Consider the following 63,340-nt stretch of genomic DNA (forward strand, 5'->3'; position numbering starts at 1 on the left):
CATCCCTGTTTTTCCTCCAAATGTAACAATGATCATCACGCCCAAACAGTGTCACTTTGGTTTCATCAGACCACAGGACATGTCTCTGAGCATGAGAGTTTAGGGGTAGGAGTTTATAAGTTCTCACTTCTTCCTACCCCATTTTGAGCATGATATGTTAACTGAAACAAAAAAATCTGTATTTTCTCTTCTTTCTTATGCACTTCTTGTTACTGTGCACTATTTTATTTTATATTTGTATCATGTTCGAATAAAATTTCATTTCATTTCATTTCATTTCAAAAAAGAGTCTGTGTTTGGGAACTGCAATTTGGTGTTTTGTTCATTCTTTTGGGGTAGAGACTTGTTCCTTGCCTAATGGCCTTTTAACCCATGTCGGTACAAAATGCGTTTCTCTGTGGATAATGATACGGTCTCACCAGTTTCACCAGCGTCTTCACAAGGTCTTTGGCTTGTGAAAGACCTTGGTGTCTACCTGCACATTTAAGACGCAGAACTTGTCTCCTTCCTGTGCGGTATGAGGGTTGGACATCACATCATATTTATACTTGCGTATAATTGTTTGAAAAGAATGTGATGCCGTCAAGCGTCAGTGATTAGTTGTCATGGTGATCCAGACTTGTGCAGCTGCACAATTCTCTTTCTGATATTTTGGCTGATTTCTACAGACTTTCCCATTGGGTCAAACAAGAAAGCAGAGTGTTCCAGGTTTGGTCTTCAAATACATCCATAAGTCTGCCTCCAACTAACTCAGAAGTTTCCAAAGTCATGATTATCTAATTCTGAGTGTGGTCTGATACAACTTCAGGCGGTGAGATAAAAAGGTTTGTGTCTTTTTTAGTTTGGTGAATATAAACTTCCGGTTTTAACTGTACATGCCGTTGGTAATAGATGTTACATTTTCACACTTGTAGCCTTAAAGATATTTAATCAAAAATGTGACAAAACAACCAGATGAAATAACCATTCCCTTCCCAGGTTCCTATCCCTTTAAATTTGTCCACAGTTCTTACTTATTTGCAGTCAGGCAGCTGTGGTTCAGTTCGGAGTTTAGAAATCTTGCGATTGGACGCCTCCTTTTGCACGTTGATAGTATCTTTGTACACCAATAGTTCATTTTGATCTACTTGTTGGTGCAGGATGTGAGTGCTGCTGGGTTAATGAGATTTGTAGTGTAAAGGCATATTGAGTTCCATCCACGTACAACAATCATATTCACTGATTAAAACCTTTCGAATTGTTTTATGTTCACATACTTCTTCATACTTTACTGCTTTGCATTATTTCATCTGACACCAACAGCAAACACACACTGACTTAAATATAGTCTGGTGTTGCGAATGGAAAGTCTGGATCATAATTTACACCAACAAATCCTCGTTGGTCAGCGTCCCGCTTCTCTTATGCGGCGCATGAATGGTCCTGGCTCATTAATTGTTATTGATTTCTGCTATTGGTAGCTTTAAATGGCTCATAACTGTGATTGGTGGTTTGGCAGGTCCTGGTCTGGCCCGTGTTTAGTGCTTTCACTTTGTGAGCTATAAAACTCTAAATAGATAATCAATGCAAGGTCGTCCGCCTCTGAAGCTGATTTAAAAAAAAAAGAACGATTTTGAGGTTTATAAAATGGCTGAATAAATGTAAACGTGAAGTCGCAAAATTCATTTGTGTGAGAGATAATATGCACAACTCTACAGAATATCAACTTTTAGAATGTCTTATAGTCACTGTTCAATAATTGCTACATTCATTTAGCATAAATGCTGCCTCATACTGATGGCCGTGAGTTCATTGGTGGAAAATCTAATTATCAGATAAGATATTGTGGATTTATTAACAGATAATACAGTTTTTCTTTACAGTCCTTGTCGCAGCTTTCTAATGCCCAAAACTGACTTTTTTCCGAGAAAGCCTGTGGGTGACAGCTGGTTTGTTTTTTGAACACACTTTCAATTTGTTAGTTTATGTCTAGCAAGAGAAACAAAAGAACATTTCAATCAATCATTTTATTTCACAAAGATTGAACAACAAAACTAAATAAATTATGCAAAAAAAAATTAAGTTAAAAAAAAATTCTAAGATTTGTTTCTTTTTTGCAATTTTTCCCAACTTTCTGAGACCACCCCACAGCGCCCTCTGGCGGCCCCCACTCTGAACAACACCACTGTAGAACATTACCCTTTTGACCTCTGACCTCTCTTTGCCTTCGGTCTTTCAGGTGGTCATGGTGGGCTCGTCCATCAACGAACGAGACCAGATGCTCTTCATCAGCACAGACGAGGGCTCCTCCTTCCAACGGCAGGCGGTCGCCTTCACACCAGACACTGTCATCTTCCACCCAAAGGAGGAAGACAAGCTGCTGGCGTACTGCAAGGACGGACGGGTGAGGGACGAGGGACTCTGAGACTTCCTGTTTCAAGCACACCAAGTCTGTCCCTGATTCGAAAATCCGTCTTATTGGTATCTCTGTCATGGACTTGGCAGCTGAGCGTTTGCGACATGGCTGTTCTTGTTCACAGCGTGGTGGGAAATGCTGCTAGAACAAGAAAATATGAGCAGCGGACAGACTGGCGTGCTGTTAATTTTCTAACATTTGGCCTGATTATATAAACTGCTTCCTTGGGAGACGAACTGAAAGTGAGCAGCACACATTGAGTCGACAATTATCGTGGAAGTAACTCAGGCGTAGAGGGCGTCTCCGAATGCAAGACAATACGTTGTGTTCTCATGCAACTTCAAAGCGTTGCGTTCTCATTAGAGGGAAATTGTCAGTTACAGTGCAAGCCTTAAAACCGGCTATTTAACGGTGACAGATGTAGGGCAGGGAGGGATCCTCAGGTGCTGCCTAATGAATGCACACACACACATCCACAGCTAGATAATAATGTGGCTTCATGGCTCTGAAAACGTCTTCAGATGCTGTTTTAGTTCCGTACTCTTTGTAGCCAGGAGGCATTGCAGTCGCTCAACGACCGCGCCGCACAAGTAGAGACCCGTCTGTGTGAAAGGCTCTGCGCTCATCTATAATTGAGACCTTGTGTCATGCTGGTTGTGCCTTGTGATATCAGAGGCTGACATTTATAGTTTATCATATTCAGTTGTTCTAAGTTCATAAGGAATAAATTATCGTTGTCGTGTCTTCATTCATTGACGATAATGTGAAACCAGAGTTAAAATTCTTGTTTGACGTATAAATACTTGACATATAAATCGGATTCAGATCGCCAATCATCATCATCATACATATAGTGAGTACAATTTTCATAAGATGTAGATTTGACTTGCAAAGAAAAAAATAATCTTTTGCTACAATCATTTTAGGCCTTTGTACTTAAGTCTGGATGACCAAAGTCTTCAGTCTGGTGTATTGGTCTCAACTAGCCCTCATTTTGAAGGACAGTTCTGTATACAGAGACTTGAGTGTCCATTTTATTTGTTGTTTTATTTATTTATTGTGGGTATTTAAAATGTCTTCCAGTTCCAATGTGAAATGTTCATTAGAAGATAAAGTTAATGGATCTTTGAGAGGTTCCACTTGCGTTACGACGCCATCACCAATATGTTACTTGGAAACGGTCTCAAAACCACAATAACATCGTTTATTGCAGTAACTTTTGGGAGAATTTATCGTCCAGCAAAGTTTGTTATTGGTAGTTAAAAGCTGCACTCCACAGAAACTGTAAGCCACAACTTAAAAGTGGTGCAAGTGGAATCTCAAGTGCCACAGCTAAATAAATGTCTCAGTGCAAAAAAAAAAATTCTTTCAGGCTCTTTCTGCTTCCTAGAATTGAGTCCCGTCGTACAACACCATTCCTCCAAATCACCAGCAAGACACTCCGACCTTTTCTTCGGAGTTATCAAAGACATCTTTACCAGTTCCTTCAACTGCTTGAGTTTACTGGCTTGATTTGGCAGAGCCAGATTTCACTCTGACACTTTCTAACATGGATTCTTGAGTTAAGATTAAACTCTTAAGAGGAAAGGATTTAGTCCTTTTGGTCACTACCCATAGCACCTGACCTGCAGTCAGAGACACGAAACAACACGTAAATATGCAGTTTACTCATTGAGCTCAGTTCTTGTGTACTCAGTCTTGCCTACTGGAGTTGAGACTTGGTAAATTTCTGACTTCGCCTCAGAAACATCTGGAAACGTCCTGAACAAGGTTCTTCACACCAACCTCTTCGGTCTAGATTCAGCGACCTAGACTGTGAAGCAGCTTTTCCCCCATCGAAAGCAGCCCGTTTCTTTGTTTCCACAATGTTTTCAGACTGAGTCCTCTTTACATTTATGGGTAAATAAATGGCACAAAAAAGGGTCCAGGCTTCTTTATACTCAGAGCTTTAAATATTTAACAGGAAGGGCCTTTAGTGACGACATATTTCACAAAGGATAAATCACATGTTCAGGTGATTATGAGAAACGAGGGTAAGGAAGAAAGGTGAGGTTTAATGAAATGGTAGTAAATCTTTGTCAAAGTCGCACGATAGAGAGAGCTCTGCGCTCAAATTCTTTTCTGACTTTAATTATATTTCTTTAGATATCGAGGACAGTATGAAAATCGATAGAATTTCATTATAACCACGATCAATGGTTCAACCAACCTGCATATTACTACCAACACACTGTCCTGAGTATAGTTCAAGAAGTTTCAAACACACACACACACACACACACACACACACCCACACACACACACACACACACGCACGCATGCCCACCACACATGCACTTTGCAGTCCTCACCTGTTATGATTAATAATTAATTGAGCTCAATCTTGACTTGGTGAACCATGAAATTCTGTAGCTTGATTGGATGATTTTTTTTTTTTTTTTTCATATTCCATCCCATCAATTTAACCTCCATTGTGAGCGATCCAGCTGGTAATAAGCTGCAGGTTATGGCCATGATTAAAGCTAAACGCACTAAGTGTTGGGTTTTTCTGTCTCACTGTTTTCTCGTCTCCAGCTCGTCGCTTCAACCGATCTGGGCCGCAAGTGGACTTTACTTCAAGAGAGGGTGACCAAGGACAGAATCTTCTGGTCAGTAATGCCTTATTCTCCTAATAAAAAAGGCACAAATTTATACAGTAAAAATACATTTTTATAAATTTAAGACTAAGAATCAGTCCGTTACATAAATGATTTGTAATTTTACAATAACAGAGGAACCCTGGTGTAGATTATTTGCGTTACAGTTATTGACCATTAACTGAGAATTTGTCTGGTTCTAAAGTTAAAAATAAAAGAACTTTAATGGACTGTTAACACTTTTAAAAGATGTATACTTTAAAGAAAATCATTTCAGAAGCTTTTAATTAATTAGCCATTGCTTTTTAAGATAAAATGACAAGAAAGTAGCAGAAAATGAGGTCTCAGATTGTCAACTGTTCCAGAAGGTTTTTAATCTTTCTGAAAATTATGTTGACAAAATACACAAGCCTGTTTTATTTTCCACTTAAGAAAAATCTCTTTAAAAAAAGAAAAATTATTGACAGAAAACTGGAGAGTGTTTTGGTCAGCCGATGCATTGTTCTGTTTAGTTACAGCTGATCTGAAAAATTCCCAGATCAGCTGTATTGATTAAAATGATTGTATTTAATGTTTGTTATTTCACAGCATTAAAATGAGCCCTGATTAAGACAAATTCATATTAGATCAAATACATTTTAATCATGAAACCCATTTGATTTATATAAAAAGAAATGGAACTCCTTTTAGCAGTCTGATGTTTTTCTTCCTTCCATACACCCTTATATGGCACTAATTGCTCTTTAATTGTCTATATAAGAAAAGTAATGATATTTTAACTCTCCATTAAACTACAGAGTTCTAATCAAACGTGCTGTAAATTTTACACATTACCAAAGGGCTCAAAGAATGAGACTGAAACTGTATTTAACTCTGAGTGTTTCAGAATGAAATGGAAGCTTCCTTTTTTTTTTACTTTCCCTTAAACTAAAGCTTTATTTATTTACTCGGGCACCTTGGGGGATGGAAGGCAGTTCACCAGCATGCTTTGATGTCCTCATTTATGACTCAGTTTATTTATTTCTCATATATTCTGCTGGGATGACATTATTACAGAGTTTTAACTATTTTAAGACAAATACAAAAACAAACCTGTCTTTAGTGTCTTATGTTATAGATGCTATTTGCGTGGTTAGCATTGCTAGCTCTAAACAGCAGTGTGTTTTCACTACGTATTTAACTCGCTGATTTCCAAAACATTGCCAAATCTATCAAAACAGACAGATGTTGAAAACCTAAAGGCATAAAGCAGCGCTACGTTGCTGCTATCCCTTCAGCTAATGTTAGCTGAATCAGCTAAGATTTGCTTCTTTAGCAGTTCATCAAAAAGTCCCCAAGGTGAGAACAAGTTGATGTTTTGTAGCAGATGGCTCCTTTTTATACCTGAAACAATCAGACATAAAACAAAACAAAATAAAACTAATAAGCAAAAGTTTGTTCTTTGTTGTAGCATCCTAAATGAACAACTGATGTGTAGGAAGCATAGCTATACTTCTAAAAGCCAGTTATCGCTATACCTAAATCATTCATTTTGTTAGCTTCTTTCAATAACAACTTTCACACCAAAGAGTGGAGTTAATGTGACCTGGTATTGCGTCACCATTCACCAGTCTGGAAAATATCTGACTTTGATAAATCTCTGATGCACTACTGTGCATACATACAGTATTTGAATGAAGAACTAACATCAAACCAAACAATCAGAAACATTTCATAATAATGGAATTCCTCTGTGTGTTTTCAGGTCCGTATCTGGTGTGGATTTGGATCCTGATCTGGTGCACATGGAAATGCAAGATTCAAGTGGAGGTACTGCGATGATTCTTTTATTTATTGGTGTGTCAACGTCAAAGAGACCAATGTGTTATTTTCACTTAGTGGTACAACACAGGTCGATATGTTCCAGTACGCCATTTTCTGTGTTTAATTGTAAAAGTGGGTTATTCAACCAAACCATACCTCACAAATCCTTCAGTTGTAGCTTCACTGGGAAATGGTTTAGGATACTAAGATTATAGTGGAGCTTCTGGTGACACACAACACTGTCCGTTGACTGGATGACAGAAAAACATCACTGCTTGCGACAAGTGTGAGACATGTTGGATCATTTATGATGGCTGATGGATCAGGCGTTTGGCTTTAACCCTTCCTGCCCAATGAAAGACCAGCTGGCAGTGGGAACACTCTCCTCCTTTCAACGGCTAAACAGCCAGGTCCTGTCTACGACGCCACAACGAAAACAAACTCTTCCAGATTCTCCAGTTTGCATGGAAAGTGTGAATTTTTAAAAACATTTCTGGAAAAATATCGACGAATACGAATCAAGGACAAATTTTGAGAAGCACTAAACACAACAGATTATCTCCACAAACATTGCTTACTGTGCCAGAAGAAACAACGTAACCCTGTCACCAAAAACATAAGTTGCAGTGATTTATTTATTTTTTTTAATGTATGTATAAGCCTCGTAGCCATGACGATGACAATGGTGTCTAATTTTTTTTTTTTTTTACTTGAAAATTCTCAGTATGGTGAGGAGATTTTTTTCTTAGACAAAATAGCATCTCAAAAGAAATGCAGCAAAGTACAAGGGGCTCGAAGATGCCTCAGAGATCAACTCCACCTCAAAATGAAGGTTTTATGTAAAAGCACACAATAAAAATAATTCATGTGAAATATACACAAAAAAGTATTTGCTTAATTTCTTCATTCTTAGACCCAAAAAATAAAGTTAGCAGACACGCCAGCATACAGTTGGTACGATTTGAGTAGTACCAACTACTAATTACCTTGGATTAACTACCTTAGTCTACTTATTTATTTTTCCCTGTGGATGTTCTCAGTCTGTGGTGTGGTGAGTTATTCTCTGCTCCAACCACCAAGTCAGCTGTTCAGTACAGCTGCTAGAAAAGATAAGTGATGATAAATGTTGGACTGATGTAAATGGATTCCGGGGGGGGAGGGGCTAATAAGGGCTTGATTTTGTAATTCTTTGTTCTGCGTGCATAAAATGACCAAACAGATAATCACATTGGCTCAGTGATGGGTTTGTGATCTCCTCTGTGAGGGCAAACATGGAAGCATGCATGTGAGATTGTAAATGTAAACTTGTGTTTATCCATTATTTAAAAAACCCTCCAACTATAAATGAACCTGAAACAGGCAGATTCATTGTGAATGGCAGCCAAAGGGCATGAAAAAGCTGTTTTTAAATGAATACCATTTACTGTTTCTTCATTAAACTGCCCTGTAGGGGAAAAAAAAACAAAACACAAACACCTCCCAAAAGCCGAACCTCTTGAGGAGAGTGCTGTGAAATCTGTCGGCCTGAACAGGGACCGCCTGTCTTCAGCAAGGAAGGAAGAGGAAGGGGACGTCTGTGCGGGCCGGGTGCCCAGGCATGGGAGCGCTTCCTGGGACTACGGGCAGCGCCACATGCTCCTCCTGCCTCTCTCTTTTTCGATCCCCTTCATTCGGTGCCCAGATAGATGCCGAGTTAAAGCGGGGCCGGGGCGACCAGGCGTGCAAAACCATTCTGTTCAGTCCACCTCTCGTCACATGCGGCGCCGCCAAGGTTAAACGCCGAGCGACAGCGAAGGACGCAGAGTCGAGGGGATCTCTGCGAGACGAGGAACGGCGGCCTTTCGTCTCTCTGGGCCTCCGGCCGGCGAGAGGGTACGGGACTCCAGAAGAGATCGGCGCCGATCGATTGATGGATGAGCCATGTGTGCAAGAGGGTCTTACATGGAGAATAACCGTGTGTGTGTGTGTGTGTGTGTGTGTCATTAGGGAGACTGATGTATAGGGAAGCATGTGTAGATACATACAGGCCTAGAAACACCGACCGACATAGAGATACCTACACAAACAAACATCTCCCTCAAGTCTAGATATTCAAACAACCAGTTTATTAGACAAAAAAAAAACAAAAAACATCTAAAATCCTGTTTACTTTTCCTCTTACAGTTTTCCCTGGGATAATATCTCAGTTGCTTTGGGGAAGAACAAATATGCGCGCTCATTACTGAACATGAGCGCGCTTGCAGATGTGAAAGGACGGCAAACAGGCATGAGGAAGTGCACGAGCCACTAGCCGGAATTGAACACTTAGCCCGCCGTAATAGTTTTTTAATGAGTTCCTCGCCATATGCTGCTTTGATTAAATGTCTGGGCTTTTCAATAAATTAGCCACTCCATTTGTTACAGCGGACACCTCTCCAGTGTCTCAGGGGGGCGCCGGTGGGGGAGGGCAGGGTACAGTGCCAATAAAGAGGGCTGACTAGGTGATGCAATGTAGACTTTTTTTTTTCACCCTGGAGCTAAAGTCATTACTCTGATTGTCCTTTCCTCTGCTTTTATTCCTCTGAGAAACAATGCTGCCACACAATATATGATGTCACCATTAAAGTACTTTCCCTTAATGGAGGAGGTCGGAGAACCAAAGAGAACCTTCCAGAAAAAAGGCTACGTTTGAAACCGTATCAACAAGAAAGACATTGTAATACCTAATATCCACAAGATTCTGAATTGATATATTGGTGGTAGGCTAGCTAGCTATTTCGCAGTTAAAAATTCTTCCAAAAATAAATGCAGTTTGTTTTCTTTGACGCTGTTTAGCGTGTTATTACTTGTTCAGCTTATACGTCAAGTAGCAGTGTAACCATAGACCATAGAAGAGTGGACGCTACCTTGGCTTTCATGTGTACAAGTGAGATATCAGCCATATTCTGAGTGGAAAAATCTTCTTTGAAAACCAATACGAGTCTGATTGAGACGAATTTGATAATTAACATTCAGCACATTTCAATGAATTTATAATATTTTATGCACAATAATGTAACAGAAAAAAAAAGAATTTTAGTAAAAAATAATGTGACATTTGAGATAGATTATCTCCAAAATAGAGTAAAACCAAGCTAACTAGTTTATCTATAATCTACTGTTTGTCCCCCCCTGCATATATTCATTTATTATCAAATGTACGTGCTGCTGGCTCAGCAGATAGAAAATAACATTTGTTTGTGTCTAATGGATTTTTGGTTAATATATGTTTCACTTTTACTTTCTCAAGTCAGAGATGTGATAATTCATAGCAATATTACTCAAAAGTAAATGTATGATGTTTTTTTTTTTTTCAAATTTACCCAAGTATAAAACAACCTCTTCTTCTATGTAATATTTTTTTTTTCACAATCTCTCGAGATTAAGTTTACAAAAATTACTCCAGGAAAGGTTGTTCTTAAAAACCCACTCTGGAAAACCATTTTAAACATCTTATTTTTCTTTTGTAGTGTTATGTTTCAATGTGGGCAGCAGGGGGAGCTACACAAAGTCTGTTTGGCACAAAATCTATGGTTCTGCAATATCGGAGTCATGTATGAAAACACACATATGACTCATGAACACCTGGAGGCAGTTCAAAGAAAAGTTCATCACCTCAAAGCAAATTCAACTATTTGGCTTACACATGTACAGAAATTAAATGTGAGACCAACAATTTAAAACGGACAGCATAAAGTTGCAAGAATGTTTGTAACTTTGATGTAAAAAAGACTCATATCAGTGGCTGAGTGTGTAAAAAGCTTCCTTCCACTGCAGAGGTCGGATGTCCAGACTCATCCATCCCATTGAAATGTTACGTTGTACCAAACCTCACACCTGTGTGGGTGCATGAAGACTTAGAATGGGATAGTATGCTGTTTTATGTGTGTGTGTGTGTTATCTTTTTTTTTCCTCTGCTACCAGCTTGTCCCAGCCTCTGAGTAGGATAATGTGTTGATATTGCTGATGCAGCTGCTGGATTGAAATTCAGCAGTGGGTGAGCTCTGCAACAGGTGCTAACCTCGCTGTGTCTGTCTGTGAGGATTAGCTCCCCCCCCTTCCTTCCCCCAGGCCCCCGGCCATTTGGACGCTGCAGCGGCCAGATTTCCATGGAGAAGCTGTCAGATCTTATGGTGTTTGGACAAAAAAGATGTCTCAATTTATTTTATTTTCCAACTCGAACACTCTTTCATTTTTGTGTCACGCTGTGTGCAGCCTCCTCTGCTTTTTGTGTGGCAGGTTTACAGTGAAAGCTGAAGTCTTATTGCTATTCCTTCATCTTTGTTTTGCTCATTTAATATCACTTGAATGTCTACTTGTGGGACAACTAGAGTTTCTTATAGGTTTTAAATAGCAAAAATCTGCAAATATCCCCTTTAAAATTCTTATAACTGCCTATTTTAATAGTTAAAACACCAAACACACCTTAATATGGATTAATGCGCTCAGTGGAAACTGACTTGGCACATAAGCTAACATTTCCTGTCTTCCTTAGGAGTACAGTCAATCAACTGTAAGAAAAACGAGTGGCGCTTTTCAATTGGCTGCGCTGAAAATGCCAGCCAATAGCGTGTTATTTTCATGGAAGTTTTCATGGAAGTTTCCATGAATAATTTGGATTGTTGTTCCATAGAAGAATCGGCAAATTGCTGAATCCACAAATACTGTGAACAGCAAATCGGAAAGTCTTAATTGCTACAGAATATCCAATAATAATAATAATAATAATAATGGTTGGCTAAATATTCAAAATAGACATAGAAAGGACTGAGTTGTTTTTATTCTTAAACGGTAACCAATGTTTCCGTCCTGTTCCTCCGTGTCTCTCTGCAGGTCACCTCTACGTTACCTGCCTCATCCAGAACTGTTCGGACAAAATGCTGACCGCCCAGTTTCTGGGTAGAATCGATCACAATTCGCTGCTGGTGCAAGATGACTACATATTTGTTAAGGTAATTATGACCAATAAAGGATTAATCTATAACAGGACATGTTTTCCATAATACAAATGAAATATTTACCCAGTGGACCTAGTAGTTTCTCATCAATGGTAAGCAAGTGTTGGCTTAAAAAAAAATTAAGTGTACCAAGATGTTTGAACTGGAAACTCGAACAAAAACACTTAGATTTTGTTTTCTCAGTTATATCAGCATTACCTGTGTTGATTTTACTAACAAACTAGTATGAACTTAGCCATCTTTGTTTTAAATAACATCTTTTTAAAAAAGCACGTCCTAAATGCTGATACGACGCGTCAGACAAGACATGCATTTATTTTATTAGTAACTGCGTTTGCCTTCAGAGTTGAGCCTTTAACTTTCAGACAGTTTATTTTTCTAGATAAACTCTTCCTGCCCAGATAACTCTTCATGCACTGCGGTGTGCATAAAATCGAAAAAGAATTGCTATTCTGGGATTGTGTGCTGAATTAATTTCCTCTGTAATAGACTTGCCATGCAGTACAGTATACTAAAGCATGCAAACCCAATAAGTGAATCCCATTTGCATGCGATAACAGGAAGATATACATGTGGTACGGCAGAGCGGAGTCCTTGTAATGAGATGAATTGGTCATATACTGCTGGGTTGTGCTCCGTCTCTGTGTCGCATGTGGACGAATGTGTGTAAATGTGTGTTTGCAGCATTCGCTTTTGTTATTACTTGTTGGAGTGAATGAAATGCCTTGGAGCAGCAACGTCATGTATAGTTATTCTTCAGAAATTCACCCAGTTCTCCCAGTATCACTCACCCACCACAGGGTCAGACGTGGAGCTATGGCGGGGGCCCGGGTCTGGAGGTGCCAGGGAGGGAGGAATGGTTTCAAGTCGCTTAAATGTCTGATTATAGACGAAGAAAGTGCGCCCTCGCCTGTTGAGAAATGTGTATTTAATGTTAAAGTTACTTTCCCTCAATGGAATATATACTAGTCAGTCTCAGTGACTCTCTCACTCACGGTTTAGCCGATGTGCTTCCTGGGTAAAAATCAAACGACAAACGTCAACAGTTTCCAACAGCGCAGGTGATACTCGTCAGGGGCCCGGTGATTTGTTAGGGGCCCGGTAATTGGCCCCGCCCCCGCCCCGTCGCTGACTTGTTCCACTAATGCACAGGGTTATGAGTTATAATCTTAATAACTTTACTTGATAGTCTGGAACCGTTTTCAAATGTTTCCATCTTACCGGTCTGGAAGGAAGTTGAGGATTCCCGCAAATCTGTTCACATTTGACCAAGCAGATCTGATGTTTGGGGTTCCTCAAGGTGCAGTGTTGGGACCTGTGAAGTTCCAAAATAGAAAATATAATAAATAAAACCATGAAAGCAGTTTGTTTCCTTGTAAACATGTGTAGTTTTGACTTGGTATTCCTCAGTCATTACTGTAAACTGTTAGCAGGGCGACTTTAATAAGATATTTAATCTTTTTCATGAAAAAGAGCTTGATTGTATCTGGTTACAAGTTCATTATGGAATCCATTTTGCATCTCTTGCTTTAACCTTCAGAGCTTTGAAGAAACAAACTCCTTTTATGTAAGAACAGTCATGTAATTATGATGCATTGATTAAGGTCAACAAGCCAGAACTCAGTGGTTTCCTTAGTTTTCCTCTTTTCTCTTTTCATGATGCCGTTTGAGTTTTAAAACTTACTGGACATTTTTCTTTTTACACAGAGTTAATTAAATTCTGGAGGTTTCTAATGTTGTTTTTCTGTTTTGTGAATTATTTTTATTGCTTCTAGCCTAACCAAGTTGTGTTACATTTTTACTTTGTGATTCTGTATACGATGTTGCCATATAATTAACAATTACTTTCCTTAATGAACAAAGAAACCAGAGCAACAAAAGAGCCCAAGACGCTTAATTAGCCTCCAGGTTTTTTCACTTGATTAAGTTAAAAAAAAAAAAAAGTTGCATCACAGTTAACATCTGTTTTAGTTACAACACAATATGAATGTAACTCACAGAACAGCCTTTTAATATCAGATATCAATCACAAATATTCATAGGCATGTATGATTCATCATATGAATTATGTGCATTATGTTAGACTCTTAAGAAGTAACTTTAAAAAAGCCCCTGAACTACATTATGTGAATTTTTGTTTGTTCTTCGACTGAACACTTTATCATTATATTATGGAAACACTTGGTTATTTTATCCATAAGTGCCAAATGAATCAAAAGAATTAAAAGAAACCAAGCAACTGACTTAGCCTTCAAAACTTTCCACACTAACATATTTCTAATCCTTTCCACTGGAAACGAAAGTTCAAAAAAATGCCTTAAAACTATCATAAAAGTCAATTTTCAGGTATGAATCAAATCGATGCTGAAAAGCTTCAAAACAGAACAATTTATAGGTTCAAGTCAAATAGTGGAGACTCATAAATGTATGTTCTGTATTAAAATAAAACTTGTAAAAAGTGGAGTTTATGAGAAAAAATATGTGCATTTAACTTAACATGGCTGTCAGTTTTTACAGTACACAGGACGATATGAAAACGGGTTTTCATAATTTTACTATCGTGGCTTATTTTTATCTTCCTGTACAAAATCAAATACAGCAAGAGAAAATACTACTAACCTACTTCTGCTCAGATATAGATCAGTGAAACAGAAATATCCTGTCAAAAGCTGAGAATAAAGTCTAGTTACACTTAATTGTTCCGCTTGTCTTCTGAAATCCCGTCACTGTCTCCTTCCTTTAGCCGATTCTGTTTTAAAAACTTGGTCGGTTTCATCGCTTTTTCTTTTCTTTTCTTTTTTTTTTGTCAAATCGCTCGTTAGCATTTCAACACATCCCCATGCTCGTCTGCTCTTTTCAATCAAAGCCAATGCCTCTCAGCACAGCTCCTAAATGAGCTGACAAAAATTCAGATTTGCTCAAACAAGAGCGGAAAGAAACAGAAATAAATTCCCCTTCTGTAGATGCTTTCAAAAGCATTTAATTATCCATCAGATTCAGAAAGGGTTTTAAAAGATTTACTGTTAGCTAAAAAAAAAAAGACAATAAAAGAAGATGACCGGTGATGTACAAGAAGTGCAGTGGTAGGTGAACCTCTCATGTTAGATTTCCGATGTTCGGCTTCAGTTTGCCGTCAATCTCAGGCTGTTATGAAGCTTCGTCTGCAGCTGCGTTGGTGAAGTCAGGTTCAGCTGGAGGGCAGCGCCACTCGCATTTTTATCCCTTTCTACGTGGAAATCTCTGCAATGTGAGGCAGTTTCTTTGAATTCACCTCACAACATGTGTGAGCCACTAATGATAATAGTGACTCCTGCCTGACCAGTGAGTTGCACAAGGCTGATGTTCACTATCTTCTTTTTTTATTTCCAATGACAGAAAATTACTTTAAAAGTTCAGCCTACACTTACATTTATGTGCTTTTATAGCCATACTATCACTTTTCTTTTTCAAGTTTTACGTTTTCAATCTTGTGGTAAGTTTCCATCTATTGGAACTTGCTGTTAGTAAGCTTTACGGAGTACCTCCACAGAATACCGAGTCTTTTAAAGCCTAACTTTAAAAGAAAGTAAATTAAGAAGGTCCTATGTTATCAGATACAATGTTTCTGGAACTAAATGTCATATTTGTATAGAATATGTAGCAACGTTATGAACTGATGCTTACATTTGGTGTCTTTTTCTCTTTTCGTCTCAACAGGTCACAACAGGTAATCGCACCAAGCACTATGTGTCGTATCGGCGCAATGAGTTCGTCCAGATGAGGTTTCCCAAGTATGCCCTGCCGAAGGTAAAGAGCAGCAAAGCTGAAGTAACTCTCAGCTCTCGTGTCAGTCCATGAGTTTACCTCCGTTACCTCTGGTGTTCCTCAGGGATGACGACTCGTTTTCTATTAAGTCTCTTTGTTAGTACAGACACTAATTGTACTGGAATCTTACTAAGCATATGTACTAAGTTAAATTTCTTTTTGGAATAGACCAGTGGTGCCCAAAGTGGGTCCTCGACAGCCGGCATTCTGCATGTTTCAGTTTTCTCCCTGGAGGTAGTAACAACCTCCTCAGCATGTCATAAACCTTCTAGTGAGCCATCATTCGATCCAGGTGTGTTAAACCAGAGAGAGAACTAAAAGTTGCAGTATGCTGGCCCCTGAGGACCCACTTTGGCCACCACTGGAATAGACAAACGTGGTTGTTATTGGGTCTTACTTGAACATTTTGAACTTTAGAAAGACGCCTGTTACCAGCTGTCTGTTTTGCAACACTAAGGTTGTAAAAACACTTTTCTATTACATATAAAGAGATGCTTTGTGTTTGTGAAGGTCAGAGGACCCCAGGGCGGCTGTGGGTACCATGTATCTCACCGCAATCATTGTGTGAATGGGTGCATGAATGAGTGAATGACTGAATGTGGTGTAAAACATATTGTGGTCTTCTGCACTTACTAAAGCTCCATTTACTATTTATCACATATTTAAACAATCTACCTATTTCATACTTGTTATATATTTCTGAATTCAGAGATTTTCTCTATAGTCTGCGTAGATGTTGGGTAACTGGCCGGGGCCAAAAACTGAAAAATTATTCTTTTGCTAAGGCTTGTGCAGAAGACAGAGAGAGAAATATCCAAACCCTCTGCTCCGGGGATTCCCACCTGCATCTGGAAATCAGTTTCACCACCGTCTTACACAAACTCATCGGCGTTGGGCGTTAGCGTAGCACTTGCCCCTCAAATAAATCACGGCACCGGCCCTACAAATGGCACGCTGCATAAAATATTCACACTCGCACATTGATCCGCCCGTGTGCCTCGTCACTGGCGCGGTCAAAGACGGCAAACGACTTTGTCTTCGGCCCAAGGTCAGACGGGAACCTTTGCTGTCAGCCGGAGCGGCACAGGGGGCTTTTTTAAGGCAACACCAGTCAGAGTGCTATTGACCTATGCTGATGACATGCAGAGCCCGGAGGGGGGGCTTCATGTGTTTTTCAGCGTTTAGAATCGTCCCTTTTAATTGACGGTCTGTCAGAGGAGACTCCTCGGAGTCGGTCGTCGTATAGAGTCGCCTTCGTTCGACTCCAGCTCCCCGTCTTACAACGTCCCTGTGGTTTGGCTGCCGTCTCTGCAGCACTCACTGATCCTTAAAGAAGGTGAAAGGGATTGAATTGCGCATACACAATCCTTTTTGCCTTCAAGCACCTATGCGCGCGCACACACACACACACACACACACACACACAACAAAAACATAAAATTTGATTAGGTGTAGATGGGAGGCGGTGGATAAATCACTTTATGCATGAGCGTCGGCATACGGACGCGTGTGTGAGAGTGTGTGTTTAGTCAAAACATGCCCTAGTTGCTCCCTGTTCCTCGTCTCGCCTCTCTCCGCATGTGTCCTCTTACTTGGGTGAGCAGATAGGTCACAGTTTGCAAAGCTTTTAGGTAGAGCGACATGGGGTAAGGTGTTGGCAGTGACACGGGGCCCTGAGGAGAGATATTGAAGGAAGGAGATTAGGAGAAAGTGTGTGTGTGTGTGTGTGTGTGTGTGTGTGTGTGTGTGTGTGTGTGTGTGTTTCTGTAAGGGGTGGGGCAGTGTTTTGCTGTTTTTCTGCTGTGAATAATTGAAAAGCTCGGGGAATGAAAAAAAAATGCAGAGGCCATCAAAGAAAGCTGTTTGGTTCTGTCCTGTGAGACCTGACCCGAGTTATGGATTAACCCCACACCCACACCCCCACCCACGCACCCACGCACACACACACACACACACGCCAACATGCGCGCTTACGCATAGGCACATGCACCGAGTTTGTTGGGCTGTAAAATCACAGGTAATAATTGTCCTTTTTTCTGCTTGGCTTCCAATCTCTTCTTTGGATGGCCAACCTTTTCTGTTTTTGTTGTTGTTTGTTTTTTTTCTCACGGTTTGTTTATCCAGGAGCAATCAGAAACCTGAGGCGGAGCTGGAACAGTAGAAAACAGGTTTAATATTTCACTAGTTGCATTTAGAAGGTTGTTCCCACTGATCAGTCCTGATAAATTGTCTTGGTGCTGAAAGGTCTTTTTCCAAGGTGGTTGGACAACACAGAATGTTACTGATTCACACCAGGACAGACTTTTGGTCCGCTTGGTTGGTCCGGACCAAAAGTGGACGTTTTTTTGTTTGTTTGTTGCTTTTCGGTTTGTCGATCATTGCTCCCATTGGACGGAAACGATGGGGGCGGGACAGAGCACAGACCCCAAGAACCAAACTTTGGAAGTTCTGCTTGCTGCATTATTTCTGTTCCTGCGACACCATTTTGAACGTCGAGAGCAACTCAAGCTTCACGATTTGATGTTTCTAATTTTGGAACAACATCTGCAAATCGGTGCTGAAACCCGAATGAGGAGAGATGATCTGAGCTCCTGGCGTCTCCTTATAATCATTCGGCTTTAATTCCATCACACCGATCCAGAAATAAAAAGCCACCATAAAAATAAAAATCTAATTCATTCCCTTAATTTAACTGTAATCATTTACCAGATTTCCATAAAAGCAAAATGTAAACTTACTTTATTAGATTAAAAGCCTCCAAACTATTACTACTCTGTAACTAGCACTGATGGCATCCTGACATTCAGTTTATTCACTTAACTGTTTCATTCCTGACACCAAAAAAAAAAAAAGTTTATTTTGAAACAAATAAATAGATAAGCTGATTTTGTTAGAGATTGTGATTTAATGATATTTTAGAATAATTGTGGATTTATTCTGGAATGCAGCGAGGGGGAAAAAAAAAACAACAACTTTTAAAGGTCAGTGATTTTTTGATAAAACCAAGCAAGACAGGGGAACCTTTAGGCTGCATATGAAATAGCTTTTTCAACTATAAAATGCGTCACAATAAAAAAAAAAAGAAAAAGAAAAAGAAAAGTCAGAGTTTCATTTCGAGAAAGAAAGTAGAGTGAATGGATTGTCGCCGTCCATCCGGCTGTGACAGCTGATTGGCTGCGAGGTGGTGTGTGCGTGTGTGTGTGTGTGTGTGTGTGTGTGTGTGTGTGTGTGTGTGTGTGTGTGTGCTGTCAAATCTCAGACAATCGTTCCGGTGCGAATTGTTGTGATGATGCGGACCAGTAAGCTGTGAGACTGGGAGCCCAGAACTAAACCCAGATGTTCCTGCTGAGGCACTAATCCTGACCACTGATCACAGACTGAGCCTTGCTGCAGAGAACCTGAGAAACTGTTTGACTGAAATAGTGAGCAGAGGACAGATTTAGGATTTAAATGGTTTATTTAACCAAAACTGCAATGTTACATTTAACATTGACATGGGCAGACAGACAGACAGATAAGGGTCTTCCTTATTTCTGCTTCTGGGGCTTCAGCCAATCAGTGCCAAGGAAGATAAATGGTGCTCCTTGATTGGCTGCTTTACAAACACCAGCCAATGGCACATCAACTAGCATTGTGCCAAGATATTTCAGATTCCTGAGCTTCATTTTCTTTCAAACATTTTCTTTTAGATAAGCTCTAAGAAAAAACAAAAAAAAAACAGAAATAAGCCAAATTTTTGCGAATAGATGAATTTGCTAAAACTGAGTCGCAAATAGGGAAATAGGCTGGAGTTCATTGTAACGCATGTTGAAGTTATGAATCAATTAATATGTTGCAGAAAGCAATACAGCAGAATACATAGAAATATAAAAAGCCAAAATCGTCCTTTTGTAATATATTTTCAAGTCCAACAGTTATGTTTGACATAAAAACTACAAACCTAAACGTCATACCTCCAATGAAACATGACGGTGGCAGCATCATGATCTCAGATGACTTTTCTTTAGATGACATTAGATGTGTTGCAATAACATATTTTGCTGGACGATAAATTGTCCCGGAAATTATTGCGATAAATGATAACATTGTTGTTTTGAAAACATTTTCAACTAATATAACAATGAAGGCAGAATAATGCAATTATACATTCTGAAAGATTAGTAAATTTTACTCTAAGAGAACATTTAACTCTGGTACTTGATCTAAAATAAAGAAGCAAGACAACCGAAACAACGAACAATAAAAATGGATCATAAAGTCTCAGCAAAACAAATCATGCAAAACTGCCAGTTAGGACTTTTGTAAAAATAAAAAAATGATGAGAATAATAATAAAAATGCAAACTAACTACATTATGCTGTGTGTGAAATGTAATCAGCATGTTTCAAAGTGACAGCTTTTCAATAATAATAATAATAATAGTTAACTGCATAAGAATACAAATGAAAACAATTAGATTGTGATTAATTGATTTATTGCTTATTGTGATGAAAGCAGACTTACTTTCAGATGAATAAAACTCTGAACAGTTCGAAATATTACTCAGTTTGACACGACAACCTTAACATGAGCTCAACAGTGCAGACCTATAATAGAGGTAAAGTGTCTGCAGGTTTGCTTATTTCCTGTAATGTTCCCTCTGACAGATTTTTTCTGTTTTTCAGTCAAACTTCCTCATTAAAAGTGTAGTAATTTTTTGAAACAATGTATCATGGTGTCATTTTTTTAATGCTTGCAGTTCTTTTACATAGCTACAGCCTGAGACACGAGTCAGCAAACTAATGAAGGATTGCTGCGTCACACTGACACAAGTCTCAGCTTTACGCTGTTGAACGTCAGCATGGAGCTACAGCAGAAAGAAAAGTAATTTCAATAACTTTCTGGCATCAAGATATTACATTCCCAAACAATTTCTACAGCTTATATTCACATAGATCCGCATCAACCTCGTGGGTTTATATGCGTGTGTTTCCTTTGCTCCGTCACCTCCACCGAGTCTTTTTAGTGGCGGATTACGTCGCCTCCTCTGCGGTGCGGTGGGCGGCGCGGCTGACTGAATGTCAAAAGGCAGCCGGAGCTGCGGGTCGGTGTCCCTTTCAGCGCCGCCTCCACCTGCTGCCGCTCTGCGCCGCTGAATGAGACAGGATGTCAGCCGTAAACCGCGGTGAAGCGGCGTTTAATGAAGAACGGGGAAGAGGAGGTCATGGGGGGTGGGAGGGGGAGGGAGATGCATCAAACACAGCGGCTTATTACATAACCCATAGATTTTTATTCCTAAAATAATATACACCAAAGTCCTTATGGGTTTTCATAGGAACTCACTATTTTATTTGAGTGTTATATATTTACTATGAAGTCAATTATGTCTTTTAATCCAACTGTTTCTTTCCCTATCCAATGGTTAACAGTTTAAAGGGGTGGGATTATGTAAAATCAACTTTTTTGAGCTTTATATTATATTTTTATACCCTCATCAAAAACATACCTGGAGACTTGCTTTGATCCTTTTATGCATGTTTGAGAAACCCTTTGATCTCCCATGGCAACCATTCAGCTCCATAACTCCTGGGTGGATCTAGTGCAGACTCCAAGTTTCAGATCGCCCGTCCCCCCAGTCAGCTCCTTCAGACTAGCCAGCAGCATTTAGCAGTCTGGACTTTAGGTTCTTTTCTCAACAGAGTCAGATACCTACTCCTATGTTTTTGCAACGTTATTTCTCGTTTAGTGTTATCTATGCTGGATGCATTGTAGGCTTATTAAATGTGCCTCAGAAACCCAGGTCCAATCCGACTGTCTAGAAAAAATAAATTTGGCCCAATATAGCCTGAAGTTCAGTTCCTGTCAGCCTCAGATGGTAAATCTGAGCTTTAATTCAGAGGAGTAAAAACTGTACGGCCGCTGGTTTCCTGGCCATGTTGAGTGTAACTGCATCTGGACGTGTATGAACCACTGCATTAAAGCAAAGTAGAAATAATCCATTTCGTTATTACATTAAATTTCATGTCTGTTTACTGATTTACTCTCCAAGTTGAGTCGAGAACAAATTTTCTGGGACGTGTGACTGACGGGAGCGGAACAGGGCGGGGGCGCACTTACGTTTATTCAGCACTTAAAATGGTTAAAAATGCCTAAAGTCAATTCATATCCTCCTCATGAATCCTTTGTCTAATCAGTGAACAGTCCCAAATAAGCATCACAACCATAATCAATGTGTACAGAGTTTATACCGGCGTTGGGTTGGGATCAGAACACTTCCATGAATTCTTTGGGTTCAACATTAACGCCTCTTTACGCTGATCGTTTTCCTCAGTTTGCTCGTTTTGTCATAATCCCGTCGCGCGCAATTTGCAACAAAGCCGGCTAATTGAATCAGAAACGTTATGTTCATGAATATGAAGATGGATGCACGGCCCCCTTTTTTTTGTATTTCCGTCACTCGAAACGACAAATAAATCCAGAGGTAATTGAGCCTGAGTGTGTCTTTATAATCAAGATGGAAGAGTGTTAATGATTGCACACACCCTCGGAGGTGCTTCCCTCCACACGCTGGTGGTTTTGTCTTCAGATGGTATGGTAATGTAATCAGTAACACAGAGAAAGTGCTGAGTCGCCCTTGTGTGGCTGCTACATTATTTCATGAGTGATGAAGCCGTTTTCCTCACAGTCCCAGGAGCACCGACAAGTACACTTAGCAAGTTTGCTCTAGCTGCCAAATGGTTGTTGCTTTTTTTTTATTTTTTTTTTTTACATTTTGAAGCGCTTCACTGGGTGTTTGTTTTCTTTCAAATCCTCTTGCTGACACTGGTTCTGTTTTTATTGGATTGAGTTATTTGCTTTTCTTTGTGTATTTTCTTTTCGGCTTTTCATTTTTCTTACTACAATAAGTTTTTTTTTTTAAAGTTTTGTATTAATACGAGTTACAACAACATTTATTTTCCCTTTGGAATCAATCTGAATTTTATTTAAAGGGGCGGTATTACGTAAAATTGACTTTACATAATAATTATTCTCTCAAAAACATACCTGGAGTGTTGCCTTGATTCTTTCGTGCTTGTTTGAGAAATCCTTTCATCTCCAGTGGCAACCACTCAGCTGTGCAAAACGCCCAGGTGGACTTAGCCCCGCCTTCTTGGCGCAGCTCCTCCTCGTTTCCTCCTGCTCAGCTCCTTCAAACTAGCTAGCACCATTAGCAAACACCTGGTAGAACATCAGCTGAGCTCATTATAGGAGCTGCTTCTCAGTACAACGCTGGTGAAAATGTTGTTAAAAGGTTAATAAAGGAGCCATGTTGTGACAACTTCCTGAAGGTGAAGTTTCAGAAAGAGCAGAAGTTTCTTAAAGAGACAGAGGCCCAATTTTAAGGCGTTAAATTCCATCCTTATATTCTTTTAAGTCATATTTGATATCTGTAGCATTTTTGCTGAAAGTAACTTGATTGTGCTATGAAACAGCACTACAACACATAAAACTGCCACTTCAACTTTTTTGTGTTAGAGTCAGAGTTCCACCTGTGACTTATTGCGTAAAGTTGTGGTCATAGTTTCAGGTTTTTTTTTGTTTTTTTTTATTATATATATATACAGGATTTGCAAACCAAATGGACAAAAATGTGTAAAAAAACACACAATTCTTCAGGGCACCAAATTCAGTCAGGGTGTCCAGCAGGATATGGATCAGAACCTCGTAGGTCAAACCAGTATTACACGGTTTTGGAGGCGTACAGCAGAGTTCACATCCAGCTGACCCCTTCACTACCGCCGTACTACCGAGCAATCGCTTCTGTTATTGCTTGGATTGTCTACATTGTTGGAGGGCAATATTAGAGAGAGTGTCTTTTTCCAAATTGTTGTGGCACAACACTTTGTCCAGAGTAGAAGTTTTTAACCTGGGGTTATTACGTCGATTTAAAAAAAAAAAGTATCTCTTCTCACCCGTTTCCTGCTCTCTCCCTTCCTACCTCCTGCAGGACGTTCAGATAGTGAGCACAGACGAGAGCCAGGTGTTCCTGGCCCTCCAGGAGTGGTACCAGTCCGACACGTACAACCTGTACCAGTCGGACTCGCAGGGCGTCTACTACTCCCTGATCCTGGAGAACGTCCGCAGCACCAAGCAGCCGGAGGAGAGCGTCCTCATCGACATCCTGGAGGTGAGGCGCTCCGTAACAAATGACAAATGTGTTCTGTTTTTTTTTTTCCTCCTCCAATTTTCTTCTTTAATTAATTAATTTAGTGATTAAATCTATAACTTGCAACTATGAACACAAATGAAGCCAGATCTTCCACTGGCGGGGAATCGGTGGAAACGAGGTGACGGCGTTCCCGAGTCCTAAGCAACAAAATGAGCATCTGATGATGTTATAAGTAAACGAACCACTTAGTCACACTTAAGGGGATAATGCTTACACTTCCCTTCATTAATCTTACTATCAGTAAATCCCATTAAAAGCCCGGAGCCACTACTGTGCTACTTGGTCTCATTGGGATTTATCTATTGTAGGAGAAGCTTTCAGACCCTTTTTTAGGGGGGGATTTTCTAGTAAAATGTAACATTCTTTTGTTTCCTGAATCTATCTTTAGTGTGTTACTCAAAAAGTAGGTGGAACTCTATGATTTTTTTTATTTTTATTATGGCCTGGTTCTGGTGTTCCTCAAACTTTTTCAGAGTTAGGATTTATCTATTGTAGATAAATCCAAACACTCACAGACCACCTAATTCACATGTGCCAAACTCGAGGCCTGGGGGCCAAATCTGGCCCGAAACATTGAGTTTACCTGACTGCTGCCTCAGCCTTACTTGATGTCAAGTTGTAGGCTGTGATGGATACGGCACATTTAGCATCATACATTAACGCAAATATTGTAAAAGTTGCTTCCAAATATTCCCAAATTAGCACCACAGAATCTGGGATTTTGATTGCAAAAAACCCCACAAAAACAGACAGAATTGAGAAAAGAAAACAATAATAAACTGACTATGGACGAGCCAATTTCTGAAATTTTTAGATTCATTTCACACAGAAAAAGCTTGGATGTTGTCGGCTCCTGAAAAGTAGAATATTCGCAAGAATAAATGTAACATTTTCCATCATTAAAGGCATAAATTTACAATATTAACATTAGGATATTCACTGCAGTTGTAAAGTGGTACACATATAAGAATAAGTGTGTTTTATTACACTCTGGCAGAGCAACTGGGAGGCATCCCAATGAAATGACCGAACAACCGTAAATCTCTGAGTGAACGGCCAAATGCTCGCTCTCATAGCACTCACCGGCTTTAATATCTGACTTATTGTTTTGTCCTCGTTTGTCTTGAGAGGCAGTATTAATAAACGGTTCGGGCAGCTTAAAATGTTTTTCCACTTTTTGATCACACTAGAAATATCAGCTAATCATCAAAGGAGTGCCACAAAAAAAAAGCAAAGTTTTACAGGGGTCTCTGCTGAAGCTAGTTGCCATTTATGTAGAAGTTCAGGGTCTTTATGTTATTACCAGCATCTCCTCACATGCCTGCTTAACGGTAGCTAAGAAGCTGTTGTCAAGGACAGAATATTTGTAACATGCTAGGCATTGATAGCCAACGTCAATCAGTTCCAATTATGCAACAAATTGGTTGAATACAGGCAATTTGGCCAATGCTGCACCAATGTTTTTCCACTGCTAATAGCTAGCTGTGCTGCATTGTTGATGCCAACTTGTATTAAGCTTCATTTGTTATATCTGTAGTATATACAATATATTTGTAGCAGCAGTAGAAATATATGTAATATTACTCTTATGTTTACAGATAAGCTTGTTTAATCCTTTTCTTTACTACCCGTTAATCTAAACTATGTTTTTGTTTTTTGGTTCTAGTGGCCTTTATTTGAAAGTGCTAAGACAGAAAAGTAGGTAAAGAGGGAGAGAGAGAAGACATGTGGCAAAGATCACCAGGCCAGGAATTGAACCTGTGACTGCCACGTCGAGGACTAAGGCCTCTTTATGTGGATTGTGCTTAACCCCTGCGCCACCACAGCACCCCAACCTAAACTATCTTTTCCTTAAATGGTGTTTAAAGAGACAGAGAGGCATCGTCACGGCGCTTAGCAGATGGAATCCCAGATGTTTCAGCTTGTAGCACATCTGCTTTGTTTCCTAGGTGCGTGGGGTGAAAGGCGTCTTCCTTGCCAATCAGAAAATCGATGGAAAAGTGACGACTCTCATCACCTTCAACAAGGGGCGGACCTGGGAGTCCCTGGCCCCGCCCACCACGGACATGAATGGCAAACCAGTCAGGTGCAAAGTAGTAAGTGCTCCATTTTTCATCTTTACCAAACTGCAACACAAGTCACAAGTATGACTAAAACCAAAGCTTTTATGGTTTTAAAGTTGATAAACTCTTGACGGCAATGAATCAACTCATGTTAAGGGCAAACATCCCAAAGTTATCCAACCATATTTAGGGGCTTTTTGAAGTTTTATTGTGTGTGGGGTTTTTTTTCGTATGGTTTTGCTGATACTCTAGGTATGTTAGCTAAATGAATGACACACGACAAGGCTTCACATTGTCACCGATACCCGATCTAGAATTTTCTTATTTTAACATCGGGGCATATACAGATATCGATAACGGATCGTTCCGTCTCTGCGTTGAACATAAAGGGGAAAAGGACGAGTGCTGTGGTATGAGGAATGCACACCAGATTCTTGTCAAAGTCGCAGCTTCGCAAGGTTAGACAGCAGAGAGCCATACGTCTCCCCCCAAACCCCGCCCGTATTCTGAGCTCCATACATCACACCCGGCCGGGAGGCAGAGGGGAGCACCAGTGTTCTCCTTTATTTGAACCATCGCTCCCATCTGCTAAAAAAAAATATGAAGACAGGTGCAGATATGAGCCTGACGCTTGTGTACCACCTTTAAGACATGTATACACACGAACACACACACACACACACACACACACACACACACACACACACACACACACACACACACACACACACACACAGCCGTTAGATCTCTGATACTGACCTTGTCATAACAATGGGCTCTCCCCATACTTCAAAAAAAATTGCTTGGCAAAATATCTGCTGTCCTGGATTTAAGTCGCCACATCTATCAAGCACGGAGAAGACTTCATTTTCAGGCGCTGACACAACACATATTGTCTGTGTGACGCCGTGGGGCACGGCGCCCCCCAGCCCACGCAGCAGGTGAAGGGGGGAAGATGTGGCGGTGCGTCAAGAGAAAAACTGTAAGGCTCGATCTTCTGTCTCCCACCTGTTGGAGATCAGCTCCGGAGATTAATGAGCTTTCAGCGTGAGGATGGTTAATCTTACTGCCTGTAGAAGGAAATCCAGATGGTGAAAATATCGCTAAGCGCAACCTAGCATAAAGACGAGCTAATGCTAACGGTTTCCCTGAGGCTGAGGTCAACAAAGCTACAATCTTTTCCTTTTTACGGCAGAATCGCCCAGCGAAGATGTCCGTCTTTGCTGAAATTTGATGGTCTGCAGATGAAATGTTGAAGTTTACAGTATGCTAACTTACCGTCCTTCCTGTTGCTCCGCTGCAGCCGGATTGCCACCTCCACCTCCACCTGCGCTGGGCCGACAATCCCTACGTCTCTGGCACCGTCCACACTAAAGACTCGGCTCCGGGCCTCATCATGGGCGCTGGTGAGTGGAACCGTCTCTTTTCACATTAAAACTGCTTTTTTTTTTTTTCTTTTAAATTTATAAGCCTATCTTCCCCTGATTTAAAAAAAAAAAACAAAAACTCTTACTCAAACGACTGGAAAAACAGACGGAAATTTAAATGGAATTTTTAGAACGTGGGTTTCTGTCAATTTTCAAGATACAACCTGAAAGTAGTGCGCATTTGTTGGGAAGATAACTAAATGAATAAAAATGGCCTGAGGTAGAAATCCTGCTGTATTGCTCTGTGTGGCAGCTCTCTGTAGACCTGCCTCTCTCAGCCCTGTTGCTCGTTTGCCTCCTCTCTCTTCTCTGACTTTTTCTGTTGTGTGTTTCGGGAGTCCCCTCTTCCTGATGCAGCTCTGCATTTTTCATCTTTCCCTCAGGTAACCTTGGCTCCAAACTTGTAGAGTATAAGGAGGAGATGTACATCACTTCAGACTGTGGGAAGACTTGGAGACAGGTACAGCATGCTTTGACTGATTTTCTTTTTCTTTTTCTTTTTTTTTTTTTTTTTACTCCAAGGAAAAACCTGGAGATAGAATATCCAATTTCTAACCAAGGTTTCTTTTAAACCAAAAAAAAAAAATTGTGCTTTATGAAGCTGATCATGAGAAAAACACTGAATTGTTCCCATTGGTAAAGTAATTTCCAATCCTTAATGTTTTCCTGTTAAAGGTGTTTGAGGAGGAGCATCACATCCTGTACCTGGACCACGGTGGAGTCATTGTTGCCATCAAGGACACGTCTATTCCCCTCAAGATACTGAAGTAAGATTACACCAACTCTTTACTACCTCTTATTTACTGTTTTAGCTTCATTACAAACTGCCAGTGGTGCGCACACTTCCCCTAAATTGCTAGTAGCGGAGCTAAGTTTAGCGCTTTAGCCTATTTGCTAAATTTGGAAACACTTAGCGCACTTAGCTTCTCATAAGCTAATGACTTTAATAAACATGGACATGTGTGTTGAAGTTTGACTTTTAAACTTTAACACAGATGTGAAGTTTACATTTATATTCACGCTTTTATTTTGAAGTGGTTGAAGCATGTCCTTTTCCTCCCCTTAGGCCTGCTTTCTTTTTCTCTCCCCCAAATAAATGGCAAGAAAATTAAACATGAACAAAAGAAGATATGAACTTGAGAATACAATATTCAAGAGCATTATGGAACATGTAAAGTATATCGTCAGAAATAATTGGTGCTTTTGAGGGTTGTGGTCTTTCAAAGACAAGTATAGTTTGAATTGAAGTTAGCGCTTTGGCATTAGAATTAGCTTCCGCTGTCTACCGTGTAGGTGTTGCTGTAGTTAGCGGAGCTGCTGATTAGTGCTTCACGGTTAGCATTAGCGGTGACCCCCCGCCACCACTGGTACATGCCTTCTCCTTTAAGTATTTAAAAACTAATCAGATTTCTGCTAAGCTAATGCAGCGCTACAGTCTTGGAATCCATTGAAGACAGTCACCCTTTCTCACACAGGCTATCACAAGCTTAACAGGATGCTATCTCTTTGGCCTAAAATAGGAATGTTATGATGAAAACCCAAAGCAGAGATGTAATCAGAAGTGTGTGGCTCAGCTCTAATTCAGACGATGGACTCAGTCTTTCACCTGACCTCTGAAGGCGTTTCTGTTTCTAAACGAGTTGAGAAAGAAAGATTTCACCCAGAGAGAAACCTCAAATATTAGTCAAATAATCCTGATTGATGACATAATATGACATAGCACAAAAAAAACAAGCTGTTGGTTTTATATTTCTGGCCTCAGAAAATCTGTGTGTTCTTGTGTAACGGCTCTGTTAAAGAGCTTCTGGATGAGGATAAAAAAAAAAAAAACAGCTAATCATGGAATGCAGATTTTTTTTTTTCCCAGGGTTTTTCAAACTGATTTATTGCATCTATTTTAAGCTGAAACTATTTCGCAGTCTCAGTAAAGTGGATCATTTGTTATTGCTGCAACTCCAACTGGCGCGCACTCCCGGTGTCAGCGATCGTTTTGCAGCCCATCTAAAGGCGTTTTCCACGCTCCGAGGCCTCCCAGGTTCCCTCCGACGTGACGGATTTCTGTTTTGCAGGCTGATGTGGTTTTAATGTGGTGAGATGTAGCGTTATTTGGGAAACTAGCTGTGTGCCATTAACTTAATTTTGGTTAATTACCGTGAATGATTTCTGCTTTAGTACCAGAGATTAAGATGCTGATTGTTACAATGTTTTAAACTTTTCCTAAATCTTGAAAGCTGTGTCATTTTGTGTGGCTAATTCAAACGGCAGCAAATCTAAACTGTGCATATTAATACACACACATATAAACTTGTTATGTGCTTTAGAAAAGCTTGATGTACACTTATCTGATACTTTATTAGGTACACCTCTCTTGTTGGACCCGACCTTCAGAATCACCCTAATTCTTCAAGGTCGCTGAACAAGAGGCGGACACTGCAACTAAAAAGTTAGTTGTGCTAACGCTAAAGCACTAAACAATAGCTCCAAGAATGCAAAAGCACAACACTTTGACCCTAAAGCACTAATTATAAACATTAGTTCTGCTAATGCTACATCACTACACCCAACAGGGTTTAGTGGAAGCTAAAGCGTTAAGCGGTGGCATTAAATCAAATTATATCTGCCCTTCAAAGACTACGATGTATGTACGTTTCTTCTCTACTGTCTGTGCTTTATTTTATTTTTGGATGTAATTTAAAATAACCTTATTTGGTGGCGTAAACCGCTACCTGTCTGAAGACTTCTTCAGCCGGTAACCAAAACTTCAACACAGATGTCGATGTTATTCAACTGACAGATTACAAAGCAGCCACGTAAATTAGCTCTGCAAATATATGTGGAAAAGTTAATTTAGGGGATGCTGAGTGTGCTAAATGTTTTCAGAGCTGACTAGAGGGCTAATTGAAAAATTAGCTCCAAAATTAGCGGATTAGCAGAAGTGAGCCCATCACTACAACACCACCAGCCTGGATCTCACCTGATTTTATTTATTTATTTATTTATTTATTTATTTATTTATTTATTTATTTATTTTTGCATAATTCAGGTGAGATCCATGTTCTCCATCAAATTCTGATCCTATTATCTCACTGGACCAGCAATTGTTTTTCCAGTCTATTATTGTCCAATTTTAGTGAGCCTGTATGAAATGTTGCCATGTTTGTTTTTGTTGCTGCTGTTCTATCTCTGCATAATTTTTTTTTATGTCGTTTTTATCTCATCACCCCACGTTCCCCAAATTACATCACAATTTATGGTTGTTTTACCGAGAGATGTCGAAATGGAATCAACGTTGTAGCATGAAGCCGTCTATAAGATCAGTGTGCAATGATGTACGGAGCTGCTAGCTAGTTAATAAACTGCCATGTTTGAGCTAATAAGTGATTCTTGCCCAGCGGATGATCAATGATTTGAAGTCAAATCAAGACCTGACAATGCAAGAAACATTTCTTAGGTTGCTGTTTTCTGTTTGATCTGACAGAATTTGTACTTTAAACAAAGTTGCAAGAGCAAGAGCTTCTCTGATCTCATCAGTATCCGACTGATCTTTCCCAGAGTTTAAGTTAAAGGCTCGCCCATCAAAGCCTCGTGATTACGTAACATTTTTCTTAATTCGTCTTTGGGATCACTGTGTCTCTCTCTCTCTCTGTTTCTCTCTCCGAAGGAAGATAGAAGCAGAACGAAAACAAAAAGCGCTTTGGTAATTCCAAACTAATTTCCGTCATCCGTACACCTGAGCGGTAATTCCAACAATTACAAAGCCCTCAGATTCAGCGCCCAACAGGTTGTGTTGACAGAAAAGAGACCTCCAACGTTGTTAGATTCAGCTGTTCTTTGATGCATAATGAGGCTTTGCGGCTGCATCCTCAGTAGCTGTGTTGATCTGTGCTGTCTTCCCCCCTCGCTGTGCGCGTTCACTGCTGATTATCTTATTGTCGTCCCGGTAAGAGCGTCATTAAAACACACTGCCGTGTTGTGTGAGCGAGACACTGCTTGATTCCTCATTGATCCCTCTCCATCACGCAGTCACACTTACTCAGCGCTACTGCCACTGTCGACAGCTGAAATTGTTGGCACGGTGACTAAAGGAGAGCAGATGGCTCTTCTTGTTTTATTTTACAAAAAAAAAAAAAAAGGAATTTAATAGCAAACTGGGTTCGCCTGCCTGCACAGCCGTGTTCTGATATTATATTATGTATTTTCTAAACCCTCAATCGTATTCAGTCAACTAGAGTCAAAATCAAGGAAAGGAAAACATTTTTTTCAAACTATGAGGACTTTTCTGAATTTTCATACATAGAATATGCATTTACTCAACCTTTCTTCTGTCTCCATGTAACCCTATCTTCTACGTCTTCTCTCTCACAAGCTACCTTCCTTTCCTCTTTCACTCCATCCTCAAATCTCCTCTTTGGTCTTCCTGTTGGTCTCCCTCCATCCTCAGCATCCTTCTACTCTCCTCTGTTCATGTCCAAACCATCTCAGCTTGGTTTCTCTCACCTTATCTCCCCACACATCTGACATGAGTCATTCCTCTGATGCATTCATTCCTGACCTTGTCCATCTTTGTCACTCCCAAAGAGACCCTTTGAGAACCGTGTACACAACCTAATCGTGCTAATATCCTGTGTTTTTAAAGAATACTTTGAACTTCTTGGTCATCATCACTACATCAGAGTGCACTTTATGAATATTGAATAGAACAGAAACTTTATCCATCGCCACATGGACAACAACGTTAAGCAGTTAAGGACTGATTAAAATGCAGCTTTAGTCTTTTGATATTTCCAGTCGTCACGAATGAACACTTTGCATGATAATCAGATATTCATCCTGTTGGATGGAGTCTCACTGCAGTGGCTAAGATAATAAGGCATTGTTTCAACTGAGCGTTGAACCACAGTTCGATGTCATTTGGTGCATTATTTTTTTATATTTCCGTTGTAAAAGCCACAACATTCAGGTCAGCGGTTCGCAGTCCATTGACTGATGGACTGAAAAACGTTGCTGCTTGTTACAAAGATGAGACATAAAGTTAGACGTTCGGGTCTAACCACAACCGTCTAACGTCCGACTTTTGGTGGAAACGTTCCAAGACTACTACGGGCCATAAAGTAGCTTACCGAACCACAGTGACCCATGCCGTACCGCTCTATGGGAACGAGGCATGACTGACTGAGTTTTGGTTGGGATAATAGTACTATCCAATTTCCCAATGTTGTACAGTCCTACTCTTAAGTGGTATATTTAATATTGACTAAAGTTAAAGTGAGCTAATTTCTTTTCTCAGGGATCATTCAAGCTGAACATGCAGCAAAACACGACAACTTGCTTACCACAGTAAGACGGTATGAAGATTCAGCTCTCGGTTTGCTGTGGTGGATTTTAGCGCCCAGTTTTAATGTTTTAGAGTTTAATGCAAAGCGTAATTTGGAAATCATTGCGAGCCACTAATTATCTGCCTCTTGATAACAAGCAGAACTACACAGTGGGGAAAATTAATCACCAGCCTGGTTTTTAAAGGTAGTGAAGGTTATTGAGGAACTCAAAGGGCCTTGGTCGCCATCATTACAGTACAAACCAGGTACTATACTAAAATAAACGTGTAAAACTCTGTAAGTGTTTAGTAATATGACTTGAAATATCATTTTTCTTAGAGAAATAACACCAAATGCTTTTAAATTGCCATGATGAAATGTGCTGACACCTGATTGAACGGTCTTTTCTTGGCTCTCCTCTATTACCAGAGCAGAAATGAAACATTAATGGTTCACTGGTCCAAGAAGCCCCTGAAATACGAGTTTGGTTTTCATCCAGAGTTTTGGGTGGAGATTTGCACCTGATAAAAGATCCCTGTGTAATTTCCTGTACCTCGCTTTCTCTGGGACTTTTAAGTTTTGATTCAACCGTTTTTCACTTTGGAGATTTTTGATACGGGGAACTTTTAGCACTTCTCTTGTCCAAGTTTCTGTAGGTCAAACATTTTCTGAAGTCAGCTGTTCTGATGCAGAACGGATTGCATTGGTTGTAGGAGGAGAGAGTGATTTAAGTTCATTTGAACTCTTCTTTTTTCCAGTAAGTCCATCAGGCATCGTGTCAAATAATGTGAACTAAAGCTGAAGTTAAAAGATTTTTTTACTTTTTTGTAACAAATCTGAATAGAATATGAAATATTTGCCTTTTTTATCTCTACTATTTAACGTTTTTTTTTTTCTGTTGTACAAGTTGGAAAGAAATAGTTGCAACGGCTTTTCATTTTTCTTCAAAACGATTTTTGGCACAGGTATGTGCTTTCCGAAGCCAACAAAAGCGTGTTAGTCATGTTTCTTAATAAAAAAGTTAAACTTTTTTTGATATGGGCTAATGCTTTTCTTTTCTCAGGTTCAGCATTGATGAAGGCAGAACCTGGAACATTCACAACTTCACCAGCACATCTGTGTTCGTGGACGGACTCCTGAGTGAACCAGGAGACGAAACTCTGGTCATGACGTGAGTTAATAAACTATTCCCCCAAAAGTACAAATAAAAACTAAATCTGGTTGAGAGCCTGTTACTGGGAGACACTTACCAATCTGGAACAAACTTGGTTTGACTAAGTTTGACAAGTTCTTGGTTGTTCTTCCAACACAATGGAGTATTTCCTCTGCATAGATAAAACATGCGGTTTTCCATGTGTAGCTCTCCCTTTTTCAATCATATTCTCTTTTATTTTGCAGGATCATTGCATAATTTACAGCATATGCCAACTTACCTCAGCTGGTTTTGAAGGAAAAAAAAAACATTGATTCCCTTTTTTTCTTTTTTTTAAAGCTCGGTTCTCTGCAGTCTGGGAGTTGGGCGACATGTCTTCTTTACAGAAAGAGGCAGAGGTGCATTTCTCAGAGCTCTTGAAAAACATTATGCTAAAAGGTTATTATGAAGTTCTTTTCACAGCAATGCCAAGCGCTGTCTGCCCGAGCTCTCCTCACACTTTCTGCTCTCTGCTCGTTTCTAATGAGTTATCTGACAGAACCTTCCAGGCTGCAAACTGTGCTTGAGGAGGGGGCTCAAGTTACTCTTCCATCACAGCGATTCTTGCGCGATTTGTTGGAGCGGGTCAAGCAATTTCGTGGTGCTAACCGCAGCTGCTCTCGCACCCGATTTCCCTCAAAGCCCCCCTCCTCTGTCTTGACCTCTAAATTGCCATTACAGTGGAGGTGGAAGGGAGAAAACAGCCCAATCAGCCTCATGGCCTTCCCTCCTGTCTGTTTCTTTCCCCTCTGACATTTTACCACATCCGATCTGGGCATGTTTTGTTGTTGTTGGTTTTTTTTGTGTGTTTTTCTCCATGCTGGCTTTTTGCCAGCCAGCAACGTCCAGCGAGGTACAGCAGATCTGTGCATTTTAAATAGGATAAATGGTACACTTTAGAGCAACATGAAGTGTTATACTGAGGGTATGCTTAGAATTATTCTTATCCTTAAGGTAATTTTCTGAGCTACGTTGCCTCTTTAGCCTCTTTAGTAACTTTTGCTAGATGATGAATTGTCCCAGAAGTTATCGCAATAAACGATAATATTGTTGTTATGAGACCGTTTTCAAGTAATGCCATAATAATGCAATAACACATTCTCAAAGATCAATAAGCTTTGAATTCTAACAAACATTTAACACTGGAACTGGAAGACATCTTAAATATCCAAAACAGATAAACAAAACAACAGGAATAAATAAAATGAATCATAAAGTCTCTGTAAACAAAATTGTTCAAACAATTTCTACTTGAGACCAAGTCACCAGAATGAAGACTTCTGTCGTCCAGTTTTTGGTAGAAAGAGAAAAACATTTAAATTATGCAAATGGAAATTATTGAGCTGATTTTAATACTTCATGTGGTTAATTAACTGATTTATTGCTTATTGTGACAGGCCTACTTTAGCCACACCTTGAAACACGACTCCCAACATTGAATTACCCATAAGTAATTACAGATTTTCAGATCTGAACATATATCTATGGGCATTTCCGACAAAAACGTAAGTTTTAAGAGCAGCCACCGGGCCGTGGCAGGTAACGGTGTAAGTGGATCCTAAACTTCCTTAGCAACAGATCCCAGAAGGTCAGGAAGTGAGACCACATCTCCCCCACATTGAACATTATTTTTTACATCTGGCTTTTAGGTCCAGTATATTTATTCATTGGGGAACAAATCTAATTGTAATTGGAGTTTCTTAGAACTTCTAATGACTTTTATTTTCCTTGGTGTATAAATATGATGTGACACGGAGGTCCATTTATTTTAGCTATTAGCCTACAGGCTGGACAGAGACCTCTATTTATCTCAGCAACACACAAAGTGAGCAGGAGGCGAAGGGAGATACGAAAAAAATCTTCAAAGCTGTTGGATACTTTCAACAAAAAGACATTTATTTAGATCCACGTGTCTCAACATCGATTAAACACAATCTACACGTCGACAGATTATTTGTGGGTGATGCCCTACCATGACAAACGTAAATATTTAAAGGGAAACAAAAGATGAATTTTTGGGAAAGTACATCAAGCCTACTGCTAAGCATAGTGGAGGACCTGTGATGCTGTGGGCCTGATCTCTCCTCGTTAGAATGCACGTTATCATGAGCTGTCTGAAAAGCCAAGTCATTTAAGTGACAATCTGATGGAATAAAGGGCTTGTACTGCAACCCAAAAAGGTTCCCTTTTCCAAATTTTCCAGATTGTTATGATGCTGCTGTGATAAACAAATATTTGAGGGTGCATTCACACTAACGCCGTTAGTGTCTTTAGTCAAACTCTAGTTCGTCTCCCTATAGAAGTCCAGTAAAAGTTCCTGCTCCAAAAGCAGGAAGTGGACGATAGGGCAGGGAATCCTGGGTAAATACAATCAAAACAAACAGCGAGTCTAACACTGGCAAAGAGAAATGGCCGTTTGGTCTTTTACCAAAGATGCTACTCCATTCTGTTTACATTTCATGAAAAAGGAAGTTACACTCAGTGTCTTCTTCTGATGTTTTTGTGTTGTTTCCTTCAGTGGTTCTTGGTGCAGCGCCACCACAGGCGAGAAGAGGAACAGGTTTTTCAGAGGTTTTGGGTTGTCTGATACAGTGGTGTTTAAAAGCGAACCGCAATGTAGCAAATGTTGCAATTTTGGTCCCTAATCGAACTGAGTCTACCGGACTATCAGGTGTGAAAAGCAATACTTTATGGCTTGTTAGCAGTAATCTTTTTATTTCCCCTCTACATTTGAACTAGATTGATACCACAAAACCCAAATCTTTGATAAGACTTGCAACATATTCTACTACCTAAAACGGTTGATTTCTTGACAATCCTTTGGCGTTGAAAACCTGGAGGAAATTCAGTGGAAAGCATCCTCAGACTATAACATCAAACTTTCAAGACCTCAAATCTCTCTTTTTTTTCTTTGTCAGCTCCTCCTTTTTGCTAATCCCTCCATCAGGAAAGTTAACTGAAGTGAAACCTGTCACATCATCTCAGACTACACGGCCAGGTTCACAGATAAGGCCAATCTTTCAGCTGTAATCTGTCGAGAAGGGCAAAGAGAAGACCACAAACACTAGGACACACACCAACACACACACACTCACACAGACAGAGACAGGAGGACTAGAGGCTTCGGCATATAGGTTCACTCACAATTACCTCCCATGTTGATGGGTTGAAACGCACACACACACACACGCACACACACACAGGTATATGTTCCCCATCTGGCTCTGGAGAGATAGGGTCGGAGGGGTGCTGAGGGCAGCTCCTGTCTGACAGATTAGCCAGGCTCTATTTCTTAACCATGGAGTTTCGATTTTTTGACGCCACAGTCTGCCATCCCATAATGAAGTCTTTGAGCGGTGACTTAGCACCAAGGACAGGTGGAGGGGAGGGAGGGTGGGTGTTGGTGGCAGAGCAGAGCTAATCCAGCGCTCGTACTAATGACAGCTGGTCAGATCACAGACTGGACAGACGCAGAGTACCGATGGAAACAACGTGTCAGAAATGCGCCAGATCATTATCCCAGCTCACCCTTCGTTCCCCGTTCTCCTGCAGGAACTTCTTCGCCAGAAAGATTTCCTCTGGAGCGCCTCCGCATCCGATATCTTTTGGCACCAGAATATGTTAAAGAAAAAAAAAAAGAAAAAGAACCCAACCCGCGCTGGCGTTTTTCCTCTGTGTTCCTTAATGAGGCGATCCGTTAATGGCCGTCGAGTTTGTTTTCGCTCGGCTCTCTTCGGAGTATTGTTTGTCCACTGATAGAGCTCTAGAGGCTCTGAAGTGCCAATTCACCACTGAAACACCAAGACGCTAAATTAACTGAGGCTGGTGGGAATCAGATAAAGCAATAAGTCTCGCTTTAAAAACTGGATCGAATTAATTTTAATTTGTGTGGGAGCAGATTTGGATGAGAGAAGGAAGAAGGCAGTCAGCATAGTTTAGGAATTCATTAGCAAGTATGTGTGGGCCTCTAGAAATCACTTGAACCATTTGATTTCACCGACATTGACCATGTAGTTGATTAATTTGAAAATAAATTTGCTTAATGGAAAAAACTCTTAATATTTCAATTAAAAGATTTGGTGCTAGGGATGGGGGGATTTTTTCTTTTTTTTTTTGTTGTCATATCAAAAAATTTTTTTGTTTTTTTTTTTTTTTGTTTTGCAAAACTGCAATGGAAACACTTTTTCCGCTTCACACGAGTCACATGATCGACAACTAGACGTTACTACTCGCGAAAACCACAAAGAAGAAAACAGGAGTTTTAACTCCTGTTGAAAACAGGTTAGAGGATGATGGTTCGCCATGTTTTGTAAATGACTTATTGCGTGAACTTATTCACATGTGAACTTAACTGCGTTTATTTAAAGGAAACACCGCAACTGTGAAATTGTCTTTTTTCAACATTAGCGGCATATAGACAAAATTTGTCAAGGAATTGCAGCGAGTGACAGTCAGTATACATTAATTTGAGTAAAACCGTCAGTGAGTTGATAGCAGAGCAACACACTCAATGCCTTGCCAAAGTATGCATGAACATTTTCACCTAATGTCACGTCAGAGCCACAAACATCCGTTTGTTTTATCCATATTTTATGTTATAGACCAGATAAATGAGGCACAATTTTGTGAGGAAGAAGTTAGTTCTTAATTCATAATCAGCTTTATACGCCCAGTTTGTGAAGACCAACAATATGTTCGACTTTGGCTCAAAAACATCCATCAAGAAATTCCAAACCAGAGCGGCGAGAACAGAAAGACTGGATTTTGTTGTTCCTACTTCCTGTTGCTTTTTGTGGTTTCATGAGGTTTGAATACTTTCAGACAGCAACAGGAAGTGAGGAAGCCACTCGTGTGAGTCGTCAGAAACTCATCCATCACGCCGTCTTTAACGATGTCAGTGAAGACGGTATTAGTCATGCTTGCTTTGCTCTCCAACAAGGTGATGGTGGGCCACCGCTGGCAGACTAACATATGCTGGAGTCACTGACTTGAGTCACATCAGTCTGCTTTCAGAAGCAATGCTGCAACAGCAACGGGAAGACAGCTTACTGTGACTCCCGAGTGGGGAGTGGGCCTGTGTTAGATTATAGAACAGCACCATCTAGTGGAGGGAAACCGTGTGTGTAGGAAGGCTTTACTACTCTGGAGCTGAGTGGTGTCATTTTCCAACAGTTTTATTAGGGAAATCTTAGACAGGATAAAAAAACAAATGTAAATTTCTGCCATATTTTTTTTTGAATAATCTCAGAAATTAAAATGTTCACATTTACAGTTTTTCAGTATTTTTTTCTGTGTACTCCGGTAGCCAGGCGACAACATTTTATTGACGAATTCATTTTTTGTCTTTGTGCAAAGACTATAAAGTAAGTCTAAAATTTTCTGGGAAAAGTTGATAAATTTTAGATTCATCTCAGAAATTTTCTAGAAAAAGTTGAAAACCTTCGACTTTTGAAACTCTAGAAAATTTCTTGAGGTTAATCTCAAAATTTGAGTTTTTTTTCTAGCAAATCTTTGACTTTTCAAGCTCAGAAATTTCCAAGTTTTTCTCTAGAAAATTTTGATGATTAATCTCAAAAGGTACTTCTCTATTTTTTGTTTTTCCCATCTGCAGCGGACCAAATACGCCATTGTACATTTTCTTATTCAAGATCTTTCTTTTTATCTTGATATCTTTTAATTATTGATGAATGAAAACAAAATTATGGCAATACAGATAAAGACCACTCTGCCCTGAAGTAACAGTAAATAATATTGAGTGCGTGTGTGTGTGTGTGTTTTCAGTGTGTTTGGCCACATCAGCTACAGGTCGGACTGGGAGCTGGTCAAAGTGGACTTCAGGCAGTCTTTCCCCCGTCAGTGCACCGAGTCGGATTACGAGTCCTGGCAGCTCACAGACCTGCAGGTAAATCATGAATACATTAGTTTTATTTCCCCCTATAATTCAGTTATTTGATAGATTTTCTGACATCTAAACTATTTTTGAGGACGTAGGAGTGCAGATGAAACGTATCGTGTTAGCTTGCGTGAATGTTTTCGGTGCGCTCGGGTCGCCCTCAGGGGGAAAAGTGCATTATGGGACGAGAGCGGACCTTCAGGAAGCGGAAGGACAGCGCGTTCTGCGTGAAAGGAAAGAGCTACACGTCGGCTCTCACCGCCACGCCCTGCCAGTGCACCGACAACGACTTCATCTGGTGAGCGGGCCACTGAAAGAAATGAAACGCGCAAAAACTACAAAAACAAAGTCTCTGATTGTAACTGTGCCTCTGACCGTTGGGCACATGCAGTGATTACGGCTTTGAGCGCTCCGACACGGAGGGCGATCGATGCTTCCCAGACTTCTGGTTCGATCCCGAATCTCCCCCAGAGAGCTGCCACCTTGGACAAAACTACCAGTCGAGCACTGGGTACGTTTCATATTTAATAAAAAAGGCTTGTTTTGTTTTTTGATTATTTTTTTTTTATCCCTAATTTCATTCTATGTGTTAATAAGACCAACACTTTGTGGCAACAAGTCAAATTTTGAAGCAAAAAAAGGTGGGAAAAACATCAGATTTTTATTTTTTTTTTTTTTACATAATGTGTCTTTTTTGTTTGTTCAGCTAATGTTGAGGAATAAATTACATCACTTAATGTTTAATTAATGTCTATTATTAATCAGGGCGTTGGAGTAGTTCTGTAATTTTTTTGAGATATTTTCTCTTTTCAATTCTTGATTTTCTGGGGGAAAAAATTGCTCTTTTAAAAAAAAAAAAATTCTATATGACAACCATTCCTTCTTGTTTAGGATGTAATGTACCTGAACTAATGTACCCAAACATTGGTGATGTTTGCCATCATCAATGTGGTGATGGCAAACATCACCACATTGATGTTTCCTATCAAATTATCATGATGTTTGGCATCATGGTAATTATTATCATTGAATAATAATTACTCATTATTCAATGAGTAATTCAACTAACTCATTGAATTACTGAATTAATTGAACATTCTTAGTGAAGGGTTTATTTCTATACTGAGTGACAGAGACAGCTTAAGGTTGATTTCCTGTTATGTTTTTGGACAATAAGTAGCTTAGAGTTAGCTAAAGTCTGAAAGGAGCAGAAACCAGAGTGGCTTTGACCAGAGAGACGTTTATAATAATTAGTATATTAGCTGTTAGCTTGTTTTTATGGTCGCTAAACATTTTTTTTTTCTTTCATTGTTCTCCGTTGTGTTTCAGCTACAGGAAGGTGATATCGAACTCTTGCGAGGGAGGCCTCGACAAGCAGCAGAGTGCCAAACAGCACAGCTGCCCTCTGCTGCCCCCGAAAGGGCTGAAGGTCGGCATTAAAGGCCAGATGCTGGCCGTGGCCCCTGGCGATGACATCACGTTCATCGTCCACCAGGAGCAGGTGTCGTTAAAAAAAGCCCTTTTCTCCCTGCTTTTCTCTCCGGCATTTCCTCTGGCACCGGCTTACGGGTCGTTTGGTTCCCAACAGGGCGACACGAGCAGCACCAGGTACCAGGTGGACCTCGGCGACGGCGTTCGAACCATTTACCAGAACCTGACGGTGACCGACGAGCCCATCCAGCACCGCTACGAACAGCCCGGCGTTTACAAGGTGACGGTGAAGGCGGAGAACATGGCGGGACACGACGAGGCCACCATGTACATCCAGGTCACAGGTCAGTGTTTGACCTACTCTGTGACCTTTGAAGGGAACGTATTTAGTCAGTGTTTTGTTCCTCTCCTCAGACTGACAGCTCTTTGTCAGAGGCATTAAACCTAAATGCTTCATTCCTTCTTTTATTCACACCTGGGAGTGTTCAACATGGCAGCAGAGACAAATAAACCTGTGAACAGTCAGAAAAATAAATACCACTTTTCAGCAACATCCTTCCTACAAGGAAATGCTCAAATAAAAATACAAATGTGGTTTGAGGAAGTAAAAAGTTTAGGAAGTTATTAAAAGCTAATGCTAGCATTCTAGCAATTCTGGATGAACAAAATGGAAATGTGTGCAGTGACTCCTGATTATTTCCATATTGTAGAAAAGATTATGTAAATCAGTTTAAGTAAGATGTTCTGTCCTGAGTTTTCACAACAATTTTACTTTTTTTGCAGTTTATAAAAAAAAAAAAAATCAAACCTCTAGACTCGAGTTTTTCAAAGTGGTGGCAGCCAGGGGGCGCCAAGTGAGCCTCAGAAGGTTGGAGGAAAGATGAGGAAGAAAAAAGCTAATTTCCTCATTTTAAAATGTCATTTTTTTAAGAATACAGTTAAATCTATTTACCAATTATTGTAAAATTTAAGCTAAAATAACTTACTGAAATGTTACTTACTATGCTCAGCTTTTTGATTGGCTGCCTGTCAAATTTATCCAGCTGCTTTGCTCCTCAAGCGTAGGCAGCAAACGCAAAATGGACAAGTTTGTGAAAAGAGATAGACCAAAGGAACAGAACAGAATTCATGGCCAACTAAAACCAGAAGGTATGAGGCAGCATTTATGGTAAACAAATATGAAATAGCGAATAAAAGTGAGAAAAAGCAAAGAAAAACATTCCAGACGTCAAGGAGCTGCAGAAATGCCGCCATGTTCTTTTGACAGAGGTGCCGTTTGAAGCATGCTGTGCTGTTTGATCTAAAGTGTTTTTATGTTTTCACCAGTCAGATCGTCCAACGATTCTGTTCGGTCCTCTTTATGTGTCACTGTGACCTCAGGCAACATGTTGAACTCAAACTGACCCGCTGTGCTCATTGGTGCGTAAAGACATCAGGGGACACGGTGTCAGTCTTGCTGAATGTGGCTTTTTACGTTTACGTGTAACAGCTGATAAGTAGAATAAGAAAGGCAGTGAGGGATTTTCCATTGAACAGTTTTTTTTGGGGGGTGAATAATAATAAAAAAACAAAACTATTTCCTGTGCAGAGCCTCTGCAGGAAGTTCACCTGGAAGCAGTTCCCATCGCCAGGAGAAACGGTGAAGTCAACCTGACGGCCGTAGTTCTTCCCACTACAGCCAATCTGACCGTCTTCTACTGGTGGCTCGGCGACGGCCCTACGGTAAAGCTGGAAATATTCAGCTGTTGTTTTACGGTGCTGACTGACAGATACCTATAGGTGCATCTTAAAGGGGCGGTGTTATGTAAAATCTATTTTTTTTTTTAGCTTTCCATCATGTTGTAGTGTTATTCCCTCATCAAAAACATACCTGAAGTGTTGATTTGATTCTTTCATGAATGTTTGAGAAATCCTTTAATCTCCATAGCAACCACTCACCTGTGCATAACACCTGGTGGACCTAGCCCCGCCTTTCAAACTTTGTTAAAGGGTTAATAGAGGAGCCATGTGTTGATGACTTTCTGAAAGCGGAGTTTCAGAAAGAGCTGGAGTTTCTTAAAGAGACAGAGGCCCAATTTCAAGGAACTAAATTACGAAGTCAAATTTCTTTTAAGTCGTTATTGATATATGTGGCATTTTTATAGCAACTGAAGGTAACATAGTTACTTCATTGTCCTGTAAAACAAGGCACTATGTGCCTGGAATATATTACAACAGTACCCCTTTAAAAAACTAAAATACCATAAAAAGTTTCATATTTTCAGTCTCTCATTTCAGAAAGTGAAACTCGTATATCATGTAAATTTATTGCTGAAATATTTCAAGCCAGAAACATCTCAGAAAATTAGATTATTGGATAACAATTAAAAACAGGCATTTGTAATGCATGTCTGTTATGTATTGGCCATCATAGTGGATGTGAATATTTACACCATAAAAGAGTTTCTGGGCTCCTTCAACTCATGAAAAAGTAGCAGTTGCTGTTAATGTGAAGTATATCAAACCTCATTTTGGTGTATTTAACATAATGATTTAATAATCTTTGAATGTATAAAAAGTTGATTATTATGAGGTTTAATTCCTAAGTTCTTGGTGTGCTGGTTTGTCTCGTTCTTCCTGTCGTGTAGCTAACATTTCTCCCTCCCTCTCCCAGCCCAAACTGACCCTCCAGAACAGCCTTTTGACCCGTTTCCCCGAGAGCGGAGAGGTTTCAGTCACCGTCCAGGCGTCCAACGGCCGATCCATGGTGCAGGACACAAAGATCGTCAGAGTCTATGGTAAGACAATTAATATGTTACACTTAATGAAGTGTCAAGGTAACGACGGTTGTGTGTGTTTTTCCATAATCAGGGACTTAGCTTAGCTTTGTGGACACGTAATACTAGATTGGTTTACTTAGTGACTGTAAAACAGCGTCTGCTTAGTGTTACATTTACAACCATTTCAAACAGTGGTGTCCACATTGCGGTGCGGGGGCCTTTTGCAGCCCTCTGAAGGATTTTGCACAGCGCCCGACCGCAACGCAAATAGATGGTTGATGCAAATGGATGAGTTTTTATCTTGTAGTGCAAGATTTTTAAAGATAAATAACTTACTAAAAAAAAAACAAGATTTTTTTTTACAGATGAATAATATCACGTTTTAAAAAAATCTATTTTGTTACAGATAAATAACATCTCCATAAAATAAGTCAGGATTCTTTTACTGGTGACCTGTTGTGTCGTAACACAGTTGCTCACAACCTTTCTTATGTTTTGTATCTATAATTAATACAAAAAAATGTACTTTCATTTATTATTTAGCAGATAAACTTAACAAAAATGACACAAAATGTTTGTTTTGAAAAACTTTTTTGGCCTCTGAGAGCTTTCAGTATAATGAGGTTTTATGATCTAAATGTTTACATTTGAGTCCTTATTAAAAAGAAACAAATTCAGTGGTAATCTTTCATAGAAGTGTTTGTTTGTCTTGTAGAGCCCTGAACAGAGCTGCATGATAGAAAATCTTGGTTTGGCTCAAAGGCTGAGTTGTAGCCATGCAGCTCATAGATGTGTTTTGTCTGTACGTTACCTACATGTCATTTCACATCAAATCTGCCTTTTTTTTTTATTGCGACTCTGATCCCATTCGGTTAAATGACATCACTTTGATTACACTTCTGCCGTCTACATCCGTCTAATCGAGACATTTCTGCTTTCCGCACACACAACCCGGCAACCTGCTGCCATCTGTTAGCGCCTGCAGCGCCGTGGAAACGCGCAGACTGAAACTACGCCACATGTTTCCTCCGAGGTGATTGGCAACGAGGCGCGTCTGTCCGTTCAGAGCAGCAGCTGTGGGTTTGGGTCGTGTTTTTCCGGGCCCGATCGGGTGTCGGTCCTAACGACTCACTCTCCTTCCAGACAACTTCCAAGTCATCCCGCTGAGCTTCAGCAGGAACCTGGACCGTTTCAACCCCAACATCCCGGAGTGGAGGGACGACGTCGGCCAGGTGGTCACCAAGCTCCTGGCCAAGGTTTGATCACTTCACTTCTTTTCCAGTCATTTTCTTTGTTATAGCCGACGTTGATGTTGCAGCTGGATGACTTGGTTGCTTTGCTGTGCGAGAGACGAAAGTTTAAAAAAATGTTTTCAATGGACGATGGTGATGAAGTATAAAAGATGACCAGAGAAGTGTTGCTCCATCCTTTATTGTTGGATTTTAGACGTTTATTTGCCCAATTTGACAAAATCTGTTATCAGTCCAGCAGCAGCGGTTTCATATAGATTTTCAGGGCTACAACTAATCAATTATTCTGACGATTAATCGAATGAAAGAACTGACAAAATCTGCATATTTTTCATTATCTACCAAAGCTTATTTTTTATAATTTTAGAAAAACATTTAAAAATGCAAATAACACAGTTCCCTTTTAACTAAAAAAATGGCCTAAAATGCAATAGCATAGCATTAACATAGTGAATGCTGGATCATTTGTAGCAAATGATGAATCTGCAGCAGAGGACTGATCTGTTGGACAGCAGGAGGCACTTAACTACTCCACTTCAGGAGAAGCTTAGAACGCATGTTCAGACAAGGAAGGTTTTTCATCTTTGTGTAGTTTTGGATTAGTCACTAAATTGGTGTAAAAAAAAAAAAGGCAAATACGTTGAGCTGAAATCTGAGAAACGACAAAGCTGAGCAATTCTTATTTTTTGTAGAATATGCGATTGTTGTCGGCTTCCTGCTGACCAGCCTTACACCGTTCTTTGTGACCGCATGTCTTCAGACCACAGGCGTACCTCAGGACTCTCTGGTTACCGTGGTGAACCCAGGCCTCCCCACCACGGCCGACCTGTACGTGTTGCCGCTGGACTCCAAACCAGCCAAGGGCAGCATATTGGTAGATAAGGTACATCCACACAAACCTGCACCGTTTCTCCCAAAGCATAAAGACACGTTCAGTGTAAACGCAGCTCTAATATGATGTTCTCCTTCTTAGCGTATCCCGGCGGTTGTTCAAGCGGTCAGCGACAAGAACGTGAGTTTCATGGTCCGAGGAGGTCTGCGGGTGTTGGTGATGTTGGCCGACCCGAACGCAGGTAGACCCTGAAAGCTGCCGACGCTTTGCTTTGTGTTTGCCGTGATTGTTTCCACTGTATTAACAATAACAAACAGCATGCTAATGACTATTTCCATTGAATAGGTTTAATTGCTAATGACTCGGTAGCTGCAGTGGCAGAGAATGGTGCGTCCACCAGACGTTCCCAAACACAAATAAAACCCTTTCCCTGTTGTTGTGACCCAATGAACCATCTCCACTTTGAGGCCGCCGTTCTGTCCTGTTCTCCCAAACACCCCTCACACTTTCTCATCAACACTAGCAAATTTTCTGCTTTTGCTTCTACGTGACGTCGGCCCCTTCTTGTCTGAAGCCTGTGCATTTGTTTGTCACTCTAGGCTACCACGGAGCAGCCGGAGGGCCAGGCGTTTGGGCGCTGGCTGTCATATTCCTAATAAGCGTCATCGGCACCGGCTCGTTCATTCTGTACAAGTTTAAAAGGTGAGCTTTGTCCCGGTGTGAAGTCACTTCCTGTTGGTCTGCACTCGGCCACAGCCAGTAGCATGGTCCGAGTTTTGACGCAAAATATCTATTTTCTTAATGTGTGATAGGCTGCTTATATTTACAGATACACAAACCCATTTGGAAATTAAAAAGACAATGGCAGCAGTGAAATAATTTTTCAAACGGTGTTGCAGTCCGGCCTCATTCAGAGAGGTCATGGATGTCGTGGTGACATCATCCCACCTCCCAGTGACAGGGGAATCAGAAACACGTTTACATGAGACGTTTAGACGCATGTAAACACTAAATAAAGGTTTTGTCATGATTCAGTTCCAAGAATGTATGTAAAAACAATTGTCTTCAATCAGAGGCTTCTTCAAATTCACAGTAACCCAGACTGCTACAGGAGATTTCTCCTGCCCCACAGCCGTTACCAGCTACAATAAATGGAAACAATTCTACAGAATAACTGAATTTTTGCAGCAGATTTTTATAGTTTTGTTAATTTGTTTGGTCTATTCAAAAGCATTATCTGAGACTCACTGGTAACCATTGCTTAATTTCCCAAGCTTCCTACCACACACTATATTTTGCATGAAATTTAGAGTCAATGACAATATCTTATGAACTGCATGCATTTTTAATTTATTATTTCCCCCCACAACAGTAGCTCACTAATAACACCACAGCCCCTGAGCGCGGAGCACGAATATCCACCGAAAAGTCACCTGAATGAAAAGCTGCCGTTTGGTTCTCCAGCCCCGCCTCATTAAAAACAAACCACTATCCCACAGTCCTTGGCCTAGGACTGAGGACCCCTATCCTCCACTGTTTTTCAGGAAGCTCCCCGGCAACCGCAACATCTACGCCCAGATGCACAACGAGAAGGAGCAGGAGATGACCAGCCCCGTCAACCACAGCGAGGACACGCAGCACATCATCCAGGGCGAGGAGTTCATCGACGACGACCTGGACTCGCAGACTCTAGGTAACGCAGGAGGCAGCCCCGCCTTCCGTTTTCTTATAAGGACTACCACTAACCACTGCTACTAAAACAGCCAGGCCACTAACTCCAGCAGCTAACACACACCAAGGTACTGAATGACTTCACCCGTTTTCTTTTAATGTTTTAATGTTGCTTGTTTTTGTTTTTTTTTGGTAACACTTTATTTGATGGGGTGTGCATAAGACTGACATGACACTGTCATAAATATGACATAACACCTGCTAAGAACACGTCTTTATGAATGTCTATGACTGTTGTCATGAAGTGTCATTTCGTAAATAATGGCACTTTATTGCAAAATTGCTCTAAAAGTTGCATTAAAAGTAGATTAAAAGTGTCCTTATTTACCGAATGACACTTCATGACAACAGTCATAAACATTCATAAAGACTTCATGTTCATAACAGGTGTTATGTCATGTTTATGACAGTGTCATGTCAGTCTTATGCACAACCCTTCAAATAAAGTGTTACCGATTTTTTTTTTTAAGCCACTTAAATGAAGTGATTATATGTGCAGGTGCATCTCAGTAAATAGACATGCAGCCTATTTAATTTCAATTAATTATTTAGTTAAATGTCCCTTTGGGATCAAGAAAGTTTTTTTTGAATTAAAAAAGGTGTGTATTTTTTTTTTTTTTAAGTTTTGCTAGTGCTCGTTTTGCCACTGCACTTTTTCCTTCCACTCAACTTTACGGTTGTTGTGGCAGTGTGCAGAGAACCGGCTTCGTCAGCATGACTTTTTGGGGTTAGCCCTTCTTTTCAAGAAACTTTGAATTTGGGAGCTTTTCTTAAATGTGAGCCTCGTAATCATCAAAAGCAGGAGCTAAACATCAATAAATGCTTGAGATATGAATCATCGTGTGTATCCTTTTTTTTAAATTAATTGAAGCAAATTAACTTTGCAGTGAAATTTATTGACTTATGAATATTTATTGAGATGTGCCAGTAGTTTTAGCATGCATGTTAAATGTTTTCTTCTATTTGACTGACATTGCAAAAAAAAAAAAAAAGTTAATTTGGTTGAGATGTGTGTTCACATGGTTACACTGTTTTGTTTAGAAAACGCCACAAAGTACCGTTTACACCATTCACTGTGATTTCTACAGTTCATCTGTTAGCTTAAGGCTAATTCCTTTGCACATGTTGTTTTTTCGTTCCCCCTCTATGCCCCCTGACTTCGTCTCCAGGCAACCACTCAGGTGTAATCCTGAGCATCAACTCCAGAGAATTACACGGTTACCTGAGCAGCTGATGGCTGACGGGGCAACGCTGACGGGCTAGCCCAGCCTAGCCGAGCCAGCTAACAAGCACAGGGACTCTGACTTCCTCTTCCTCCCTCCTCCCTCGTCTCTCTCTCTATCTCTCTCTCTCTTTTTTCATCTACGTTGGAAACATCAGATCTATCCAACAGCCTCTTCAAGCCCAACTTTTTGGTGATCTGTTTGAATTTGTTTGTATTCCACGTCCCTTTCTTCTCCTTTTCAATTCATCTCAACTCTGAAGACGTGTTTGAGGTTCATGTGTTGATTTGTGTGTCAGTGCTTCAAAAATGTGCTGAAGTAGCACAACTTCCCTTCCTGGTTTTATCTGATAAGATGGTTGATCAGTGCAGGCCAGCAGCGACTGAAAGCCTCGCAAAAGTATTACTACCACCTAAACCTTTATTATTAATATTTGTCATGTTGCAGCTGTGAACTTCAGTGTATTGGGCGTTTATGACACAAAGTAGCGTAAATCCTCTTGACTACCATGAAAAAGAGTTGGTTTTTTTTGTACTTTCCAAATTGTGTGGAAATTTGAACTACGGGTAGTCGCGAGGATATTTGTAAAGTAGAAAGAAATTATACATGACTTCATTTTTTAAAGATAAAACAAATCGATTATTTGTGAAACCACATTTTTCTAAAAGGTTACATGGAGAACATCTGTGAAAAGAAATTGTTACTTCGACTAGGCCACTCTACCGTGTGAGTGTGCGTTTCTGTAAACCGTTCTGCTGCAGCTCCAGTGGTAAGAAGAATGTCTTTCCTCCAGGCTGTTTTCAAAGCCTAAGATTTATTTTTGTCACAGTTTTTATCCTCTCGTCTTCCCCTTTGCAGCGTCCCCTACAGCATGATGCTGCCACCACTATGTTTCCTGCTGGTGCGATCAGAGCGATGTCTTGCAGTGATTTTCGTGTATGCCAAAAAGCTCAACTCAGGTTTTTCCTGTGATTAGTTTTGCTCAAACCAAGGACAGAATTTGGACAAAAATTGTGTCAACAAAATACTTTAACATGATATCAACACGATTTGTGTTGATTCTTCCTCAAACAACAAAATGCAAAAAAAAAAAAAAAAAAAAAAAAATCATCATTTGAGAACAAATCAAAAACAAAAGCATTTTGTTGTGGTAGAGCTGAGAAACAACGGTGCAAAAATAAAGCGAAATTTTAATAGAAAATCTGAAACCAATATAATAATCTTATGTATTCACACCTCAACCTAATAACCATGAATCATTTTCCTTCTACTTTACATTATGCAACAATTGAAGTTGCTGTATTAATAACACATTGAAGTTTGTGGTTGTAATGTGCCCAAATATAGAGCTTTGAAGGAGTACAAATACTTTTCCGAGGCACTGTCTGGTTCTGTTAGAGCATTAAATGTAGGCCATGCTGGGGTCGTGATGTTAAATGAAAGATGAGCCAGCTTTTACTCCTTTACTTACTTTTCTTCTCCCCCAAAGTTAGCACTCCTCTCTTTTTACAAGGCAATAATAATCTCAATGGAATGTACAGTATAATAAAACCCTTGTGAACTTGCATATGAAGGGAATAAGCATGCAAACACAAGAGGGCGGTGTTGCACTTTCTTGGAATTTCCACTCACAGGTACTTCTCACCTCCTTGGGACTTCACCATTATGTCCACACAGCTTTGATCTCTCTCTTTTTTTTCCCCATTATCCTATGTTACCATTGTTCCGGATCCTTGTTTAAAAATCGTATGAATATCGATGTGCGGTGTTTCAAATGAGTATCAGTTCTCGTGTGTCCCATGGTGCCTAAGACGGCAGACTTAGATCTGCTCTGTGACATTTCTCTGTTATCATGTTATTTGTGTTTTAAGTCTCCCGCGGTCAAACAGCAGGGTGGGAGGGGCGAGAGGTTCCCGAATCCACAAACACACAAAACCTGGTAAAAAAGGTCGCGCGCGGAGTCGCCATACAGGGTAAAAAGCTCGCGGCTTTCTTAATCGGCCCCATTTCTGACCGCGGGAGGGTTAAAAAAAAAAAAAGAAGAAGAAAAAAAAAAGAATGGCCCTTTCTGTTCCTCCTCCTTACGGAGCGGACTCTGTCCCCTGGAGACGAAGGTTGCTGACGTGAGGAGAAAGGAGGCAAGTCGACGTATTCTGTATCAGCCTATATTAGGCGTAGCCCACGGTGAAATCTTGTCTCTTTAAGGTTTGGTTTTGTTGTTTGTAAATGTGTAAATATGAATAGCGATTTCCACTTTGTACATACAGTCATATGAAAAAGTTTGGGTACCCCTATTAATCTTATTTATTTTTATCTCTAAATATTTGGATGTTTGCAACAGCTATTTTAGTTTGATACAACCAATAACTTATGGACTCAGTAATATTTCAGTATTAAAATGAGGTTTATTGGACTGAAAAAAAATGTGCAGTAAGCATTAACACAAAATATGACAGGTGCAAAAGTATGGGCACCTCAACAGAAAAGTGACAATATTTAGTAGATCCTCCTTTTGCAAAAATAACAGCCTCTAGTCGCTTCCTGTAGCTTTTAATGAGTTCCTGGATCCTGGATGAAGGTATTTTTAACCATTCCTCTTTACAAAACAATTCCAGTTCAGTTAAGTTTGATGGTCGCCGAGCATGGACAGCCCACTTCAAATCATCCCACAGATGTTCAATGATATTCAGGTCTGGGGACCTGAATATCCAGAACATTGTAATTGTTCCTCTGCATGAATGCCTGAGTAGATTTGGAGCGGAGCGGTGTTTTGGATCATTGTCTTGCTGAAATATCCATCTCCAGCGTAACTTCAACTTTGTAACTGATTCTTGAACATTAATCTCAAGAATCTGTTGATACTGAGTGGAATCCATGTGACCCTCAACTTTAACAAGATTCCCAGTGCCAGCATTGGCCACACAGCCCCAAAGCATGATGGAACCTCCACCAAATTTTACAGTGGGTAGCAAGTGTTTTTCTTGGAAAGCTGTGTTTTTTTTTTTGCCGCCATGCATAACGCTTTTTTTTTTTATGACCAAACAACTCAATCTTTGTTTCATTAGTCCACAGGACCTTATTCCAAAATGAAGCTGGCTGTCCCAGTGGTCTTCCATTTCCTTACTGTGTTCCTCACAGTGGAAACTGACAGCTGAAATCTCTGAGACGTTTTATATCCTTCCCCTAAACAACTATGTTGAACAATCTTTGTTTTCAGATCATTTGAGATCTGTTTTGAGGTGCCCATGTTGCGACTCTTCAGAGGAGATTCAAATAGGAGAACAACTTGCATTTGGCCACATTAAATACCTTTTCTCATGATTGGCTACACCTGGCTATGAAGTTCAAAGCTTAATGAAGTTACCAAACCAATTTTGTGCTTCAGTAAGTCAGTGAAAAGTAGTTAGGATTCAAATCAATAAAATAAGGGTACCCATATTTTTGCACCTGTCAAATTTAGTTTTGATGCATATTGCACATTTTCTGTTAGTACAATAAACCTCATGTCAATACTGAAATATTACTGTGTCCATCAGTTATTAGATATCAAACTGAAATAGCTGTTGCAAACACCCAAATATTTAGAAATAAAAATGATTAAGATTAATAGGGGTGCCCAAACTTTTTCATATGACTGTATTCCCATCAACGTGTGTGTTTGTGTTTTACACGACTACCAAAATAAATCTTTTTTATTATTTTCCTTTCTCCTTCTGGATTGATTCGCCAATGACTTTCCTAACGACGATATAAAAAAAAAAAGTTACTGGTTTCATCATCATCGCTTGCTTTCCTTGTATCCATTTTCAATATGACTGTGTTTTCCGATCAGGAATATTTCACACTTATCACTAACTGGAAGTAAGACTGTCATCTCCAAAAGATGCTGACAGCTACTGTATACAGTAATTATTATGTATATGGATATTTTTGATACACAAGTTCATTTTCTTTTTCTGTTGACCTCTTGCTGATGACTTTTTGTGCGACTGATTGCACTAACTGGTTTACGAAGTACGACAGTCCGATGAAAACCTTAAATCTGAAGGCCTTTGCAGACCAATAACCAGCAGCAGCTGCGTTTCCACTGACCATAAAATTGCGCAAGTTTAAATAAGGAAAATACATTTGCTTGATGGAAACACGCCAATTTAGAGAAAGAAAAAAAATAAAGTTTTATGCTAGAAAAAGTTAGGATGTTAGGATGTGGTGACCTTTTGGCCAAACTATGAAAAATATTGCATTTCGCAAAACTGCAATGGAAACATTTTAATTCCCCATCACGAGTCATGTGATCAACAACCGGATGTTACAACTAATGGAAAAGACGAAGAAGTGGTAGGATGATGGCACAGAATTTTTTTTATGAATAAACTTGATTTTAATTGCATTCTTATTTAACGGAAACACCAAAATTGAAAAATTGTGTTTTTATCCTTTTAAGTTTTTTTTTTTTTTTTTACACACTAGCTAACATTAGCTAACATTAGCTCTTGTGCACATCTGATACGGAAACGCAGCTACTGTTGTCACGACCACTCTTGGGGTTTATCACGTATTGAATACGGCACATTACATTCGCTTGTTTACACCTTAAATCATCTTTTGTACATATTCTGCTCATGTTCCAGTTAGTTTTCGTAGTGAGGTGTCGTCATTGTATCAATGTTCCTTTAAGCAAGAAGGGGGAACGTGAGGGGTTGTGATATTCCACTGTATTAGTCCAGTGAGTTTCACGGGTGATGACACTGACGTTGTGATTTGTACCACGCTGCTTTTTCTTTGGTTGCGTTTTCTATTCGCTGGTTTGTTTGATCTCTTCGTTTGTGTGCCGTCTCTTCAGGAAGCATAATGCACTGAACCTGCATCCTGAAATAAATCACTCCCATAACTTGTACGTGTGTCTGAACTTTATTGGGTCAATCACCCTTGTGACCTGGTACCACTTCACAGGCATCCATTTGGTCTGTTTGATACAGTCCAACAATAGTTCCCCCCCACCAAGATGAAACACATTTTTATAATTATATAACTTTATAAAAGTAAATTGTAAAATTGGGAAAAAATAACGACACTAGTGTTAAAGTGTGCATGGTGGGGTGGGTGATATGGACTTATAATTTTATTACACAATTTTGTGCTGTTTTGATCAATTTTCTTTTTTTTGTTGCTTTTTTCAGATTTACATTTATTGATGCTGTGGTGGGACAAACAATGCAGAAACTAGTAAAAAAAATACAATGATGTCAATTTGGTTTTTAATATAATTTATTGAAACAACTATAAGTTAAAATTCTTACTAGAAATTTTTCACGATAAATAAATGATAAATGCCCACCTCTAGTGCATAGCAATGTAAAAATTGAACCATGACTAGTCATCTTTACAGACATCAGTATAAACATAGGAACGATTATGTAAAAAAAAAAAAAATCATTGGAACAGGTAATAGCGCAGGCGATTAATAAATGATGAGACAAATTGACCGAATTTACAAGGTGGTACAGAGGAAATGCCCTGGAGGAGATCCTGGGGTCCAGAAGGTGAGGGTGAAGATGGTGAGCAGGGGCAGTGTAAGGGGAGAAAAGTTAGGACAATTCCAAGGGATTCTAACTGACAGGGGGACCCTTGTAAAAGTTTTTTTTTTCTTCAAAGTGCCCCAATTCTTTTCCATTTCTGTCAATTACAAAATTAAATGTATCGTGTTTTTTATTTTAACACGGGGGAAGAACCTGGATTGTGACTGAGGATGTGGCCCTAAAGCCAACTGGTAGACCACTGAAATAATATCAAGTGGCCTCGGGTCTCCCAATTAACATACCCAGGTAGGTCTGGCTTAGAATGATGAAACAGAAGTACTATACAAAATATATTTTATTTATACGTTCTTTTACAATATTAAAAATAGACTTTGTTATTCTAATTTAAAACCCAATAAAGCACAGGAACCCAGGACAAGACTAGAAGCAATCTGAGACTTAACCAAAAACGACTGCAAACCAAATTAGTAGAAACACAAATTAATGACACAAAATGATGTTAAACAACAGAAACAAATCCCACATTGCATCAACCCAGTCCAATAAGGCTGTACCCAATAAGTTAATTCATAAAAAAAAAATATAAACTGGTTCTGCAGTGCTTGTACTACAACTCCAGCTCTAGAAGAGGATCTATTAATTGAGCGCATCTAAACTACAAAACAGATGTACTTTGGTGAGAGCATAACACAACGGCAGCAATCTGTAATACCCAAAGATGACAATAAAGTGTCTGCTGAAAATAATAAAGCCATGTAAGCCTTAATCATCCACACAACGGGTACAGTGAGAAGTCACTGAAATGCATCCTAAGAAGCAATTAGATTGACGCGCACACCCGGTGCCTTTAAACACACTAATGAGCCCGACAAGGCTGTGAAACGGAAAAGGTGGGGAAACGGGGCCTGGATGTATTCAAAGGCCCAAAACGGGTGGGAATTTACAGTCACTTTACAAACAATATTTTACAAGTAAAACCACCCGGTTACATTAAAATAGTAGTAAAAATTAAATGTCACTATTCCCAGACCAAAAAAATACACATCTATATTTGCACTGAACACCCCCCTGGATCTGCATGAAATGGTTTGTTCCTGCTTAGCGCACTTGGGTGACGACGGTCAGCAGCAGTTAGAACAAGACGAGAACGACTGTGGCAGTTACTATGCTGCCATGAGAAAGTAGTCATGTTTTCAAAGAGAGAAATAAAAAAGACAAAGTGGGTCAATTTGTAGCCGTTTTTCTACAAGAGATGGGTAGACTGTGAGATTATCAACCATTTTGCATAGTTAGCTTAGCTACATACTACTGTTTGCCTCCATTGCTCAAGCATTTAATGAACGAAAGAAATAAAATTACTAACATATCTTTATATTTAACTTGTACCTGTACCTTTTACCACACTTGACAACAGACGATCCAGTCAGCAGCAGTTTTAGACCAGATATCAGCATAACCCCTTCTCCTGAAAAAGGTGAGCAACACTGTGTTCAGTGACAAGCTAGTCAGCATCATTCCAGGGAGTGTTTAGGGATTTCTCTCACTTTGCTCTTTTTAGAATTACACAACTAAAACAATATATTTATTACTGACAGAAATTCAAACAATCTTTATAAAACGATAATAAAAATATCAGCCTCCTGTCTGGACTAAAGTCAGTCCAGACAGTCCCACCTTAGCTTGTATTTAAATTACAGATATCTATTCCCATGTCCCTCTTGACCTGACCCCTCATAAGTGAAATTAAAGCTGCAGTATGTAACTTTTATGTAAAAAATGTTAAAACTGTAGCTATGTCATGGGGCCCAAGATTCCTGGCGGCACCCCTGATGGTGAGCATTAGTCTGATTACAGAAGGCTGGAGTCGAACGACGGAGAGCGTTCAGGCTGATCATGGCAGATGAGGAATGAAGCCGCAGGGGATGACCATGTAAGTATCTCACAGAGATTATGCTTTGGAATAAATAAGTCCAGGACTGGAGAAGAATATTCAACTTGAGAGTGCAGAAAATGTGAGGTGAGTCAGCAGTAGAGTAAGCTAGGTTCTAAGCTCTAGGATCCAAAATACTCAAGAGGCGCAAGGAAAATATCGGCCTGAGTGATTTCTTCACTTTTAGAAATTACATTTAAGTATGACTTGCGTCAAACGTTTTGAGTCTCCTTCCACAAGCTTCTCGAGCCAATTTCACGTGCAGATCATGTCCATTGGAGATCCAGTCAAAAAAAGTTCAACATTATAATTCAGTTACTTTGTAAAAAGTTTGGAGGTGTGGATCATGTACATACTGTAGGGCCAAAACCACACACTATATTTGTCTGATATGAAACCTGATATAGTTTTATAATAGTGAAGAGTTTTGAGTCACTTGATTTCCTATACAAACACCGAATGTTTTATTTTTTCCTCCTTCTAGAGGTAAGAGATCATCTGTCTTTGTTCCCAGTATAATCTGTAATTAAGAAACACACACAGCTGCTTTTCCTAATTTCAATGTAGATTGAAAGGAACACCTGTTTCAATGGCATAGATGCAAATTCCTTCAGTCTCCTCATTTTCCTGGAAAGCTGGATAGTGAGTTGTTGACTAAGCTGTCAGTCAGGAAACTGAAGCCATGGAGCTTCATTTTTTGACAGTTCTGTCTGACCAAGAAGTTTTTAGTTTCCTACTTCCCACATTTAACACCCTCTGTTGTGTGGTGTTTGTTGTACTTGCATAATCAGAATTTGCCGTTCAGTTATTTTCCTACAGTTTGAGGAAATCAGCCGGGGAGAGGTATTGAAATAATGAATGTTATGTCATCAGGAGCAAATTCTGATTCTGTGCTCTATTCTGCATACTGAACCGGTTCCCTTTGCATGGTGGCAACAGAAAGGAAATCCCCATTTTGACGTCTCTTCCTAATCTGGTCTCCCAGGTTCCTCATGGTCTATAAACATACTCACGGACGTCTCCAGAGTTTTACCGACTCGGGCTTGTGTTTTGTGTTTGTTTGTTTATTGGTTTGATGCTATGGAAAGTGTGTAAGGAATCAAATGCAATTCTTTACTAAGTTCACCAGTTCAAGGGTTGTTGAATCAAACGGTGGGTCAGCCAAACACATGGGTAGCAACTCTGCCTGTAGGCATCTGGACATTGTAAAGATGACCTTCTGGAGTCCTTGATGTTTGGACATAAAGCAGACTAGCTTTAGCTCCATTGAAAAGACTTTTTGAAATGGTAATGTCTTAAAATGACTGATCTTAGTTCATCTGTCAGTGCTTTAACTTGTGCTTACTGTAGGCAACAGGCTAACTCATAAACTTAACGAATCTCGCCTTCGAGGTAAACAGTAACTATTATTTAAATTACTGAATGCAAATGTCGCACTGCTGCCATGGTTACAGTACAAAACAGTGACACAAGGTGAGAGCAGGTGATATTTTAAGACGAAGTCAACCTAAATGGTTAGGTATTATTCTACTTTTGGGAATGACAGAAAGTAAAACAAAAATACAGGTAAGACTTTGAGCAGACTGACACAATTCAGATCATCAGTTAAGTGTTGTGTATTTAATGACAAACACAGTTCAAACTATGAAAGATAAAAAAAAATAGAAATAGGAACAAAGCACAAGAGGATCTCAATGAATTATAATGCTACTAAAAATGTATTTTATTGAGTTATTCTGTTTAAAAATTTAAACTCAAGTTAATGTTTTTCACATAAACCAATATCTTCCCGATGTTTATTTCTCTTGATTTTAATGATTACGGCTTAACAAAAACCCAAAGTCTGTTTCTTCAAGACGAATAAAATGTTTTTTTAAATACAGAAATGTTATATTATGGGCAAAGCAGACATGGAGGAGGACTACTGACTTGTCAGTTCCCAGCTGATCTCACAGATAACAAAATTAGGTAGAAAAAGGTGCAAAAGCAATAGGAATAGCCAGTGCCTGAAATGTATAGTGAAGTGAAAACATAAATTCAGTCATTTTCAACATTTCCAAGAAACTGAAATTTGGGTTTTTGTGATTATTCAGTGAAAATCAAAAAGAAATAAAAAATGAATCTTTTAAATATATTATCTGTATATAATGAAATTAAAAAACCATACTAGCTTATTGTTTAAGTTAAGTTACTGGATTCAATCCAATTTTGAATTATGTTATCTATGGAGAGCCATTCAAATTCAAAAGAATACCTTACTGAACTGAATGGTCACTATTAAAAGACCAAGGTGTCCTCCTTACTGTACATTATTAGTCCAGCAGATCACAATAGTCACATGTGACTAAACTGTCTCCAAAAGAAGAGTGGAAAACTGTAGGGCATGTTCTACAATTCAGTCTTCTTCTTGTCCTTCTTTGGCTGCTCAACGAACTTCAACGATGCACTTTCATTTAACATTTTCTGGAGCTGCGAGAGAAATAGTTGGCAGTTTTTCAAAAATTCCATCAGAACTTGGGTTTTGGAGGCAATCTTTAAGGTATCACTAGCTGCGTTTCCATTACAAATGTGCACAAAACATTGCCCAGTATTCTGCTAATGTTGGGGAAAACAACAACACAATTTTGCAATTGTGGTGTTTCCATCACGTAAGAAATTAAAACTATGTGTGAATAAATTTTGCTTGCGCAATAAGTCATTAGTAATCATGCCGTGACATCACCTTCCTGCCACTTCCTGTCACCTTCTTCATCTTTTCTACCAGTAATATATCCAGCTGTTGGTCACGCGGCTCGTGTAATGTGGAAAAAAGTGTTTTCATGTGAACTTTTCGGCCGTATCGTTAATTTCTTTTGGACTTCAGTGAGTCCGAAGGAATCAGCTCATTCCTTCAGACTGACGTTTTTCATTCTTATTGAAAAACATCAGGTTGTTTTGTTTGTTTTTTCAAAACTGCCTTGTTTTCTTTAAGTGAATTTATTTTTGTAATTCCAATTTGTGCAATTATATAGTCAATGGAAACGCAGCTAGTAACTGCGTGCCACAAAACACTTGCCTGCTTCAGGAGTTGGGCTTTCTGTTCGGGGTCATTCAGATTCAAAGCACCTGTTGTCAGTTTTATCTTCACTATTCTCCTCATCACTAGTTGAAGGAAACACACATTCGTTTGCAATTTTATCTTGAATATTTCCTTCCTAAATCAGTCATTTGTTCTACCAGAGAAAGGTAAGACTCACCTCTGAAAGAGTAGCACACAAATGGCAGTTGTTTTTGACATGATAAAAACTTCCATTTTGCAGATCTTGCCTTAGACGTGGCTCCGCATATCCGTGTGTTGGAATCAATAAGATTCGATATGTTATCCCAGTTGCTGAACCTGAAGCTACTCTGATCAGACCAGTAAATGTTTTCATCTCTACGTAGACCAGTCCATGCCCAGTATCCAGTCGCTACCAGGGTTTGAACCCGCTGGTTCTCTGCGATGTTCCTGATTGTGGCCAGGTCTGTGAAGTTCTGCTGGCAGTACGTCCGAGCATTGGACCAATTCATTGCTTCATCTACAGCCACGAACTCAGTCGTCCTTGCTGTGTATGAAGACAACAGAAGGATTAGACAGTGTGGTAAGGTTACAATCTCAATTTCAAAAACAAACTATTCGCCACTGAAACATTACCATTATAACAAACAAATGGGAATTTTTTCTCACAGTCGTAGTCCCACCATCCTCCATTGTCTCCAATGCACACACAGAACTGATTGGCTGAAATAAAGTCGGGATCGTTATCGGAACTCTCCCAGTTTCTGTACTGGGACCCGACACTGTTCAGTTCACCAGACCACGTCCAGTTGATATTGCTGTACAGACCGATCCAGACGTCATTGGTAGACGAAACAATGTCGAGGAATTGCTTGATGTCTTTAGAGTTTCCGATGGTAGCCAGGTCCGTGTGGTGCTTTCTGCAGTATCTCTGAGCGTCATCCCAGTTCATCAACTGGTTGACAAAGTAGTACTGACGTTCCTGGCACGAGGAGAAACTGAGCAAGTCTAAAAAAATATAGTAAATCTTTAGATATTTAAAATCTTATCACATTTTCTACAGTATCATTAAAGAAATATATCACAGGTTTATAAATTGTACCTGATAGAATCCAGGCTGCCAGCAGGAAACTCTTCATCATGATGCTACACTGTACTCTGCTACAGTGAAGCCTTCAGTTAAAACAAACAAAAAAAAGGTTAGTTTATGCAAAGCATCGCAGCGAGGGCGACTACATGGCACTCGTGATATTTAGGAAACAGCAGACAGTTTTTAGCTCTCCAGGGACAGCTCAGCCATTGAAGCGGGATTGACTGATGAAACCCTTCAGGCATCAAGTGAATCACCGAGAAGGATTAGTCTTGATTTGGAAATAATCCCGTCCATATGCAGCTCAGAAATGGACATGGAAATAATTCACTTTGCAAAGAGCTGGCTGGGGTTGATCATGACACCCAGAGGGGGAAGTGGAGCATTTGCATACTCTAAAAGGGGCTGATCTGGTATTAAAATAGACGTTGGCAGATCCTGATGCAAATAAACCAGCCTAACAAGAACAGTTTTCGCCTAGGATTAAGATCTACAGTTCCCAGTTTAGAATGCGAATAAACAGGGAGCCACGTCATGGAGTCAATAGAACGACTGCATTTCCATTCCAAATGTGCAAATCTTTGTTGATGTTCTACTAATGTAAAAAAAAAAAACAATTTTTCAATTGCGGTGTTTCTGTTTAACTCTTGCTCCCTGAAAATACAATGGAACATGGGCGATCCATTGCATGTTAAGGGTTAAATAAGAAATTAAATTGAAATCACACTTCGAAAAAACTTGTTCACCCAATAAGTTGCTAAAAATCAAGCAGTTACATGAGATGTTTTCATCATCTGTCAGCCATCAGACAAGATGTTGACGTCTTATTCAGGCATTGGAGCAACAAGTTCCTTATGTTTGAGAGCGACTACCTATGTGGCGTTTTGGGGAGATTCTATTCAGCATTTTTACAGAAGACTTATGGATTTAACAAATTGGAATGACACACAACTTTTTATAAACTGTGTGAGAGCTTTGGTAGATCCAGCTGCACACTGTCCAAAAACAAAGAAAAAAGAATCAAACCATCATCCCCCTACCACGTTGTCGTTTTTACCAGTAATGACATCCAGCTGTTGATCATGTGATTTGTGATGCGAAAAAAAATATTCCATTGCAGTTTTGTGGAGTACATCTATTTTGGTTTCTCAATTGTTGACTGTATGGTGGGTTCTTTTTATGACATATTTTTGTGGTTTTATCAGCACTTTGAACTGCCTTGTTTCTGAAATGCTATAGAAATGAACTTGATTGACTGATTTGATATGAAAACCACAAAATCACCTCATCTTTTTATCAAAAAATGGGTCTGTTTCGAAACTGCCTTGTTTCCATTAAGCTAATTTATTTTCGTAATTTCAATTTGCACAGTTTTATGGATAATGGAAACACAGAGATACATTCACTCACCAAACTGACATCATTTTTTGGACATTAACAATGATGAACCTTCTTGGTCACATATTTATGGAGACTTTATGGAGTGTGTGTAAATATATATCGTATATTTAATTTCACTCCAGAATGCGGGATCACCAGCAAAATGCTCGATTTCATAGAGAATCTAGACGAGTCAGCTGCTGGGACTGCAGCACTGACGGATCAGTCGCTTGAAAACATTTGGTTTATCGTTTGATCAAGTGACAGGGTTCAGTGCAGACAACACCCATGTCAATGACGGAGTTCACAACTCTTGTCTTAAGGAAACTGCCATGCACATATGGTGCTCAACACAGTGAAGCATGGTCTTGACCAGGTCACTGCGGATGTGGAAAATGTGGTGTTGAAAATATACGACTACTTTTCCACATCAGCCAACAGAAGAAAGTCTCTCAAAGAGTTTTGCCAGTTTTGCTCCGTTGAGTGAGCTACTGATCACTGTCAACTTTGAGCAGAACCTGTTCAGAGTTTTACAACAGCACAATGAAAGATAAAGAGTTACTGCAGCAAGGAGTAGGAGAAAAGTTCACTTGGAAAAGGAAGTAACTCAATAAGGAAGAGGAGGAAACCTGTTGAATGTTTAAATTCAGTTTTACTCCACACACAAGAGAAACACAAAGGTTTGTAAGTATTCCCAAAATTGTTAAGGGAATGAGTAATGTATGCACTGTTTTCTTATGTGTGAATTGAAGAAAACACACATACAATGTTAATCAGGCAACTGAGAAGGAAATCTCTGATAACTTTAGTGTAGGATTTGAATAAAATCTCCTGGTGATCATTAACTCTGAGAATCTTTAACTTAATCTCATATAGAGCTAGTGATTGATTAATCTGATGTTCTTTTTCAAAGATGACACCTGTCTTGTCTGAAGTTAAAGCAGAAAATGTTGTCATGCAGTTCTTTTTATGCGTGAAAGACGTACAACAGCTCAGAAACTGAATCCAAAAGCATCCAAACACCAAAGAAGGAAAACTGCTTTGAATTGTCAAACGGCTAATGCCGTTTGACAATTCCCTGTTCAGAGGCATAACATTACACTTGCTGTGGGATTTTGCTAGGTAAACAATGGACTGTTTGAATTTCAGTATGCAAATAGTTCTGGATGTATTTGTACCTGGCTTCAAGTGATGGTTGAGCTGCATAACTGAAATAACGAGCAGAGCAAGAAGAAGAAAATGTGTTTTCATCTATCAGCCATACAAAAATGGTTCCCATGTATACAGAGTAAATTATAAATACATTTTATGATGGTAATTATAGATCTTGTTTTATTAATATTTTCTGTCTGACACTCCATCTGGTAAAAAAATAAAAATAGGTTTTAACCTTTATGACTGATGTATCTAACTTTAGACTCTCATTTTGACATTATGATGGATAT

General features: G+C 39.6%; 2 protein-coding genes across 2 annotated transcripts; one reads left to right on the plus strand and one right to left on the minus strand.

Annotated features, from left to right (window-relative positions):
* Positions 1–1,776: 1,776 nt before the first annotated feature.
* sorcs2 (sortilin-related VPS10 domain containing receptor 2) lies at positions 1,777–50,966 on the plus strand. Its single transcript, XM_015050449.1, has 25 exons — positions 1,777–1,782; positions 2,171–2,383; positions 4,970–5,043; positions 6,776–6,840; positions 11,686–11,804; positions 15,507–15,596; positions 23,581–23,760; positions 25,752–25,898; positions 27,169–27,271; positions 27,676–27,752; positions 27,968–28,059; positions 33,671–33,778; positions 39,581–39,701; positions 39,857–39,990; positions 40,084–40,203; positions 41,022–41,193; positions 41,281–41,467; positions 42,712–42,845; positions 43,777–43,900; positions 45,026–45,138; positions 45,893–46,015; positions 46,106–46,205; positions 46,564–46,666; positions 47,509–47,657; positions 48,865–50,966. The coding sequence occupies exons 1-25, from the start codon at positions 1,777–1,779 to the stop codon at positions 48,927–48,929; spliced, it is 2,919 nt and encodes a 972-aa protein (XP_014905935.1). The 3' UTR covers positions 48,930–50,966.
* Positions 50,967–58,776: 7,810 nt separating this feature from the next.
* Positions 58,777–60,724, minus strand: LOC106958508 (lymphocyte antigen 75-like). Its single transcript, XM_015050450.1, has 5 exons — positions 60,528–60,724; positions 60,062–60,433; positions 59,625–59,972; positions 59,444–59,529; positions 58,777–58,857 (listed from the first exon to the last, which is right to left on the minus strand). Exons 1-5 carry the CDS (start codon positions 60,565–60,567, stop codon positions 58,777–58,779), a joined length of 927 nt encoding a protein of 308 aa, XP_014905936.1. The 5' UTR covers positions 60,568–60,724.
* Between the last annotated feature and the right edge of the window lie 2,616 nt (positions 60,725–63,340).

Source organism: Poecilia latipinna, unplaced genomic scaffold, assembly GCF_001443285.1.
Source record: "Poecilia latipinna isolate Pla-1442-1.1 unplaced genomic scaffold, P_latipinna-1.0 Scaffold991, whole genome shotgun sequence".
Taxonomy (NCBI): Eukaryota; Metazoa; Chordata; class Actinopteri; order Cyprinodontiformes; family Poeciliidae; genus Poecilia; species Poecilia latipinna.

What these genes read in the sequence shown, in the direction of transcription:
- sorcs2 (XM_015050449.1), top strand. An exon ending in GGGCCTCATCATGGGCGCTG is followed by an intron (nt 27,272 to 27,675) that starts GTGAGTGGAACC and finishes TCTTTCCCTCAG; the next exon opens with GTAACCTTGGCTCCAAACTT. An exon ending in AACTACCAGTCGAGCACTGG is followed by an intron (nt 40,204 to 41,021) that starts GTACGTTTCATA and finishes GTTGTGTTTCAG; the next exon opens with CTACAGGAAGGTGATATCGA.
- LOC106958508 (XM_015050450.1), bottom strand. Translation starts at nt 60,567, where the DNA reads ATGATGAAGAGTTTCCTGCTGGCAGCCTGGATTCTATCAG. An exon ending in TGTGTGCTACTCTTTCAGAG is followed by an intron (nt 59,530 to 59,624) that starts GTGAGTCTTACC and finishes TCCTTCAACTAG; the next exon opens with TGATGAGGAGAATAGTGAAG. An exon ending in AAGCCCAACTCCTGAAGCAG is followed by an intron (nt 58,858 to 59,443) that starts GCAAGTGTTTTG and finishes TTTCTCTCGCAG; the next exon opens with CTCCAGAAAATGTTAAATGA.